This window comes from Theropithecus gelada, chromosome 3, assembly GCF_003255815.1.
Source record: "Theropithecus gelada isolate Dixy chromosome 3, Tgel_1.0, whole genome shotgun sequence".
NCBI classification, from domain to species: Eukaryota; Metazoa; Chordata; class Mammalia; order Primates; family Cercopithecidae; genus Theropithecus; species Theropithecus gelada.
In genome coordinates, this window is record NC_037670.1 from 168,365,045 (window position 1) to 168,437,133 (window position 72,089).

The 72,089-nt window shown below is 37.9% G+C and overlaps 2 protein-coding genes and 2 pseudogenes across 2 annotated transcripts; all 4 read left to right on the forward strand.

Moving 5' to 3' along the window:
- The first annotated feature begins 15,753 nt into the window (after positions 1-15,753).
- Positions 15,754-17,115, forward strand: LOC112621442 (olfactory receptor 2F1). The gene has a single exon (XM_025380881.1). It carries the CDS (start codon positions 16,080-16,082, stop codon positions 17,031-17,033), a length of 954 nt encoding a protein of 317 aa, XP_025236666.1. The 5' UTR covers positions 15,754-16,079; the 3' UTR covers positions 17,034-17,115.
- A 19,145-nt stretch (positions 17,116-36,260) lies between these two features.
- LOC112621522 lies at positions 36,261-37,213 on the forward strand (annotated as a pseudogene).
- A 16,039-nt stretch (positions 37,214-53,252) lies between these two features.
- LOC112621731 (olfactory receptor 2F1-like) lies at positions 53,253-54,188 on the forward strand. Its single transcript, XM_025381102.1, has one exon. It carries the CDS (start codon positions 53,253-53,255, stop codon positions 54,186-54,188), a length of 936 nt encoding a protein of 311 aa, XP_025236887.1.
- A 14,075-nt stretch (positions 54,189-68,263) lies between these two features.
- LOC112621503 lies at positions 68,264-69,184 on the forward strand (annotated as a pseudogene).
- Positions 69,185-72,089: the final 2,905 nt, after the last annotated feature.

The window sequence follows — 72,089 nt, forward strand, 5'->3', positions numbered from 1 at the left end:
CTATGGATCAAGCCAAGAAGAAATAATATCTTGACAATATTGAGTCTTCCTATTCATAAGCATGGAATTTCTCTCCGTTTATTTAATTCTTCTTTGGTTTCTTTCATCAGAGTTTTATTTTCTTCAAATATATCATGTACATATTTTGTTAGATTTGTACGTATTTTGTTAGATTTGTACATGTTTCGTTTTTAGGTGTTAATGTAAATAAAATTGTGTTTTTAATTGCCATTCCACTTGAACATTGCTGATATATAGAAAAGTAATTGACTTTGTATATTAGCGTTTAGTCACTTAGTTCTAGGAGGTTTTTTCTTATTCTTTCAGATTTTTTGCATAGATAATTATATCCTTTGTGAGTAAAGACAATTTTATTTCTTCCTTCTCAATCTGTATACATTTTATTTCTTTGTATTATCTTATTGCATGCGTTGGACAGGATTTTCGGTATGATGTTAAAAAGCAGTGGTGAGAGGGGACTTCCTTGTCTCATACCTAATCTTCATGAGAAAGATTCAAGTTTCTCACCATTGAATATGATGTTACTTGTAGGTTTTGATAGATATTCTTTTCAAATCTAGGAAATCTTTGTAGTAAATCCATATCAGGCAATGTCAGTCTTCCAACTCTCCTCTTCTTCTTCAATGTTGTATTGGCTCTTGCAGATCTTTTACCTCTGCATAAAATCCCTTCTATTCTTAGTTTACTGAGAGTTTTTTTTTTATATCATGAATAGGTGTTGAATTTTGAATTTTGTCAGTTTTTATTCTGCATCTATTTATTTGATCATGTAATTTTTTTTTAAGCCTACAGATGTGATAGATTGGATTAGCTGATATTTGAATATTGAGCCAACCTTGCATACTGGGATAAATCCTACTTGGTCATATTGTATAATTCTTTTTTATGTAGCTTGATTCAATTCGTTAATATTTTGTTGAAGATTTTTGCATCTATGCTCATAAGAGATATTGGTCTCTAGTTTTCTTATAATGCCTTTGTCTCTTTTTGTCCTTGTATTTGGGTAATGCTAGCCTTATAGAATGAGTTAGGAGTCCCTGTGCTTGTATCTTCTGAAAGCAAATTGTAGAGAATTGGTATATTTTCTTCCTTAAATATTTGGTAGTATTCACCAGCAAACCCAACGAGGCATGGTGCTTTCTGTTTTAAAAGATCATTGATTATTGATTCAACTTTTTAATAGATAAAGCCCTATTCACATTTTATTTCTTCTTTTGTGAGTTTTAGCAGATTCTGTCTTTTGAGAAATTCATTGATCTAGGTTATCAAATACGTGGGCATAGAGTTGCTTATGATAGTATTCCTTGACTATCCTTTTAATGTCCCTGGGCTCTGTAGTCATGTCTTCTTTTTCATCTCTGATATTAGCAGTTTGTGTCTTCTCTTCTTTTTTCTTGATTAGTCTGGCCAAACGCTTAGCAAAATTATTGATATTTTTAAAGAACTGGCTTTTGGTTTTATTCCAGTTTTATTTTGATTTCTTATTTTCAATTTCCTTGATTTCTTCTCAAATTTTAATTATTTGTTTTCCTCTGCTGAGTTTGAATTTAATTTGCTCTTTTTCTAATTTTCTAGGGTGGAAGCCTAGATCATTGATTTTGAACCTTTCTTCTTTTCTAATGTATGCATTGCATGCTGTAAATTCCTCTTGAGCACTACTTTCACCGCATTTCACAAATTTTAACAAGGTGTGTTTCCATTTTCATTTAGTTAAATGTATTTTTAATTTCTTTCAAAATTTCTTCTTTGATCCATATGTGATTTAGGATCATGTTGTTTCATTTTCCCCATTTCACTTTTTCTTCTTGTCTCACTTCATATCAAGTGTGTATTGTTTATTATTCCATTTTGTCATTGCTGTTAGCTTATCTTTATACCACTTACACTTTTTAGTGGTTACTCTATAGATTATAATATATGTTTTAATTCATTTGAATATAACTTAGATGATATGGTATCCTTTCATGGGTAGCATATAACCTTCAAATAGTATACTACTACTTGCACCCTTGTATTTGTACGCTATTATTGTCATATATTTTACATTTACATTAAGTAATGAACACAAAGTACATTGCTATTATTTTTGCATCAGACAATTATCTTGTAGTGTGATAAACATTTTTAAAATACATTTTACGCTAACTTTCAATTTTATCATTTCCAGGGTTCTCTATCTGTGTGTGCGTGTATGTATATGTGTGTGTGTGTGTGTTTACATATCCAATTTTTTGTCTGCTATAATATTTCTTTTGCATAGAGACCTGCCATTAAAACTTCTTCTCATTTAGGTCTGCTGGAAATGTATTTATTCAGTTTTTGTTTGTCTGTAGACGAATTTATTTCCCCTTTGTTCTCAAAAATGTTTTTTCTGCATACAGAACTATTAGGTGATAGATTTCTCCTTCCTGCCTCAGGGCTTGAAAAATGTAACTGTTGTGCTCTGTCCAGCCTAGTTTCTAACAAGAAGTTAGCTTTGATTTGAATGTTTGTTCTTCTAGATGTGATGTGTCTTTTTTTCTCAGCCTGCCTTCAGGGTATCTGCTTTATTTTTTGCTCTTTGGCAGTTTGACTGTTACATGTCTAGGTGTTGGTTTATTTGTTTTTAGTTTTAATTTTTGAGCTTCTTGAATTTTGCGCTTCAATTTCTGTACTTATTTTTCTTAGCCATTATCTCTTTAAATATTTCAAAAATTTTTTCTGGGACTTTTCAGTTGCACGCATGTTAGATTGTCTGATGTTGTCACGAAGTCCTCACCTGCTCTCTTCTCTTTCTATTTTTGTTGTTTTTTTTCTCTTTGTGCTTCTGTTTTGCCAATTTTTATTAATGCATCTTTAGACTCGTTGGTTGTTTCTAAGCTCTGTTGAGTCTCTTATAAGCATTCTTCATTTCTGTTACTGTGTTCTTCATGTATAGGATTTTCATTTGATTTTTTTGAATAGTGTTTAATTATTTGCTGAAATTCTTCCTGCCTTTATGCAGAGTGCTTGTCTTTTCCACTAGATCCTTCAATTTATTAATGAGAGTTATTTTAAACCTCTGTGTATAGTTACTTTATAAAAGTCATATCTCTGATTCTGTTTCTGTCCATTGCTCTTTCCAGTAAGTGGTTTTATCCCCCCCATTTCTCAGATCTTCATTTTCGTTGAAACTGCAGCATTGTGTGTGTAGGTAGGATAGTAGACTCTGAGATAAATAGTATAATGTTTTGCAGTGGGCATGTCTTTTCTGTTTATTCTGTACTGCTGTGTATGTGGGGTGTGGACATCAATGCAGTCATGGGTTAAGCAGGGTTTGAGTTTTGTTGCATGGTTATCCTCAGTGAGTGTACCAACAAATCTAAATTTTTGTAACAAATTTTACCTAGGGTGGGATATTCAATTATTGAGGATTTTTCCAATATTGCTGTTCCACCTCAGTTTTAAGCTCTGCCTGTGAGACTACATATCAGAGAGTATGTCCTTCCACACGCTGCCTCTCTTCCTATAATAAACTTCTGTTATTTGTTCTTTGATTCTTACTAGCCTGGTGACAGAAGGGGAGGGTTTATTCTCCATTTTTCTCATTTTATCTGAATCTTAGAAACGACTTTTGTCCTTGTGCGATAGAGTTAAGGCTTTCTCACTGATTTTGTCTCATCTTCAGCCTTAGGAGACCGCTCATGCTCTGAACCTGGAATGGTTTTCTGCCCCACAGAAACTCCAAGGCTAGCAATTTTTTTCAGTTTTCTTCCCTCAGCAGTGAGTCTTCATCTTTCTCTAGGAAAGAACAGAATTTTATGCTCTTTCTCAGTGGCTCTGTGTTTTGTTCACCAAGGGAGGCAGACTTGGTAAGAGGGAGGCTATTTTCTGCCTCCTATAGTAGATGTTACTGTCTTTCCCTAGACCTGCATGGTGAAGGAAGCTTTTTCTGATTTTCCACCCTCCTCCAAACATTCTTGTTAAGACTGTTTACCATTCATACAGCCAACAGATACATGAAAAAATGCTCATCATCACTGGCCATCAGAGAAATGCACATCAAAACCACAATGAGTTACCATCTCACACCAGTTAGAACAGCAATCATTAAAAAGTCAGGAAACAACAGGTGCTGGAGAGGATGTGGAGAAATAGGAACACTTTTACACTGTTGGTGGGACTCTAAACTAGTTCAACCATTGTGGAAAACAGTATGGCGATTCCTCAAGGATCTAGAACTAGAAGTACCATATGACCCAGCCATCCCATTACTGGGTATATACCCAAAGGATTATAAATCATGCTGCTATAAAGACACATGCACACGTATGTTTATTGCAGCACTATTCACAATAGCAAAGACTTGGAATCAACCCAAATGTCCATCAGTGACAGACTGGATTAAGAAAATGTGGGACATATACACCATGGAATACTATACAGCCATAAAAAATGATGAGTTTGTGTCCTTTGTCAGGACATGGATGCAGCTGGAAACCATCATTCTCAGCAAACTATCACAAGAACAGAAAACCAAACACCACATGTTCTCACTCATAGGTGGGAATTGAACAATGAGATCACTTGGACATGGGAAGCGGAACAGCACACACTGGGGCCTATTGTGGGGAGGGGGGAGAGAAGAGGGATGGCATTGGGAGTTATACCTGATGTAAATGACAAGTTGATGGGTGCTGACGAGTTGATGGGTGCAGCACACCAACATGGCACATGTATACATGTGTAACAAACCTGCACCTTGTGCACATGTACCCTAGAACTTAAAGTGTAATAAAAAAAAAGAAGAATTAATTTGACATTATTACTGAAAGACAATTTTGCTATTATCACAGCTCAAAAAGCACCCACAGGAATCTTTTAGGAAACAGGTTACTGTCCATTTCACAAAATGTGAAATTAGGTGACCGTAAATATACAAGAAAAACAAAACATTTTCTGTCCTTAGTTATATTGCTACCTCCCAGCCTGAAATTCAAAAAAAAAAAAAAAAAAAAGAGAGACTGTTTAAAGTCTGAGGAGAAAATCTTGAATGTAAGTATGAACTCCTTTTCTATTTGTGGTTCCTCCCACTCTAAACTCATAGTACTCTTCACTTAGCCTTTAGCATTTTAGCAAAGCAGTTCTTCCTGGTTTGTATGTTGGCCTCACTTTTCTCCCATGCTTTGGCCTAGATAAGGCAGAGCTCATTTCCTATGCCTTTTTGGAGGTATCTATCTTTCCTACGTTTTCATGCTTATAGGTTTCCCTGCAACTTAAGCTTTCTAATGAGTTCGGAAACAGTTATGATTTTGTAGATTATCTGGCCTTTTCCTATTTAGAATGGAAACGATGTTCTTTCTACTTTTCTATACTCTATATAGAATCTAGACTAGAAGAAACTCAATTATTTTTAAGGTCTGTTTTAACAGATAAAGTATAAGTGGGTGAATGTGTGCTAATTTTCAGCTAAATCCTTACAGCCATAGAATTTTTCCAATATGACTCAAAGAAAATATACAACCAACTATTTCAATTCTACGTGGGTGTTTAGAAACTGGGGAGAAGGATGAGAAGAGTATCTACTTTTTCTCCTTATTGCCTGGAATATCACAGAACCTCTGTCAAAGTCATCCAGTGCTACAATATCAGAAGCTATGATAACCTGATGGAATGAAGTAGTGATGTTACACTGGGTAAGTATGGAAAATTTAGCAACTAAGTAAGGGATATCAGGGAAATAGATGAGTTGACATGTGGATGATAGAATTTGTCAATGCATGGGGGAGTAGTTAAGCAAATGCATAAGTGAGTTTTGAGATGATGATAGTTGTACAATGAGTGGACAGGTAGATGGTGGTGCTGAGGAATTCCCAGGCATTTGACTGGGTAGCTGAATGATTAACGGATTAATGATTCACTTAAAAGGTGCTTGAAGACCAGGCACAGTGGTTCACGCCTGTAATCCCAGCACTTTGGGAGGCCTAGGCAGGTGGATTGCTGAGCTTAGGAGTTCAAAACAAGCCTGGGAAACACGGCAAAACACCGTCTCCATGAAAAATACAAACATTGGCTGGATTTGGTGGTGGGTGCCTGTGGTTCCAGCTACTTGGGAGCCTGAGGTGGGAGAATTGAGGCTACGGTGAGCTGTGATCACACCACTGTACTCCAGCCTGGGCGACAGAGTGAGACTGTCTCAAAATAAATAAATAAATAAATAGAACTCATAAACAAACCCAGTAAAAAGAAAAAAGGGCGGGGAGTGCTTGAGGCATAAATAATATGTCAGAATGGTAACATGACTCTGTTCTTTCAAAATTGCATCAAACCTCTTCCTAGGTATTAAAATTTTAAAAAGGTGTAGAAAGTTAACCATTCCGTGTTAAGGATTGTATTAGGCTGTTCTTGCATTGCTACAAAGAAATACCTGAGACAGAGTAATTTATAGAGAAAATAGGTTTAATTGACTCATGGTTCTGCAGACTGTACAAGCCTGGCACCAGCATTTATCCAGCTTCCGGGGAAGCCTCAGGGAGCTTTTACTCATGGCAGAAGGCAAAGTGGGAGAAGGCACATCCCATGGAAAAAGGAAGAGCAAGAGAGAGAGATTGGGGGTGGGGAGGTGCCCCACTTTTTTTTTTTTTTTTTGGAGGGATGGAGTCTCGCTCTGTAGCCCACACTGGAGTGCAGTGGCGGGATCTTGGATCACTGCAACCTCCGCCTCCCGGGTTCAAGCAACTCTCCTGACTCAGCCTCCCGAGCAGCTGTGATTATAGGCGCACGCTGCCACACCCAGCTAATTCCTTTCGTATTTTAGCAGAGACAGGGTTTCACCGTGTTGCCCAGTCTGATCTTGAACTCCTGAGCTCAGGCAATCTGCCCGCCTCAGCCTGGCCTCCCAAAGTGATAGGATTACAGGCGTGAGCCACCATGCCCGGCCCCCACATTTTTATTTTATTTTATTTTATTTATTTATTTATTTATTTATTTATTTATTTATTTTTGAGACAGAGTCTTGCTCTGTTGCCCAGGCTGGAGTGCAGTGGTGCAATCTCGGCTCACTGCAAGCTCCACCTCCTGGGTTCACACCATTCTCCTGCCTCAGCTTCCCAGTAGCTGGGACTACAGGCGCCCACCACCACGCCCGGCTAATTTTTTTTGTATTTTTTAAGTAGAGACCAGGTTTCACCGTGTTAGCCAGGATTGTCTCGATCTCCTGACCTCGTGATCGGCCCGCCTCGGCCTCCCAAAGTGCTGGGATTACAGGCGTGAGTCACCATGCCCAGCCCGCCCCCACACTTTTAAATGACCAGATCTTGTGTGAACTCAGAGAGAGACCTCACTTAACACCAAGGGGGATGGCTCAATCCATTGATGAGGGATCCACCCGCATGATCCAAACACCTCACACAAGGCCTCACCTCCAAAACTAGGGATGACAATTCAACATGAGAATTGGCAAGGACATACCTTCAAACTATATCAAGGATTTGGGATAAACTTTTTGCTTTCTTTTTTTTTCTCCCTGTGGATCATAAGACTTTCTTTGTGTAGGTCTTAGTTATAGTCTTAGCTCTTAATTAAAATCTTAAAATAATGCGATGTTATTTGTATTGGAACTTAACACCATGAAAATATACTTAGTTTTCTATCCACACTTGCAATGGTCAGAGAAACTCTTTGCACAAAACTCTGGGGGTTGAAGCACAATTCTCTTGTCTACAGACAGAGGTAAGGGCATCCTAGTGTCAGATATAAAAGTTGACTTGGTTCACCAGGTATAGATGGAGACTCATAACTGCTAACTGGAATAGGGGCTTTGAGGGCTAAAACTCAGGTTCAAGCTACAGGAGAACATCTTAAACCTCACAAAGCTGGCTTCTGTGACTTTTTAGAGTGATCTAGGGCTTCAGTGGCGTTTTTGAGGGGAGAGGGATGGTAGAGCACAGCTTTCCATAGGTACAGGAAGGGCCGCATGGAGGCTCTGCTCTGGAGAATTGGGAGTGGTGACAATTAGTCACTCTAATGCATGAAGCTCCTGAGGGGACTCTCTAAGCCCTTCTGTGCAAAGTCAGCCACTGCCGCACTTCTGTAGTTCTGTGGATCAGCCAATTTGAGGTCATCTATGAATTTCCTCCCAGTAGTTTTTCTCACAATCTAAACTAGTCTCAGGTGATTTCTGAGCCCCTGAGTCCGAGGAGTCTGGAACCCTTAAACTCCAACATCCATCATTTTGTTGGAGGGGAGCATTCTTTACCAAACAACTTAAACGTTTACTGAAATAGGTAAGTCCACTTTCTCAGGTTCTGATGAATATTTTAGAGCTCTTAATAGAAATTTCAGCAGAGAGTGTCAACAGAAGTTTATAGAGAGGTAGAAGTCGTTCTTACACGAATTTTTAGGAAGTTTGGATCAGAAATAAGAACCATGAATGATGAAATCGTCTCACTCTAAGTATTAAAACAAATGTAATAAAATAATTTTGTTTTCCAGAAGCTGGAGAACTAACTACATTTTCATTTCATGGGTTTCTCAATTTCAATCTTTATTACTAGTAGAGAAGAAGAGAGAGTGAAAACAGAGGTTGGGGAAGAAGATGATTATTACTTTTAAAATAGAGATACCATGGATGAATTCTACATTATTTCTGGGAAAGAAATTTAGAGGAGAAATTCATAGCTATAAAACTTTTACTTAGACATTGATTGATATTAACAAACATGTAGCAGGAATATATTACTTTTCCAAATATGTATATTACATTTCCAGATAAATTGTCAATTGTTTTAATGTCTTTTCTCTCAATTATTTCCCTTAGAGTATTTTGATTTTAATTTTCCTTTCTCTGAGGGAAATTTTAAATGTAAGATGATGAAATAAATTAATTGAAGTCTACAGCTCTCAGAACATGAACTGGGACTACCGTTGAGGTCTCCTGACTCAGGTTTCATTAATCTAGAGTGTGTTGTAGGGAATGCACTGTTGAGACTCTCCAGACTAAGGAAATTATGCTCCAAAAGAATACCCTAGACTTAGATATAGGAGAGAGGAGATATAAAGAAGATAAGCATTTACAGAATGAAACCATGATAAAACATATTGGCAAAGGCGAATTTTAGGATTGCACCATGTTTGAGACACTGGGCCTCAGTAATTGGACTCAGATTATGGGAAAAGTCAACCAAATCAAGACAGGAAATAGATAACAAGGTCTCAAAGAAGAACGACTAATTGTCTTCTCAGGATATCTAAAACCATCTTTGAGATCTCACCCACCCAGTGGCACTTGGGTTCTGGGTATCCAAATGTTAGTATGATGGAAATACTTCTGCCCATGATGGATGCATCCAGTGTATACAACCAAGTGTTCAACCAAAGGTCAGATGCACCTTCCTCTGAATGAAATGAACATTTCTAATCACAGCCCAAGTCTGTAAAGAAATGTGTCTGGTTTATTTAGAGCAGCATGGAAGAAAAACATATATAGATTATGGGACTTAACCTTCATGTGCACTATTGAATACGCTACAGAGTATTCAGAGCTCTATTTGCCTCAGCTAAGATTGTAGAGGACTCCAACAAGAAGGGCAAATGGGATTAAAATTCGGTGGAGTATTAGAATCATGGTGCACACATTTTCTGGAGAGAAAGTTTTTGGCTTTTTAGACCTTAGCTTTAGGGAATTATCACTATAATGAATAAGAGATAATATTGGTAATATGCCCCTAAGCCTCAGTATGTTTCAGATTAAATTCACAAAGCTCTTAGAAGGTTTTGTTTAACCATGCACTCTTTGAATTGATGTAAATAGTGGAAAGGATTATTATTCAAAAATATGTTTTTGGAATATGAGACACTGAGGAATACTTTTCTAGTGTGCATACCTCCTGAGTCTTTCCAAGTCAACACTTCCCTCTTCCTAATATGGGGGAAAAGGGAGAAGTTAATGTTTTAAGGCAGCCAGTCAATAGAAGTGGAAAATTATGTTAGATACTTTAAAATGTATAATACACTGACTGGAGTGGGATAGCAAAACATGGAACTCAATGTTGCAAAAGGAAATTATGCCTAAGTGTCAAGCCCTGGACATTTGATTCCTTGGAAGAATAAATTGAATATATTTCAGTCTTGGTCCACAGAGTAGCAATGGAATTTAAATGCAATTAAAAATAATACAACAAAAATGTGAACAGCAGCACGTGAAGACATTTCCAGAACCCCACAACTTATGATCCTGTCTGCGTGGCACGAACGCAGTGATAAGTTCTGTCAATGCCCGATTGATTTTAACTATGGGTCTGGCTTCTCATCTTTTACTTGATGAACAGTGGCTCATGGTTCCTCCAACATCTTCTCATTTCATTAGAGCAGCAATAGGGGGAGGATGTGGTAAAAGGCTGAAAGGGAACTTTAGGTGGGAAGTCATTGTTGCTTGGGGCTGTACCCTTTCGTCTCAGCATTCTGCAGAGTTGTACAGAGCTGGGCATGGATGGCACCCCCATCTCAGAGATCAACTCTTCAGGGTTAAAGAAAATTCTAGCAGACTAGTTGGTAGAATGATTCCATAATTTGAAAATACCAGATGTTTACAACAAATATTAACATACATCACTGCCTAAGAATTTACTATGAGTAACATGTTTAACTTCACTTAACATCTTGCCTTTCCCTGTGTTCCTTTGAAGAAGGGGAGAGGAAAAGGCAACTTTAGAACAGGGACCACATCTTCTGGAAGGCAGGCCTGCATGTAGAGAGCTACAGAGACTGGCATGGAGCTTTTTGTTTCATAGATGAGGAGTTAGAATATAAATTCAGAGAAAGGAAGGCAGGAATATCCCATGAATAGATTTGCTTTACTAAAGAAAGATCATGACTGATTGAAATTTAACTGTTAAATCAGGGCTTTTTTATTATGTAAAATGAACTGTGTGAGGAATCTAAACACTTATTTTTTTGGTCTTCCTTTGTCATACATAGAAGAACATTTTAGTCCTGATATTTGCTGTAACTAATAACTACTGGATAAACAGAGAAGGCACATGGAGGATCTTTTACCTGGGTCCAACAAAAGTAATTTTGTTTTCTTTTATATGTTTGTTTGACAAATAAAAATTGTGTATATTTATTGTATATATTTTAAGAATTCTTGTTACAAAAATAATGTGTGTGTGATGTGATGCACATATTAATTAGCTCAACTTAGCCATTCCAATAAAGGTAATATTTTAACTAGAAAATTTTTATCTTTGCTATTCATACCTCTTCCCTGATTTTTTTCTGTAATCTTCAGGTTATTTACATCTAAAACTCCAGTTTTTACTGTTATGTGATGTATTGTAAAGGATCAGTGTAAGCTGTTATACCAGTTGATAATGTTTAGGTACTTTATATTATAAAAGTTTCATTTAGCATTATTGCATTTTTGAACATTTCGCAAAAAAGGACAATGTTCAACATAAATGTAATACATTTCAGGCATTAGAGACAGGGCTTTAAGAAAGATAATCATTCACAGAATATTTCGATAGCACCTCTCTTACTATATCACACATTGTTTTCTATTTCTTATGGTCACAGTGATTATCCTACATTCACCCCATTTCATAAAACACAGGCAATAGGAATTCCTTTTTTCATTGTGATCCTGTTTATGGAGGTGAACCACAGGGAATGCCATTCTTCAGTACTGTGTTCTGAGCAGGCAGCATGAATTGGTTATTTTCAACAGTCAAAAGAAAGCTCAAAACATATGTAGAAAAAAATTGATTTGATGCTTATTGAGTATAAAGATGATATAACTCTACGAATGTAAAATATAATTTTATTGCTTACTAAAGAAACATTAGATGCCTGGCAAAAAGGTAATGTTGTTGGTGTTGGGCAAGTACTGTGAAGAGCACACAAGTCACACTTGTACACCACGAAGAGCTAAATAGGACTATTAGCTGTGTTCATTGTCCAACACTGGTTTTATAACTTGGCTGCATGCTTGTATTAAGAGGTTTTGGTAGTTATGTTCGCACAGACAAATTGAAGAAATATTCTCACGTTTTTTCCTTAGTTAATTGACTTCAATGAATGTCACTTGTGTAGGGGAAGTACAGATTCCACAAATTAGAGCAGTAAGGATCAAGCTTTGGCTTCCTATAGGAGTGGTTGGATATGAAGCATGTTACCTGGCACCTGGTCCGTTCATCATGATATAAGAATAGAAAGCCAGTTATATTTAGCCGAAAGGTGAGCCCAGAATAATATGCATATGGTTTTAACTGAAGGTGCGTTAAAATCATCTGGCTCGTACATGGTTCCTCTTTCAATTGGTTTTCCAAGTGCAGATGATACTTACATTTTCTTTATCTAACATCAATCCAAAAACATTAGAAACAAGATATATTTTTGAGTATTAATTATTTTGAAACCCACAATGGCCATGGAAAAACACAGCAAACTTGATGGGTTAATAAAAATTAGCTAACATATCAGCGAAAGATATTTAAGTATTAGCAGCTTATTTTAATAAAAGACTTTGTTGGAAAACACAGGGCATGATACTAAATGCTATAGTTAATAAAAGTTAGTCATAGAAGAAGAGTAGATTATGGATTAGGTAAAAAGTATTCTGCCCAGGATAAACTTAAATCTTTAAGCACTTAGACATTATAGATCTTTTTGTGCTTAAAATGACGTAAAAATTTGTATTTTATATAATTAACTTGGAGGTAGTGTGTAGGATTTTTGGAGTGAATGGAAGTTACATTAGGGAAATTTACAAGGAAGCTCCGGCATGCTAGAAGATGGGAATAAAGAGGGAAAGGGTAAGTGTGGCTGAGAGTAAGGAGAAGATGGGGGAGATATATAATAAAATAAAGGAAGAGAATGTATTCTGTGGCAAAGAGGGAAAAATAAAAGATGATTCACTGAGAGACTAGGAGAAATCTAATTCTGCTGATAGTAAAAAAGAACTCAGGATGGAATTTCATTTGTGGATAGAGGAGTACAGGCATCGGTGAGATATTTAAGAAACACTCATTCAGCTTTTCTGGAATGCATTTGGAGCTTTGAAGGGAAATCCAGAAGCTAAATGTAAAATTGAGGGTGAGCCATATAGAGTTGATAGTAATTATTATAACTAGAAATAAAAAGACTTCCAAGAAAAACTGTAGAAGTTGAGTACAAGTTCTGAGCACAGAACTTTAGCAAATGCTCACAGAGCAGGGCAGGGGAACAAGGAAGGTTAAGAAAGCAAATTCGATTGGAGGAAAATCAGGACAGAAGTCCATGACAGAGTTGAGAGTTTGAAGGAAGAAACAGGTAACATTATTAAAAGCTAAGTAAAAAATGAAAATACGATTAAAAAAAATCTCTGGAATTGATGATGGCAGGTTATCAGTAACCTTTAAGTTTTCAAATCCTATAGATTAGTGAGGGCAGAAATATTTATAGGCTCAGGAATAAATATTAGGAAATAAATTCAGACAATGGATTCCAATCATTAGAGATGTGAAACGAAGGGGGATTTAGAATGCTATATACACAGTAAAGCTTCCTAAGTTGAGATGCCTGTATATTTTCTTCTATAATGAGGGCAAAGGAGTTACTCAGGAACAAGAGAAACCTGAGGATGGTAGAGAGGGAGAGTAAATGGATAAAGAAGATTCTCAATGAGAGAGCATGAAATCAAGACTAAGGATCATCAGTAAATAATGGACACCTGCCTGTTCCAGCGCTCCTGTAGGAACCTTAGTCCTTTAACTCCTTTAATTTCACCCACGACCCTTCAGCTGGTCAATATTAGGCACTTTTCACACATGAAGGATATGAGGCTCTGAAATGCTAAGTATCTTGCTCCAAGTCGCTGGAAACAGAACACATGTGGATCCAACACAGGAGCTGTTAGACTCTGAAGTTCACACTTTCTCTGAGATGAGACACTGTCAGTCATTTGTAATGTGACAAGGACTTAGTGGAGAGACATGCTGGGTGGCTGAGAGGAGCACAGTGAGTCACGGGCTTGCAGGGTCTCCAGTGCGGCAGAGGAGCAAATACAGTGAAGACCACTGTGTCTTTTCCCTCACTGATATGTCAGCTGTACGTGAAAATTAAGGGTAATATTCACCCTAAAAATCCATCATCTAACAATGATGGCACTTTATAGGTGTTTGCCAAGTTAATGGAAAAATGCCTAATTCAGATGCAAATCTGGAATCTAGTCAATAATAGTTGACAGGTTTTCTTTTAGTGAAATGTTTTTGAGCTTTTAGAATTTAAATTCGAATGTCTCTTTGAGGCAATCAAATGTATTCTCAGGCTCACTATTATTTTAGAAAAGCACTGAGAGGTGCTGCTGAGGGGTGCTGCTGGGACCATCAGGACAGAGCAGTAAAGGAGGAAATGTTGGAGGAGAAGGAAGGTCTTGAGGAGGACATTAGGGAGAGTCTAAAAAAAATGGATGTGAATGTCAACTATGAAAGGGATGAGCATTTCTGGAACTACATGTTTTGCTTAATCCTTTATCACGTAAGAGAGTTGAAGCATTGACAGTCTTTCCCTTGTAGGTAAGAGACCCTAGTCTGTCCGGACCTGTTTCTGCCCTCAATGCCTCCTGCCTCCTTTCTTTCCTACTTTCCCTTACTGTGGACACTGCAATAAAAGGAAAGCTCATGAAGAGGCAGACATGGAATAAGAAGGAATTGGTTCTAATTTTTTTTTTTTTTTACAATGTAGCTTGTTTTTGTTTAATGTTCAAAATTGATGCTATAACATTAGTTTTACTGACAAAGCACTTGCTGAGCAAAAGTAAGGAGAAGGGAATCTCCATTCCAGTGTACATTCAAGTGAATTCGTATCTTCCTGTCTTGGACAATGAAGAAGGGTCCTTAGACATCTGCTTTCTCTTCCTCCCTCATATCTAAAAAGTCTAAGCATTCATATCCATATTTATTTTCTTTCACGGCCATAGCAACAGCAGCAAGTTGAAAAAAGCAAAAAAAAAAAAAAAGAGACCAAGGTGCAATTACAATCCTATCCCACAAAGCGGTCAAAGGCTACCCAAAAGACCAGTCGGCCGCAGGATCCTCAAAGCATCTAAGCCATTCGTATACTCTCAGGTATGTTACAGATGGTCTCCAATTTTATTTGTATATGAATTTGTGGAGAGGATGCAGGGAAAATCATGTTTGTTGGCTTACCTATCCCGACACAGACATCAGGTTACTACTAAAACACACGATTCTACAGTTGTACTACCAGTAACAGTTCAAAAAGTACTTTCCTCATATGTTATCTACATTTGATGCTAAATGTACTTGTGAGTTATGTAATAATGTCCTCTTGCATATATAATGTTTATCAATAAACCAACATCATGAATCTGCCCAATAAAATCAGGTTTAAACATGGGTTTCCAGTTCCAGATTTTTCCTCCAGGCCTTGCTTCTTCCAAATCTTTCCTTTTGTAGTAGATTTACACGTTTCATCAAAATGAGTCTAGTTGACATGTTTAAGGTAATTCTTTAACTTTCCAACCATATTCTTCTTTATTGCTTATCATTTGACCTGCTGGTTGTCATTTGAAATTCTGTCCTTTTTCCCTGGAATCTGAAGTAAGTTGGTAAAGACTCAGAATTCCTAATGTTGCAATGCATTATTTACTTTTGTAGTACATTTACACATTCCATCAAGATGAGTCTATTTGACATACTTAAGGCAATTTGTTAACTTTCCAACCATGTTCTTCTTCATTGCTTATCATTTTACCTGCTGGTTGTCATTTGCAATCCTCTCGTTGCCCTGGAATCTGAAGTAAGTTCGTAAAGATGTAGAACTCCTAATGTTGCAATACATCATTTCTAGGATTTAACTGGCTTCCCTGACATCAAATTGTGTCTTGTAAAGGCCACAGTTTGTCTCTCTGATGTAAAGTAAATGTAATGCATGTTGGGTCAAGACTGTCATTTTGGCCAATAAATGACCTGAAGTACCTGCCTAGGGCTGGCTGGCATGTACAGAATGCATTCAAACAAGTTATTCTTACGGTTATTCAACAGCTTCTGTTTTTTTTTCTGACTCCCTTCACAGATTAATAATCCTTGAATATTTTAATGGGAACAGATAACCAGACTTGGGTGAGTGACTTTATTCTCCTCGGCCTGTCCAGTGACTGGGACGCTCAGGTCTCCCTCTTTGTCCTGTTCTTGGTCATGTACATGGTGACCATGCTGGGGAACTGTCTCATTGTCCTTCTGATCAGACTGGACAACCGACTCCACACTCCCATGTATTTCTTTCTTACCAACCTCTCCCTTGTCGATGTCTCCTATGCCACAAGCATCGTCCCTCAGCTGTTGGCACATTTTCTTGCAGAACATAAATCCATCCCATTCCCAAGCTGTGCAGCCCAGTTATTTTTCTCCTTGGCCTTAGGTGGGATTGAGTTTGTTCTCCTGGCAGTGATGGCCTATGACCGCTATGTGGCTGTGTGTGACCCCCTGCGATACTCGGCCATCATGCATGGAGCACTGTGTGCTAGGTTGGCCATCACATCCTGGGTCAGTGGCTTCATCAACTCTCTTGTGCAGACTGCTATCACCTTTCAGCTGCCCATGTGCACTAACAAGTTTATTGATCATATATCCTGTGAACTCCTAGCTGTGATCAGGCTGGCTTGTGTGGACACTTCTTCCAATGAGGCCGCCATCATGGTGTCTAGCATTGTTTTTCTGATGACACCCTTCTGCCTGGTTCTTTTGTCCTACATCTGGATCATCTCCACCATTGTAAAGATCCAGTCTACAGAGGGAAGAAAGAAAGCCTTCCACACATGTGCCTCTCACCTCACGGTGGTTGCCCTGTGCTATGGCCTGGCCATTTTCACTTACATCCAGCCCCACTCCAGTCTCTCTGTCCTTCAGGAGAAGTTGTTCTCTCTCTTTTATGCCATTTTGACACCAATGCTGAACCCCATGATTTACAGCCTAAGGAATAAAGAGGTGAAGGGGGCCTGGCAGAAACTATTATGGAAATTCTCTGGGTTAGCATCAAAGCTGGCAACTTGACTCACGAGCATGACTTAGAGAAAACAACTTTACCTCAGTGTTCACCCAACTCAGATCTCACAGGTGTAAACTATGTTGTCCTGGCAACCAGGAAGGAGATGACATAACATGAACTATGGGTGTTATGTAGGAGTCTGAGTGGTTGAGTTGGATGGGGTGTGGGATGTGGGGTTATGTTTATGAACAGTGGAGTTAGATATTGCTGTTATAAAACTTCCCACACTTCTTCCACCTCCACTCTTACAGCCTGAAATCATTGAAAAAAAATTACTACTTACTGTTTTGATTTGTCACATCGTTTGTAATCATAAACCTATTCATGGATGTTACCTTAGACCACTGGTACTTACACATCCACATTTTATAAAAGGTTATGGTGCTTCCATTGAAAACAAAATGCATTTTTACATTTGAAGACTCACTTTAAATAATTTGTAGCGTAAGTCATCATACGCAGTAATTGTGTGAGTCAACATTCTGAGAAAAGTGTTATTGTCAAGACTGACTAAAATGTTTTTGTGCAGGACCTACAAAAGGTGAACATAATGTCTTTTCCTGAGTGCCGGAGGTAATTCAGTGAAAAAATACCAACTCAAGGTCTTGTTTTACCTTTATAGGGTTATAATCAATGGTTGTTTGTACTAAAGACTATTATTGACCAAGAAAAGTTAAGCTTCTGGCACTCCTTGACAGTATCCAAACAGTTTGAGAAGAATTTTACTGCATATATAGGTATGTCATTTAAAATATTAAAAATGATTAATCTCTGAAAAATTCATAAGCTCTTCCTCTGAAACTTTTTTTATTTTTTATTTTTATTTTTTGAGACGGAGTTTCACTCTTGTTGCCCAGGCTGGAGTGCAATGGCGCGATCTCGGCTTACTGCAACCTCTGCCTCCTGGGTTCAAGTGATTCTCCTGCCTCAGCCTCCCAAGTAGCTGGGATTACCGGCATGTGCCACCATGCCTGGCTAATTTTTTATATATTTTTTAGTAGAGATGGGATTTCTCCATGTTGGTCAGGCTGGTCTTGAACTCCTGACCTCGGGTGATCCACCTGCCTCGGCTTCCCAAAGTGCCGGGATTACAAGTGTGAGCCACCACACCTGGCCCCCTCTGAATCTTCAGAAATACACAAAAAAGCACACAAATTATGAGCTACTGTATAAAAGGTCAAAGACAGTTAATCTAAGGACAAACTCTTCAGCCAAAGTCAGTGAAGGGTAAGATAATTTAATATGAATTTTTGAACATCAAAGAAGGTCAGTAGCTGGGCAAATGTTACCCTCAAGTCTCCACACTGAGAACTTCTCTTGCCTCCTCTGTCTTTCCTGCCCTCACACACACAACAGAGCCACAGGTGAACTTTCGTAAATCTTGTAACCTGGGCTTGTCTGACAGTGGAATTCCCTTTGAAAAGAAGCATAACTGATATAAAAGAAGGAGAAGACATAACTGAGAAAGGGGAAAGAAAAGAAAGAATACAATCATAGCTGGTCTCTCTACTCCATTGAAGGTGTCAAAGTCCTTTCTTCCTTTTGCATTTTCTTTAAGTCAGTTGATTTGCATTTCTTACATTTGTCAACACATCATCATAGAATCTAAGCTTTCTTACAGTGTTGAAGACATAGAACTCAAAGCCCATTTGATATCTGAATTTTATATTAATAGTAATGCAATCTTAAATTTTGCAAGATAGGCAGGCATCCTAAAAGATGACAATGCTGGCAAATTAAAATTTTATTTCAAGTATTATCAGTGGAGTATCTATTCTGTGTCAGTGTCAATAAATGGTTGCTGGACACAATAGTCAATATGATACCATCCTGACAAGGACAATTTCGCATAGTAGGGAAGACAGATGATGAAACAATGATAACGCATTGTGGTAAGTGTTACAGTGAAGGGAAATCTGCTGGAAATGATTGCAGAAGGCTTCCTATAAAAGGACCTTTGGGTTGAGACCAGAAATGTAAGAACAAGTTATCTAGAAGATAAGAAACCCAAACAAGAAACAACCTGTATAAAGTTGTAGAGACGTGAGCAAGAATGAAAGTCCAAAAAATGCTGGAAGTTCAATTTCAGAGCAGAGAAGAGTGAGGGAGTAGTAAGGATAAAGCAGGCGGGTTAGACATGGTCAGATCCTGGAAGGTGTCAAATGTCTAAGTATCTTTTAATTTTATTCTGATAGAAAACAATAGCCCATGGAGAATTTTTAGAAGGAGTACAGATTGAAAAAAAAATCACATTTAAAAACTATCACTCTGGCAAATGAGATAGTGGAAAAAAAGATTAGAGGCAAGACGACCAGCCTGCCTGCTGGGTCTGCTTCAGTAATACTCTTGAGACGTTAGAGATGTCTGAATGAAGTTAGATGCAATGGGAAGGAGACAAGTAAAAGTAGTGTCATTTAAAAGCGATGTCAGCTAAAACACTTCATCTCCCAGATTGGAAATGCCATCTGAATCTCATTCCTCTTCTAAAATGTGAGGATACTGTCTGAACATTCTGTACATTGTGTAGTAAACTGGAAAATTCACCATCATGAACATGCCCTATATAAAATGGTATGGGAAAGAGATAAGAAGAAAGTAATCAAAAATACAAATACATACATAATACATCAGGGAGGAAAATACATGAAGATGCTATATCTTCATTTCTGTAAGCAGTCAGGTGGTCACAGTGTTTGTGACATCTCTCCATCAACCATCACACGATCCTTTGTCTTCAGACCCCTCCTAAGCATGTTGGGATCCTTCCTGGAAGGGTTATCCAAGTCTTGATATCTCAGGAAGCAGAAATGCTGAGAGTGGGCATTAGGTATGTGGAAATAGACTACTATAGTCTCATATTCTGTATTCGTCAGGGTTCTTTAGAGAGACAAGACTAATAGGATAGACGAATATATGAAAAGAAGTTTATTAAGGAGTATTGACTCACACGATCAAAAGGTAAAGTCCCACAATAGGCCTTCTGTAGGCTGAGGAGCAAGGAAGCCAGTTGGAGTTCCAAAACCTCAAAAGTAGGGAAGCCAACAGTGCAGCCTTCAGTCTGTGGCTGAAGGCCTGAGAGCCCCTTGCCAACCACTGTTGTAGGTCCAAGAGTCCAAAAGCTGAAGAAATTGGAGTGGAGTCTGATGTTTAAGGTCAGGATGCATCCAGCACAGGAGAAAGATGGAGGCCAGAAGACTCAGGCAATCTAGTGCATCTATGTTCCTCTTCCTGCTTTTATCCTAGCCATGCCGGCAGCTGATTAGATGGTGCCCACCCAGACTGAGGGTGGGTCTGCCTCTCCCAGTCCACTGACTCAAATGTTCATCTCCTTTGGCAACATCTCCACAGACACACCCAGGAACAATACTTTGTAACCTTCAATCCAATCAAGTTGATGGTCAATATGAACCATCATATATTCCATCTATTACATTTCAATTTTTATCTTTTTTATTTGGTAGACTTTTTAATTTCAAGGCTGCACTTTCTCAGTAACTTAAATCTTCATGAATTAAATTAGTTGGATCACCTTATGACTGCACACACTTGTAATTCACAGCTGTTTGTGAAAGACACTCCCCATAGAAGGCATGACCTTTATCTTGCTACAGGAATACAAAATAAGATGCTATTCTAAACTTCATTGTTTATTTAGCCATTAAATAGAAAAAATTTAAAAAGGCACTGGAAAGCATTTGAAAATAAAATGTTTTTCATTAGTTAATAACCATAAAAACACCACTGAAGGTTTTCCTTAAAAATCTAATACATATACAAATTACAGTTTGTTCAAATAAGAATCTGAATGAGACCCATATATTCCAATTGTCTACTATGCCTCTGAGAATTCTTCTACTCTATCAATTAATAAATTTATAGTAATTTAGTAACCTATAAATTCTGCTTTCTTACTGTTGGAATTATTTTGTAAATAAAACTGCATCATTTGTTTCTGTTGGATTTCTCATACGGTCTAGATTTTTTGCTGACATCCCTATAGTATAATTTTATATGTTATTTTATTTCTGTATCTCCCGTTTAATCCAGAGGTTTCATCAGATTTATTTATTTATTTTTCTGACAATAGTATTTCACAGATGGTCACATGTCCTTCTAGCAAGAAGCACACAATGTTTGCAGCAAGAAACACAATGTTTCTTTTTTTTTCTTCTGGGGATTGTTACAGTTATTATATCGCACAGGTCAGGATTTTTCAAAAGTGCCAAATATCTATTGACATTTTGGGCTGAATAATTATTTGTTATGGGGGCTATTTTGTGCATGGTAGGATACTTAGCAACATTCCTAACATCTACCTACTAGATGGCCCTAGTACTCCCTCCCCACTAGGCAATGCCAATATTGCCCCCGATAGAGAAGGACTGACCTAGCTCTATTAATTTATTAGGGGTTTCAACATGATGAGAGTCTATCATCCTTTTCTCTTTATAATCTAAAATACGTTTACAGAGAGAAACTTCCACCTCATCACTATTTCATCCTCCTGAGGTACAGTTGGTATGAGAAAGGCAAAATAAATTTTTTAAGTTTTCCTCTTTGCCACTTTTCAATACAACAAATGAGGTGAGGTTTTTTCATTATAGTTGTGTACTCACTGATGTACATTTATTCGATGTGTCTTAATCCATGGCAATTATTGTCTTTATTGATGTTCAAACTGCCCCATATTTGGTGAACGTGAGCCTATTTTAGTTTCTTATTCCTGCTGTAAAAGCAGGAATTCCACAAGTTCCACTTTATTTTACAAAGTCCCACAAACTTTGTGACTCAAAACATTACAAAATTATTACCTTAACATTACAAAGGTCAGAGTCTGATATGGGTTCTACTAGGGCAAAATCAAGCTGTTGCCAGAGCTACGTTTCTCCCTGGGGTCTCTGGGGAAGATTCCATTTCTTGCTTTCCTGCTTTTTGAGCTGACCTCCACTCCTTGGCTCGTGGCTCCTCCTTCCACAAGACCAACAGCACAGCAAACCTCTCTGTGACTCTGATCCTCCACTCCACTCTGTCCTCCTTATGATGACAGATAAATGATCCTCTGTCATCACACATCTTTCTTCTGGCCCTGATCCTCGTATCTTGTTCTTTACAAGAAACTTGTGATTACACTGGGGCCACCCAGATTGTCCAGGACAATATCCCAATTTAAAAATCCTTCATTTAGATGCATCTGCAAGGCCCTTTTATCATGTACAATAGCGTATTCACAGGATATTCCATATTCATACAGGAACCTTAGTGTGCTACTATTTGCTACCCCTCATTTTTATACTTTTATTTTCAAAGATTTTACATTAACATAAACTATGAATACAAATAATTGCTATGCTGTTTCAGCTTTGGCTGTGCAGAAGCTCTTTAGTTTAATTAGGTTAATTATCCTGTAGTCTGTTAAATATTTAAAAGTGAATTTTATGTTAACCTTAAATCTTACCATTTCCAGGATGACCTACCTTCCTTTTCTTTTCTATTCTTTTCTTTTTTCCTTTCTTTTTCTTTTCTTTTCTTTTCTATTCTATTATTTTCTTTTCTTTCTTTTTTCTTTTCTTGTATAGATCCAATTTTCTGTCTGGTATTCTATTCCTGAAGAATTTCTATTAACACTTCTTCTGGGGCCAGGCGCGGTGGCTCACACCTGTAATCCCAGCACTTTGGGAGGCTGAGGCGGGCAGATCACGAGGTCAGGAGATCGACACCATCCTGGCTAACAGGGTGAAACACCGTCTCTACTAAAAATACAAAAAAATAGCTGGGTGTGGTGGCGGGTTCCTGTAGTCCCAGCTACTTGGGAAGCTAAGGCAGGAGAATGGTGTGAACCCAGGAGGTGGAGCTGGCAGTGAGCCGAGAACGCACCACTGCACTCTAGCCTGGGCGACAGAGCAAGACTCTGTCTCAAACAAACAAACAAAAAACACTTCTTCTGGTCTAAGTCTGCTGGAAATATATTTATTTGCTTTTTTTCTGAAAAAGAATTTATTTTTCTTTAATTTTCAAAAACATATTTTCTCTGCATATAAAATTCTTAGCTGATAGTTTTCCCCATCTCACAGTTTTAAAGATGTAGCTCCATTTTCTTCTGGCTAGAATAGTTTCCAACAAGATATCTGCATTGATTTGTGTTTTTGTTTTTCTATGTATGATGTATCTTTTTTTCCCTTGGTCTGTTTTCAAGGTTTTCACTTTTATTTTAGCTTTTTGACAGTTTGAATACCATGAATGTAGACTTTCCTTTGCTTATTTTCAGTTATGCTATTTGGCTGAGCTTCTTGGATTTGAGCTCCAATTTCTTTTATTATTTTTCTCAGTCATTATCTCTTCAAATACTTCTCCTTTTACTTTGTTTTGATTTCTCTTCTGGAATTTTCAAATTTTATGTATGTTAGATTGTTTGATATTGTACCACAGTCCTTGGCTGCTCTCTTCTATTTTATCATTATTATATTTTTCTCTTTGTGCTTCAGTCCTGCTAATCTCTATTGATTTATCTTTATCTTCACTGATTGTTTCTTGGCTCTCTTGAACCCACTCATCAGCATTCTTCATCTGTTATTATGTTCTTCATGTCCAGCATTTCCATTTGGTTCTTCCGTACAGTTTTCAATTTACAGTCCAAATTCCTTACATTTTACATTTACAGAGGCTGACCATCTTTTCCACAGGATCTGTTCACTTATCAAAGAGAGTTATTTTAAGCCCCTGTGTGATAGTTCCTATATTCGGGCCATATTTGATTCTGGTTGTGTTAATTCTTTTGCTCAGTGACATTTTTTTCCAGCTTTTTCCTCTGATCTTTAATTTTGGTTAGATCCAAACATTGTGTGTGTAGGATAATAGACTCTGAGAAAAAATAAGAGTATGACTTGAAATGGGCATGCCTGTTTTTCTTGTCCTGCAGTGTTTTTTCTTTTTCAACTTTTATTTTAGGATCAGGAGGTACATGTGAAGGTTTGTTGCAAAGGTACATTGCACCATGCTGAGGTTTACGGTATGACTGAACCCATCACTCATGTAGTGAGCATAGTACCCAACAGCTAGTTTTTTTAGTTCTTTCCCTCCTCTCTTTCTCCCCTTTATACTAGTCCCCATTGTCTATTGTTCCCTTTTTTATGTCCATGTGTACACAATGTTTAGCTGCCACTTATAAATGAGAACATGGGTATTCTGTTTCTATGCTAGTTTGCTTAAGGTAATGGCCTTCAGCTCCATCCATGTTGCCACATAGGACGTGATTTTATTTTTCTTTATGGCTGCATAGTATTCCAAAGTATATATGCACCACATTTTCTTTATCCAATTCATCATTGATGGACACCTAGGTTGATTCCATGACTTTGCTATTGTGAATAGCACTGCAATGAACATATAGGTGCATGTGTCCTTTTAATAGAATGATTTATTTTCCTTTGGGTATATACTCAGTAATAGGATTGTTAGGTTGGATGGTAGTTCTACTCTCAGTTGTTTGAGAAATCTCCAAATTTCTCTCCACGGTGACTGGACTAGTTTACCCTTCCACAGACAGTGTATACATGTCCGTTTTTCTCCATTGCCTTGCCAACATCTGTTTTTTTCTATTTTTTTTTTATTTTTTAGCCATCCTGGCTGGTGTTAGATGTACCACTGTTGTTTTGATTTGCATTTCTCTGGTGATTAGTAATAGTGAGCATTTTTTCATATGTTTGTTGGCCGCTTGTATGTCTTCTTTTGAGAAGTATCTCTTCATGTCCTTTGTTCACTTTTTAAAGAGGTTATTTGCTTTTGACTTATTGATTTAAGTTTCTCATAGATTCTGGATATTAGACTTTTGTTGGATGCATGCTTTGCAAATATTTTCTCCCATTCTGTGTGTTTTCTGTTTACTCTGTTGATAGTTTCTTTTGCTGTGGAGAAGCTCTTTAATTTAATTAGGTCCCACATGTCCATTTTTGTTGTTGCTGCAATTGCTTTTGAAAACTTAGCCATACATTCTTTGCTAAGGCCAATTTCAAGAAGGGTATTTTCCAGGTTTTATTCTGGAATTCTTATAGTTTGAGATCTTACTTTTAAGTATCTAATCCACCTTCAGTTAATTTTTGTATATGGAGATAAGTGATCATCCAGTTTCATTGTTTTGCATATGGATAGCCAGTTATCTCAGCACAATTTATTGAATTGGGAGTCTTTTTCCAATTGCTTATTTTTGTCAAGTTTATTGATTACCAGATGATTGTAGATGTGCAGCTTTATTTTTGGTTCTCTATTCCGTTCCTTGCTTTGTGTGTCTGTTTTTATGCCAGTATTATACTTTTTTTGGTTACTGTAGCAGCATATTATGAAATAAGGTAATGTGATGCCTCCAGCTTTGGTTTTTTGTTATTATTGTTTGTTTGTTTTTTCTTAGGATTGCTTTGGCTATTTGGGCTCTTTTTGTTTTCCCTGTGAATTTTAGAATAGCTTTCTCTAATTTGAAAAATGATATTGGCAGTTTGAACAGGAATAGCATTGAATCTGTGCATTGCTTTGAGCAGTATGACCATTTAAATGATATTGATTTTTCCAATCCATGAGCATGGAACGTTTTTCCACTTATTTGTGTTGTCTCCAATTTCTTTGAGCAGTGAATGAAGTTGAGACACAAAAATCCATACAAGAGATCAATGATTCCAAAAGTTGATTTTTAAAAAAATAAATAAGATCAGTAGACCACTAGCTAGATTAACAAAAAAAATAGAAAAGATCTAAATAAGCACAGTTAGGAATGACGGCTATGACGTTACAACTGATCCCACGTAAATACAAAAGAACCACAGAGACTGTTATGAACACTTCTATGCACACAAATTAGAAAACCTGGAGAACCTGGATAAATTCCTGGAAACACACAACCTCCCAAGATTTAACCAGGAAGAAACTGAAAGCCTGAAAAGACCAATAATGAGTTCTGAAATTGAATCAGTAATTTAAAAAACCTGTCAATAAATAAATAAATAAATAAATACAAACAAACTATGGAACAGATGGATTAATAGCCAAATTCTACCCTATGTAAAAAAGAACTGATACTGAAGAAGGGACTTCTCTCTAACTTGTTCTACAAAACCAGCATCATCATCTTGATACCAAAATCTGTTAGAAACACAACAAAAAAAGATAATTTTGGTCCAATATCACTGGTGGATGATGCAGAAATCCTCAAAAAACATGAGCAAACCAAATCCAGCAGCCTATCAAAAAGTTAATTCATCATGATCAAGTAAGCTTTATTCCTGGGATACAAGGTTGGTTCAACATACACAAATCAATAAATATGATTCGCCACATAAACAGACTTAAAGACAAAAACCATATGGTCATCTCAATAGATGCAGAAAAATCTTTTTATAAAACCCGACATTTTTTTCATGAAAAAAAAAAAAAACACTCTCGACAAAGTAGGTAAAAGGGACATACCTCAAAATCATAAGAGCCTTTTATGACAGACCCACAGCTAACATCATACTGAATAGGCAAAAATTGGAACCAGTCCCACTGAGAACTGAAACTAGACAAGGATGCCCAATCTCACCACTCCTCTTCGGTACGGTACTGGAAGTCCTAGCCAGAGCAATCAGGCAAGAGAAAGAACCATAAGGCATCTGAATAGGAAAATAAGAAGTCAAATTATCTCTCTTCGGTGACAATATGATTCCAAACCTAGAAAACCCAAAAGACTTTGCCAAAAGACTCCTGGAACTTATACACAACTTCAGTAAAGTTTCAGAATACAAAAATCAGTATAGTTTCTATATACCCGTAGCATTCTCACTCAGAGCCAAATCAAATGCACAAGCCCATTTGCAGTAGCCACATGCTCAAAATAAGATACCAAGGAATACAGCTAACAAGGGGGTAAACAATCTCTACAAGAAAAACCACAAAACACTGTTGTCCTACAGTTTTGTGTGTGGTGTGTGTGTGTAGGTAGGTCCAGGGGATGTGGGAATCGGTGGCATCAGGGGTTGACCTGGATTTGAGTTTTGTTGTTGATTATCCTCCGTGCACCAATGAATCTAAATTTCTCTAGCATTGAGCATTGCTTGTGCTTGGGGTGAAGAGTTAATTGTTGGAGGGTTTTCTCAAACATTGCTGGTCCACCCTCAGTTTTAAGCTCTTACTGTGAGACTCCACACCATACTGTGTCTTTCCACATGCTGCCTTTTGTCCATGGTAAACTTAAGCCACAATACCTGCTCTTCAATTCTTGCTGTCCTGGTGACAGAGAATGGGGATTATGCTTTGCTATTCCAGATCTATCTCAGTCTTAGGCACATCGTTTGTCCTTGTCCCTGGGTCACAGTGATCCAGTCTCTTTCCCAGCCTTAGGACAGGGCTCATGGTCTGGACTCAGGGCTAGAAAGTGTTTATTTTTGTTTGTTTGCTTTTTCCTTCCCTCAGCAATAGTCTTCCTCTGTCTGTGGGGGAAAAAGGGTTCCTGCCCTTCCTCCAGTGAGTGGTTCTGGGTTTTGTCCCATGCAGGAGACAGACTTGGTAAGAGTGAGTGGACTTCCTGTCTTCCTGCAGCTACTATTGCTGCCCTTACCTCAACCTGCATCGTAAAGGAGGCTTTCTGTGGCGTTTCACCCTCCCTCAAGCATTCTCATCAGGACATTCCAAGTCTCCAAGTCTGAGAATAAAATATTGAGAAAAGATGTAAACTTCTCATTTATCTGCGGTTCCTGATTCTCCCAGTACCTCACACTTAACCTTCAGCAATTTGGCAAAGCAGTTCTTACTAGCACCTAGGGTGGCCTCATTTTCCTTTCACGCTCTGGCCCAGGTAACACAGAGCTCACGCCCCATGTCTTTCTGGGGTTACCTGTATTTCCTCAGATTTCATGCTAGTTAGTTTCCCTGCAACCTCAGCTCTCTTATCAATTCAAGAATAGTTATAGTTGTGTAGGTTATCAAACCTTTTCCTGTTTTAGGATGGAAGCAATGCTCTTTCCAGCTTTTTACAACCTAAGTGAAAGCTAGAACAAGCTCAATTACCATTTTTCCTTTTTAAATAGACTTTATATTTTGAGCAGTTTTACATTCATAGAAACGTTTAACAGAGAGTTCACATATCTCCACTCCCCACCTCGCCACACTACCATGCACTCTTCTGTGTTACCAACATCCATCTCCAGAATGACACATTTTCAAATACTTTTTTTTTTTTTTTTTGAGACAGAGTCTCGCTCTGTCATCCAGGCTGGAGTGCAGTGGCGCAATCTTGGCTCACTGCAACCTCCGCTTCCTGGGCTCAAGTGATTCTCCTGCCTCAGCCTCCCTAGTAACTGGGACTACAGTGGCGTGCCACCACGCCCAACTAATTTTTTGTATTTTTAGTAGAGATGGGGTTTCACCATGTTAGCCAGATTGGTCTCCATCTTCTGACCTCATAATCTGCCCGCTTTGGCCTCCCAAAGCGCTGGGATTACAGGTGTGAGCCACCGTGCCCGGCCTCAATTACTTTTTAATGTCAGTTTTAACAGTGTGAGAAAATGTGTGCTAAGGTTAAGCTAAGTAAACCGTAACGATGGCAAATAATGCTTTTTAGGCCAAGGAATTGCGAGCCCAACAAACTGCTTCTCTGGAAGTAGCCAACTCTAATTATATGCATAATTCCTAGCAGGAAGTAGTTTGTTATATTCATGTTTATTTTTCTGCAATACCAAGGGTATGAATTTATAGTAAATATCAGTGTGCCTTTATGAATGCTTGTTGAAGGAACTCATTCAATTTCGAGATAGACAACTATGAAGCAGTCTTAAAAATGGAAGTAGATAGGTAGATGGTGGTGCCGAGGAATTACCGGTATTTGACTTGGTAGACGAATAAATAAATAGAGAAATGATTCATTTAAGGGCACATACTAGATAAAGAATATATCAGACAATGATACTATGCTTGCATTATCTCAAAATTGTATGAAATCTCTTCATATATATTAAAAATTTGAAGAGGTACGCAAAGTTAATCTGTTGTATTATTTTGAATAACTTTCTTCCTTTCTCTTTTTTTTCCCAGTAGAATATAAGATTCACTTTTTCCACATCTTATTTGAAGTCTTAAATCTTTTTATTCAATGCTATTATTTTGCAACTTAAATAGTACCATGAGACATGCACTGCATATCCATGGACTCTTGTAAAGTTCACAGTGGCCCATTATATTCTTTGCATATATCTCAGCAGAACAAAACACTACTCTCTTGTCTCCAGAAGGAGAAATAAGAGAATTCTAGAGCCAAAGGAGAGGGTTTATTTTTTTCCTTTAACCCGTTGTGAATATAGGCCTATTCACTGCTCACTGGAATCGGTGCGTTGAAGGATAAAAGCTAGATTTGGGTTCTAGGGGAATAGCCTAAAACTCTACCAAGCAAGCTTTTATGAATATTTTTTAGAGTGACTTAAGGCTTCAGTGGGGTTCTGCAGGAAACAGGGATAGAGAAGAACAGACTTTCACAAGAAAAATAAGAGTGGCATGGAGGCCCTGCCCTTGAGAATTGGGAGTGGTGACAGCAATTAACACTCTAATGCATGAAGCTCCTGAGGGGAATCTATCAGCTCTGTGTTGCCAATGCAGCCACTCCCACACTCCATTACTTCTGTGTGTATGAGCCAATTTGGGAGTACCTGTAACCTTCCTCCGTAGTTTCCCTCAAACGTATGCTAGTTCCGGGTAATTTCCCAAGAGGTTGGGGCACTTAATCTTTATGGTCCACCACTTTGTTGGAGGGGAGTCTTGCTTAGAAAACAACTTAATCCTAGACTGAGGGAGACATGACCATTGCAGGCACTGATTAACATTTGAGAGCTCATCACAGAGCTGTCATCAGAGGGTGGGTACAAACAGAGGCTTAAAGAGGGGCAGAAATAGTACAATATGATTTGTTAGGAAGTTTCAATCAGAAATACAAACTATGAATGTGAAACCTCTTAGTTATTTATTTTATTATTATTTTTTTTTTGACAGAGTGTCACTGTTTCACCTAGGCTGGAGTGCAGTGGTGCGATCTTGGCTCACTGCAACCTCCACCTCCCGGGTTCAAGCAATTCTCACTGCCTCAGCCTCCCGAGTAGCTGGGATTACAGGCACCCACCATAACATCCGGCTAATTTTTCTATTTTTTAGTAGAGACGGGGTTTCACCATGTTGGCCAGGCTCAGATCACCTGACCTCAGGTGATCTGCCAGCCTCGGTCTCACAAAGTGCTGAGATTACAGGTGTGAGCCACCACGCTCAGCCTGAAACCTGCTCATCTTAAGTATTGTAACAAATGTAGGAAAGTAATTTTGCTTTCTGAAGGCCGGAGGCTTAAGTACATTTTTGTTGTATGTTTATTCAATTCCAGACTTTAGTATTAGCAGAGAAAAAAAGAAGCGGTAAAAACTGAGGCTGGAGAAGAGAATGATTATTAACTAAAAAACAGAGATACCATGGATGAATTCTGCATCATTTTTGGGGAAGATGCTGAGGTGAGAAGGCTAGATTAATAAAACACTTCATGAACATGTAGTAGGGGTATATTACCTTTCCAGAAAATAAAAATTGCCAATTATTTTAAAGTCTGTCATCTCAATTATTCTCCTAAGAGTGTATATACTAAATGTTTTGACTTTCTTTTCTTTCTTTCTTCTTCTTCTAATTTTTTTAAAGACAGAGTCTCTCTCTGTTGCCCAGGCTGGAGAGCAGTAGCACAATCATAGCTAACTTAACTCTGAGCTCCTGGACTCAAGCAATCTTCCAGCTTCAGCCTCCTGAGTGGCTAGGACTACAGGTATGTGCCACTAGGGCCAGTTAACTAAAAAACTTTTTCTTTTTTTTTTTTTTTTGTAGAGATGGGGTCTCACTATGTTGCCCAGGCTGATTTTGAACACTTGGCCTCAAGCAATCCTCCAGCCTCAGTCTCTCACAGTGCTGGGATTACAAGCATGAACCACCATGCCCAGCCTGATTTTCTTTTCAATAGAAACAAAAATGAAATGTAAGATAATTAAATGAATTGTTCAAAGTTAAAAGGCTCTTAGAATGCAAACTGGGCCCGCAGTTGAGGTCTCCTGACTGTCATTCAGCATCTCTCAAATGAGCTTAGGGATTGCACTATGGAAACTTGCTAGAGTGAGGAAACTACACTGGAAAAGAATATTCTGAGATATGAGGGACAAGAGCTCTAGAGAAGGTGTAGCATAAACAGAATGAGACCATGATAAATTATGTCTCTAGGGTGAACTTCAGAATTGCACGTTTCAGAAACTAGGTCTCAGTAATTGGATTCAGATTATGTGAAAAGTCAGACAACCAAATCAAGACAGGAAGTAGATAACAAGACCCCAAAGAAGAAAAGCAATTTTTCTTCTCAGGATATAAAACCATCTTGGAGACACTGTCTACCCAGTGGCACTGGGTTTCTCCATTCCCCAGCGCTAGGATGATGAAAATACTCCTGTCCAGGATGGATATATTTCGTGTATATCAAAACCAAGTGTTCAATAACAGGTCAGATGAATCTTTTGCTAAACAAAAATGCCATTTCCACTGAGAGTTCCACTGTGTAAAGGTAAGCTTCTTGTTTATTTAGACCAGCATGAAAGAGAAATAGCTGTTAAGTTGTGCGTCTTATCTTCATGTGCTCTGCTTCTGTGTTCAGAACTCTGCATCAGCTGAGGTTGCAGAGAGCTCCAAAAGGAGGCCACATATGATGAAGACTCAAAAAAGTTTTACAAAAGATGATGTACAAACAAATTTTCCCAGGAGAAAACCTTTTGGTCTTTTACTCCCTAGCAGTGGGGCATCATATATGTAGTGATGTACAGCATCATCTCTATGACATGGGGAAGCCTCAGTATGCCTGACTATGTTTGCGATTGGATTCAAGCCTTATCCAAGATTGTATCCGACTCATCCTCTGTTTGAATTGACAAAGAGAGTGGAAAGGATTATAAAATGGGAATGATGAGGACAAAGGGAAATGTAGATGAAGATTAAGAGGAAGATGAATGATAAGCAATAGAAGATATAAAGGAAGAGGATTTACTCATGGGGAGGAGGAGGGAAAAATAAAAGATGGTTCATTGGAAGAGTGGGACAAATCTAATTCTGTTGATAGAAATAAAGAGGACAGGGTGGAATTTCATTTGTGGATAGGGGAGTACAGGCATTTGTGAGACATTTAGGAAATGTTCATTCAGCTTTCGCAGAATGCATTTGGAGTTTTGGAGGGAAATCTAGAAGGTAAATGTGAAACTGAGAGTGAGCCATATAGAGCAGATATTATTATAGCTAGAAATAACAAGCCTTCCAAGAAAAACTTTAGAAGTAGAGTCCAACTTCTGAGCACAGAACCTTAGCAAATGCTCATAGAACGGAGCAGGAGCACTAAGAAGGTTAAGAATGCTCACAAGGCAAATCTATTGGAGGAAGACCAGGACAGAAGTGCACGACGGAGTTGCAACTTTGAAGGAACAAATAGGTAACATTGTTAAAAGCTGAGTGAAGAATGCAAATAGAATAAAATTCTCTGGAATTGCTGATGACAGGTTATCAGTAACCTTTAAGTTTTCAAATTCGGCCAGGCGCGGTGGCTCATGCCTGTAATCCCAGCACTTTGGGAGGCTGAGGCAGGCAGATCACCTGGGGTCAGGGGAGACCAGCCTGGCCAACATGGTAAAACCCCGTCTCTACGAAAAATACCAAAAATTAGCCAGGCGTAGTGGTGGGCTCCTGTAATCCCAGCTACTTGGGAGGCTGAGATAGGAGAATCGCTTGAACCTGGGAGATAGAGGTTGCGGTGAGCCGAGATTGCCCCACTGCACTCCAGCCTGGGAGACAGAGCAAAACTCCGTAAAAAAAAAAAAAAAAAAAAAAAAAAATCAAATTCTATAGATTAGTGAGGGTAGAAATTTCCACTGGCTAAGGGATGAATATCAGGAAATAAATCCAGTAAATGGATTCTAGATATTAGGGATGTGAAAATGAAGGGGGATTTAGAATGCTATCTATACACTAAAGCTTCCTAAATATTTTCTGTATATTTTCTTTTATAATGAAGGAGAAGGAGTTGCTTAGGAGCAAGAGGGACGTGAGGATGGTAGAGAGGAGAAGTAAATGGTTAAAGAAGATTCTGAAAGAGACAGCGTGAAATCAAGACTAAGGATCATCAGTAAATAACGGACATCTGCCTGTTCCAGCACTCCTGTAGGAACTTTAGTCCTCCAACTCCTTTAATTTCACCCAGGACATTTCAGCTGGCCAATATTAGACACATTTCACACATGAAGAATATGAGGCTCAGAGATGCTAAGTATCTTGCTCCAAGTCTCAGGAAGCAGAACAGATGTGGGTCCACAACAGAAGCTGTTAGACTCTGAAGTTCACATTTTCTCTGAGATGAGACACTGTCACTCATTTGTAATGTGACAAGGACTATAGTGGAGAGACGTGTAGGGTGGCTGAGAGGAGCACAGTGAGTCACAGGCTCACAGGGTCTCCCGTTCGGCAGAGGAGAAAATGATCTGGTGACAATCACTGTGTCTATGTCTTTTTCCCCACTGATGAGCAAACGCTTCGAGAACAGGGAAGGGTGATCTTCACCCTGAAATCAGCATCTAGCAAAGATGGCACTGCAAGATATTTGCCTAATTAGTGGAAAAAATGTCTACTTCTGGTGCACATCTTCTATTTATTCAACAAGGGTTGGCAGTTATTTTTAAGTAAAATATATACTTGAGGTTGTAGAATTTAATTAGAATGTCTTCTCTGAGGCAATCAGATGTATTCTCAGGCCGGTCAGGATTGAAGAAAAGCACCCTGAGGGGTGCTGGTGGGAGCATCAGGACAGAGCAGTAAAGGCGGAAGTGTTGGAGGCGGAAGAAACTTTTGAGGAGAACATTATGGGAGAGTTTAGAAAAAATAAATGTGACTCTGAACCATGAAGGACACGAGGATTTCTGGAACTACATATTTTGTTTAATACTTTATCGACTTGCAGCATTGACAGTCTTTCTCGTGTAGCTAAGACATTCTAGTTTGCCCTGCTTCTGCCCTTAATGCCCCCTGCCTCCTTTCTCTCCTAGTTTCCCTTACTGTGTACACTGCAATAAAAGAAAAGTTAGTGAATAGGTGGACATGAAATAAGAAGGAGTCAGTTCTAAAACTTTTTCAAATGTAACCTGTTTCTGTTTAAGGTTCACAATTGATGATGTAGCACATTAGTTTTACTGAAAAAGCATTTGCAAAAGAAAACATCAGGGAATCTCCATTCCAGAACACATCTTCCCTGAAGACAGGGAAGAAGGGCCTTTAAACACCTGCTTTGGCTACATCCCTTGTGTCTAAAATGTCTAAGCATTCATCTTTTTGTTCACTTTCTTTTAAACCCGCATTTAAAGGATAGATTCTTAACAGTAGCAAGTTGAAAAGAGAAAAATACAAAGAACAAGATGCCATCACAATGTCCTCCTTTATCCCACTAATGATTGAAGAAACCAAAGCCTATCAAAAAGGCCAGTGAATCCTCAAAGCATCCAAGCCTTCAGATCTATCAGAGGTTGCTATCAATTTATATTTGATTTTGTGGAGGGTATGTGACAGTAAACACATTTGCTACTTTACCCCAAGGCAGAAGTCATCTTACTGCGAACACCCATAGTACTATTAGTAGTACTACCAATTAGTGTACACCAAGTACTTTCCTATAACCTATCTAAGTTTGACCTTAAATGTAACCATGAGTCATTTAATAGTAATCTGTCTTAGGTATGAAACTTGTCACTAAACAAAAATCACCTACCTACTAGATAAAACCTAGGTTCTCTGATTCCAGGCTCTTTCCACAAGACCCTTGCTTCTTCCCAATGTTTTCTTTGGTAAATGATACGTATATTTCATCAAGCTGAGTCTAGTCCATGTATTTGAGATACTTTCCAATTGTCTGTCTTTGCTGTTTATCATTTTTCAGACAATTGTCCATTACCATGCTTTTCTTGTGCTGGAATCAAGGGAAGATGGTAAAAATGTAGAAATCCTAAAACTGTACTACATTATCTCCAGGCTTTAACTGACGTCCCTGAGACCAATCATGTCCTTATTTAGGGACTGGCCTGTCTCTCTGAAGCAGAGTAGATATAATGCAGTTGGAATCCAGGTTGTTAGCTTAGCTTCGTGAATAATCTAAAGACTGAGGCTAGCACTGGTGGGTCATCTACATATGTATTCTTAAAAAGTTATTCATGATGGGCTTGTTTTTTTTTTTCTCGTAAATGTGTTTAAGTTCTTTGTGGATTCTGGATATTAGCCCTTTGTCAGATGGATAGATTGCAAAAAGTTTCTCCCATTCTGTAGATTGCGTGTTCACTCTGATGCTAGTTTCTTTTGCTGTGCAGAAGTTCTTTAGTTTAATTAGATCCCATTTGTCAATTTTGGCTTTTGTTGCCATTGCTTTTGGTGTTTTAGTCATGAACTCTTTGCCCATGCCTATGTCCTGAATGGTATTGCCTAGGTTTTCTTCTAGAGTGTTTATGGTTTTAGGTCTTACATTTAAGTCTTTAATCCATCTTGAGTTAATTCCTCAAGGATCTAGAACCGGAAGTACCATTTGACCCAGCAATCCCATTACTGGGTATATACCCAAAGGATTAGAAATCATTCTACTATAAAGACACATGCACACATATGTTTATTGCAGCACTATTCACAATAGCAAAGACTTGGAACCAACCCAAATGCCCATCAATGATTTACTGGATAAAGAATATGTGGCACATATACACCATGGAATACTATTCAGCTATTAAAAAAAAATGAGTTCATGTTCTTTGCAGGGACATGGATAAAGCTGGAAACCATCATTCTCAGCAAACTAACACAGGAACAGAAAACCAAACACCACAAGTTCTCACTAATAAGTGGGAGTTGAACAATGAGAGCACATGGACACAGGGAAGGGAACATCACGCACCAGGGCCTGTCGAGGGGTGAGGGGCTAGGAGAGGGATAGCATTAGGAGAAATAGCTAATGTAGATGATGGGTTGATGGGTGCAGCAAACCACTATGGCACGTGTATACCTATGTAACAAACTTGAATTCTGCGCATGTATCCCAGAATTTAAAGTATAATAAAAAAAGAAAAAAGTTATTATTATGGTTACTCAACAGCTTCTGTTTTTTTCTGACTCTCTCCACAGATTAATAATCCTTGAATATTTTAATGGGAACAGATAACCAGACTTGGGCGAGTGACTTTATTCTCCTCAGCCTGTCCAGTGACTGGGACGCTCAGGTCTCCCTCTTTGTCCTATTCTTGGTCATGTACATGGTGACCATGCTGGGGAACTGTCTCATTGTCCTTCTGATCAGACTGGACAGCCGACTCCACACTCCCATGTATTTCTTTCTCACCAACCTCTCCCTTGTCGATGTCTCCTATGCCACAAGCATAGTCCCTCAGCTGCTGGCACATTTTCTTGCAGAACATAAAGCCATCTCGTTGCAGAGCTGTGCAGCCCAATTATTTTTCTCCCTGGCCTTGGGTGGGATTGAGTTTGTTCTCCTGGCAGTGATGGCCTATGACCGCTATGTGGCTGTGTGTGACCCCCTGCGATACTCAGCCATCATGCATGGAGCGCTATGTGCTAAGTTGGCCATCACATCCTGGGTCAGTGGATCCATTAACTCTCTCATGCATACCACCATCACCTTTCAGCTGCCCATGTGCACAAACAAGTTTATTGATATATATTCTGTGAAATTCTAGCTGTGATCAGGCTGGCTTGTGTGGACACCTCCTCCAACGAGGTCACCATCATGGTGTCTAGCATTGTTCTTCTGATGACACCCTTATGTCTGGTTCTTTTGTCTTACATCCGGATCATCTCCACCATCTTAAAGATCCAGTCCAGAGAAGGAAGGAGGAAAGCCTTCCACACGTGTGCCTCTCACCTCACAGTGGTTGCCCTGTGCTATGGCATGGCCATTTTCACTTACATCCAGCCCCACTCCAGTCCCTCTGTCCTTCAGGAGGAGTTGATCTCTCTCTTTTATGCCATTTTGACACCAATGCTGAACCCTATGATTTACAGTCTAAGAAATAAAGAGGTGAAGGGGGCCTGGCAGAAACTATTATGGAAATTCTCTGGGTTAACATCAAAGCTGGCAACTTGACTCGTCAAGATGACTTAGAGAAAACAGCTTTGCCTCAGTGTTCTCCACCCAACTTAGATCTGACAGGCATAAACTACGTTGCCTGGGCAACCAGGAAGGAGATGACGTAGCATGTACTGTGGATGTTATGTAGGAGGCTGAATTGTTGAGTTGGGGAGTGAGATGTGGGGTATTTTTATGTCATAGCAGCATGGTAAGTGGAGTATGGCACTGCCCCCTTAGACCTGCCACACTTGTTTAGTCTCCATTTCTTTGTCTTGATAGTAATTGGAAGAAACTGTACCATATTATTGTACTGTTGGGTTTGTTACATTGTTTGTAATCATGGACCTATTCCTAGATCTTACACTGAATAACTGGTTATTTTTTCATATTTCAGAAAGGTTATATTTTTGGTCAAATGCATTTTCACAATTGAAAGTTTGCTCACAATAATATGTGATGTAAGTAGCCACATGCATTATATTTGTGATTCATGGAGAAACATCAATTAAAGATCTTGTTTCACTCTGATCACAATATAACCAAAGGTTGTTTGTACACAATGACAGTATTGGCCAAGGAAAAGCTGAGCCTCAGTAGCTGCGTGAACCACGGTGCCTGACCACTTTTCTTAGTTGAAACTCAGGCTGTCTGGATCTAGAGTCTACACTCAGAACCATTCTCCCACGCTGCTTCTAAAAATGTTACTATTAGGAGCAGTAGGCAAATAGAGATCTTATAGGAGAATCTTTTACTTCCAGGGCTTCCTAAACCACCTACCCTTCAGAGATCTTTCACTTTCTTTGCAAAGTGGAACAGGACAAAGTGAGAAACACCTCCATGCAGCTATGGTGCTCTACAGTTAGTGACTCTTGTTTTCCAAAGAAGACAAATATAGCAGATGAGCTTACTGTAAAGAGTTTACCATTATTTATTTTTTTGAAAAATACATTCTTTTTATTTTGAATTCTATTCCTAAAAATAAAAACCTGTAACTGCAAAAATTAAAAAAAAAATTAAGAGCAAAATCAGCACATAGAGACATGGGTATCGACATTACTTTTATTATTGTTAATTTGGACAATATAACTTTGCATTTGAATAGCTTTAATTGCTAAAGTGCATTTTTGTCTGTCATCTCATTTCTTCTGTTTTATTAATTTACTGTAAGAAGTGCCATAGCAAAGTACCATAGCGTAGGTGGCTCAAATAACAGAAAGGTATTTTCTCACTGCTCTAAAGGTTAGAAGTCTGCCATACAGGTGTTGGCAAGGTTGATTTCTTGTGAGGGCTCACTCCTTGCCTTGTAGGTGTCATCCCTCTGTGTGTGTCTGTGTCGTAATCTCCTCCTCTTGTAAGGACACTTCTCGTGCTGGATCAGTGTCTATTCCAATAATCTCATTTTAGCTTAATTACCTCTTTAAAGACCTTATCTGCAAATACAGTCACATTCTGAGGTACTAGGGATTAGGACTTCAACACAAGTATGGGGAAGGGGACACATAATCCAGAGGGTATATTTATACTCAATAAACATTGTAGCCTTGTTTCTTTATCCTTTATGTAGTAACATAGGGAGAGCTGGCATTATTATTCCCATTCCAAATATAAGGAAACCATTATCAGAAGATAACATGAAAGGCTACAAAACATTTAACCCCCTTGGTATTTTATGTACTTTAAAATTACTGATGCTTATTATACAACCAGAAATAGTCTTTAAAATAAATTTTTATCACACTCCAATTTACAGAGAAACAATTTGCTAAGGGCCATCACAAATACTAAATGCCAACTATTATTTAAGTACTATGTAAGTGCATAACTCTCTATGCCCATTCACTAAGTGCTAAGGGCTATCCAAGTACTCTGGCTAGAGATTAAGTGAAAGTCAAATCTGTGATAAATTTAAGAGCCATAAGCAGACACACAAGGGGAAGGAGACAGTGTGGCTTTCAACAGTCTCTTACACTTTTTTGACATTTCTTAATTTTTAAAATGAGTGGACATGCCCTATACTTCATGCATATGGAAATCAAAAAAAGGAGACAGTTACATTTCTTGATTTTTTAAACGAGTGGACATAATCCTATAGTTCATGCATATGGAAATCAAAAAAAGGAGGCAGTCTGTGGAGTGATGACAATTTTGCTTTAAGATAAATTGTCATAAACTTATATAATGTAGATATGAAATAAGTGTAGACATCATCTGGCCTAACTTTCCATTGTCAGTAGAAGACTGAAAACGGGGCTCATATGATATCATAGGCTTCATTCCAACTAGAAAGAAATATCCCTTCCTTTAGAATAAAAGTTCCATGTCAGGGCATATCTATTGCCAAGTAAAACATAGGCTTACCTATATTGCCTGACTTACTACCTCAGAACACCACATTTTGTAACACACAATCACATACTTCCACTCCAAAGAATGTAAGACAGAAAAAATTCCTTGTAAAAATTCGATAGAACTTACCCATATAACTAGCTTTGTGGGAATACTTTTAATAAGTATTTCATTTCTCTAATGTTTCTGAGAATTGTTCAGGCTATTTTATATTCCATCAGCTTTTAATGAATTACATTTTACTAGGAATTTGTCTATTTTTAAGTTTTTAAATTTACTGACATAAATCTCTTCGTAACTTTGGTGATTATCTTTTGAATGTCTACTGAATTAGTACTTATATCCTTTTTATAACATTATTTGTCCTTTTTCTCTTTTCTTTCTTAAATCAAGTTTAATGGTGCATATTGTACACACAGTGAGATTCACCATTTTAAGTGTATGGTTCTCCGAGTTTTTGATGAAAGTTTATGACAACCACAAACAAAATATGTAATATTTCCAAAAGTCATTTTGTGACCCTTTGTGGTAATGCCATCTTTATTTATTTCCAAGTTACTTTTGTCACAGGAATGCAAAGTACTCTTCAAAAGTGTTAAGGTATGAAAGTCCAGGAAAGACTAGAATTGCTACAGAAGGAAGGAGACTGAAGAGAAATAACATGTAAATACGATGTGGGATCCTGGATGGCATCTTAAATTTTTAAAAAAGACAAAGACCAAAGAAATGAATGGGAAACTGATGAAATTAAATTAAGCATTGTAATTTAGCTAATAACAAAATCATATCAGTTGCAACAATGTTAGTTTCCTGTTCTTTGATTTGTATTATAGTTACATAAGATGAGAATATTAATGGACATTTTCTGTGCTATTTTTGAAAATTTTCTGTAATGCTAAAATTACTTCAAAGTAAAATCTTTTAAAAAATAAGCTAATGTAATTCACTATATTAAGAGCATACAGATTTTTTAAAATGCTCATCTCCATAAGTGATAAAAACATTTGACAAAATTCAATGTCTATTAATGATAAAAATTAAATAATCTAGAAATAGAAGGGAATTTCCTAAATACAAAAAAGACATCAACAAAATTCTATTAATTAACATCATTCTTAATGGTGAAAGATTAGATGATTCTCTCCTAGATTGGGAATAATCAAGGACGCTCACTCTCAGCACGCCATTTCAATATTCTAGGTTCTAGTCACTGAAAAAAGGAAAGCAAAAGAAATGAAAGAATAAAGATCAGAAAAGAAAAAAAGTCAACCTATCTTTACTCACAGATGACATAATCATCTACATAGAAAGTCTCAAAGAAGCCACAAAAAAGCCCTATCAAATCTAATAAGGAGCTGGGCACAGTGGCTCACACCTGTAATCCCAGCATTTTGGGAGGCTGAAGCAAGCAGATCACCTGAGGTCAGGAGTTCGAGACCAGCCTGGTTAAAATGACAAAACCTTGTCTCTACTAAAAAAATACAAAAAATTAGCTTGGTGTGGTGGTGGGCGCCTGGAATCCCGGCTACTTGGGAGGCTGAGGCAGGAGAATCGCTTGAACCCAGCAGGTACTCCAGCTTGGGCAACAAGAGCAAAACTCCGTTTCAAAAAAATAAAAAATTAAATTTAAAAAAAACCTAATAAGGGAATTTAACAATGGCAAAGGATACATGTCAGTAATAAATAATACATTTTATTTTTAGCAATGAGCAAGTAGGAAATAAAATTAGATCAAAGTGTCATGTAAAAGAGCATAAAATCATGAAATAATACTTAAGGGAAAGCTAAATATGTGCAAGATTATACAGTGGAAACCATTTTTAAAATGAGGGACATTAAAGAAGAACTAAACAGATATTTATGTCATGTTCAAGGATTGGGAGATTCAATATTTTATTAAGATGGCAATCTCTCCAATTTGATCTGTAAATTCATTACAATCCTGGTCAAAATCTTATCAGGAGTTTTTCAAAAATTTGACAATGTGATCTTAACATTTATATGAAAACAAAAAGCTGAGGATGGACAAAATAGTTTTGGAATGTAGAACAAACTTGACACACTCACTGATTTTAAAACTTAGTCAATACAGTCAATATACTGCAGTAGTCAATACAGTGAAATATTTCTTCAGAGGTAAACATACGGATTAATGGAATAGACAAGAGTCCAAAACTAGATGAAATTCACCAATTCAGTCCATTGATTTTTGATAAAGATGCCAAGCTAATTCAAAGGAGAAAAGATAATCTTTTCTACCATGGTGCTTGAAAAATTAGACACCCATATAAAGAAAGAAAAAGGGAAGGAAGGAAGGAAGGAAGGAAAGAGAAAGGAAGGGGGAAAGGGGAGAAAAGGAAAGAAAGGAAAGGAGGAAGGAAGGAAGCAAACAATCAAGAAAGGAAGGAAGGAAGGATTTTTTTTTTATATACACTACATAGGAAAACTAACTCTTAGTGGATTAGAAGATTAATGTAAAAGTAAAATCATAAAACTTCTAGAAGAAAGCATGGGAAAAAACTTAGCAATCTGGGGTTAGGCAACGATAAATTGGACTTCTTTAACTTGTAAACTATACATTTGATAACATTTAAAAACTCAAACCATTTAATAGCAAAAAAACCACAATTTTAAAAATGGGCAAAGAACTTTGATTTTCTTTGTTTTACTGTTTTGTTTTATTAATTCGGCTTTAATCTTTACTATTTTTTTCATTGATTTATGACCTTAATTTTGCTTACGATGCTTTTGTCTGCTGGCTCTGCATTTTTGTAGCACTTGTATAACTAAATAGGTCTTTATTTCTCTTTCATTTTTGAAATATATATTCTCTGGGCATAGAATTCTAGGTTGGCACTTTTTTCATCTTTCAGTTGTTCTGTAAGTCTTATCTGTGTTCCTCTGTATGCAATGTGCCTTTTTTCCTTGTGGCTCCTTTCGTAATTTTTGCTTCATTACTTATTTTCAACATTTTAGGAATATAGCACTTTGTTATGTTTTTATTTTTTTATTTTTTTATGCCACAGTTTTGTTGAGCTACTTAAATGTGCAGGTTCACTGTTATTATCATATTTGAAATTGTGGGGCTTTTAATTGTTGATTATGTTTCCCTCACACCTCATCCCTCCCTTTTCTCTCTAGGACTCACAACTTATTGAAGCACATTCAACTTTTTCACTCTTTTATAACTGTCTGTTTCATTTTGGATAGTTTCTATTGCTATATCAGCAAATTCTCCTATCTTTTCTTTTGCAGTGTCGAATCTGCTGTTACTTCTATCCACTGCCTTTTTTTTTTTTTAATCTTAGATATTGTGTTTTTCATCACCTAGTAGTTTGAAATGGGTGTGTTAATGATGGCAGCAGCAGCCTGTCTGGAGCGGCCACGGCCATGACGCCGGCTGCAGTGACGGACATGCGGCTGGGGCTGCAGCTTCGTGGAGCTGGCGGGAGCCAGGAACAGGCAGAAGCCCCACCCGCTTCCAAGCTGGAGGGGCAGCAACCCCACCCTCAGGAGTGCAGCTGCAGCCACCCAGCGGCGGCAGCGGACCTGGGCATCTCCGCACTCTCGGGGGCCCAGGAAGCCCCCAGTCCCCCACAGGATAGAGAGTGCCTGCTCCCACTGCCTGGACTCTCCGCGTTCTCAGTGACTGGTACCCTCTCCAATTTCGGAGCAAAGCTGTAGCTGAGCCCCGGCTCTGTCACGACCCGCCCAGGTGTGCGTGTCCTCAGGGCAGCGCTGACACACCAGTCCTCTGCCACCTCGGCCTAACATGCATGGGAGGAAGGCCAAGAGGGGGCTAAGGGTGGCTCAGTGTGGGCCTGCAGGCACCCCTCAGCACGAACAGCCTGGGTGCCATGGGCACCGTGGACAGCAGTTTCATGGCAGCAGGAGGTGGACTGGCTCCTGGGCGGAAAAGGATGGGTCCCCAGTGAAACCTCATCTTCAGGCCAGGGACAGCCTGAAACCTGGGGTCCAAGCTGCCAGTTCTGCAGACCGGAATGAGAACTTATGGTGCTTTTTTCATGCCACCGCATGGCTGCCCATGGACCAATCAGCATGCACTTCCTTCCCTCTGACGCTTATAAACCCCCGGGACTCAGCCAAACTTGGGTAAATGTAAGGATAACCTGCCTGTGGAGAAAAGTTACCCACTGTGGATCTTCTCTCAGCTGAGAACTGAGCAGATGTCGGGGACTACCTGCCTGCAGAGAAGAGCTACCCACTGTGGGACAACTTGCCTGTGGAGAGGAGCTACCCACTACGAGTCTCCTCTGAGCTGTTCTGTTGCTCAGTCAAGCATCTCTTTGCCTGGCTCACCCTCCGCTTGTCCGCATACTTCATTCTTCCTCGACACAGGACAAGAACTTGGGACCTGCAGAATGGCAGGACGGCAATTCTGGACAAACAGGGCTAAAAACACATCCTTTTCTCACCATGTTGCGAGCAATGAGAAAGAGGGAAGAGAGGCGAAAAGAGCTGTGGCCCTTCGCGGATCCCAGACCTAGGAGCTCCCCAAGCCAGGGCTGTAACACCCTCTTTGGGGCTCCATGGTTCCTGGCGTCTCCCAGTTTCCAGGTGCCACCATGTTGCCCAGTGCCAGCTGTGGAAGCTGCTTGCAGTACACCTGCTCCAGCTGCAGCCTGACAGAGAACTGGCACCAATGTCAGCATCTGGAGCTGCCCACCCTGCCGTAGCTGACATGCCTGGGTGTGCATAGAGGCCAGACCCAAGCTTGCTCGCTCACACACCCCTCACTACTCTATGCCTGGCCCACCCTTGGCAGGCATGGGATCCAGGCCGGTAGTGCAAGCTGAACTCAGCTTGCCAGTCTGAGCAGGTGGACCAAGACCAGCGAGCCTGAGCAAAACTTGGGCAAATGTGCCACCGGCCGCAGCTGGCAAAGTGACACCCCAAGGATCCTGTGACATTAATATCTTGGGTTTTTTTCTCCTCATTATGTGTAGGCTTTCCTGTACCAACTTAAATGTGAAATTTATTTATACTGGATATTTTAACGTACTTGTCTTCTAATTATATCATCTGTTATTTCTGTATATGTTTTTATTGATTGATTTTTCTCTTTATTGTGGCTTGTTTTGGTTCCCTCTCCTTATGTTGTGCCCTGGGAACTTTTTTCCTGCTACTTTGCATGCCTAGACTTTTTAAAATTGGATTGTAAGTATTGTGAGTTTCATGTTTTTTGGTGCCGAGTACTTTTGTTTTCCTTTAAATATTTTTCTCTTTTCTCTGGGAAGCAATTAAATGCTTGGAATTAGTTTACATATCAAGTCTTGCTTTTAAGGGGTGTTAGGTTGGGTCCAGCCAAGTGTTAAGTGTAGGGTCAATTTGCACTGCTCCTGAGGCTATGCCTTTCTAAGGATTCTACTCAATGTCTTGTGTGTTTGAGGTCTTTCCATCCTCACTGGAGAGCACGTGAACTATTACGAGCCTTGTGTTAGCTTTAAAGATTAGTCTTTTTACTTTGGTCTGATGGTTATTTCCTTGGCCTAGGAAGGTTCCTCATATTTATGCAAAGATCAGGTCAGCAAAAGATTGAAGGATAACTATCTTCAGATATTGAAAGTTTTCCCTCATTTTAGCTCTCCTCTTTGTCACTCTTCTCCAAACTATAAATTTTGTCTTCTCAACTCAGGATGACCATGGGCTCCATTTGAGTTCCCTCTCTTTGTGCTGTGGCCTGGTAACTCTCTCCGGGAAATAAGCAAGGGTACTTATGACTCACCTCAGTTATTTTCCTTCTCTGGGATAGTACTGTTTTGCCCTGCCTTTTGTCCAATGTCTGGAAACCTTTGCTTCATATATTCTGGTCAGTTTTCCAGTTTTGTAGGTCAGATGAATACCATCCCAGCTATTCTATCATGGCCAGAAGGTGAATTCACAATCGCTTCTGATATTGTTTTATTTAATGCAAAGATCGTGCTTAATTGTTTTAATAATTATAATAATTTATCTGTAGATTTTTTAGGTTATTTATATAGAAAATTATATAATCTGAAAATAAAATAACAATATTATTTTTTTCTCCCCAATCCTGATATTATTATATTTTTTCCCTGTGTTCTTCTACTGGTTAGGACTATCAGTATAATGTTAAAAAAGATGGGTTGATATAGGTTGGCTCTGTGTCTCCACCCAAATCTCATGTTAAATCATAATCACCAGTGTTGTGGGGGGAATCTCGTGGCAGGTGACTGGATCATGGGGGCAAATTTTCTCCGTGCTGTTCTCATGATAGTGAGTGAGTTCTCATAAGATCTGACTGTCTAAAAGTATGTAGCACTTCCCCCTTCACTCTCTGTATCCTACTACCATAGGAATGTGTGCTTGCTTCCCCTTCATCCTTCCACCGTGATTGTAAGATTCCTAAGGCCTCGCTAGCAATGCCTCTTGTACAGCCTGTGGAACCGTTAGCCAATTAAACCTCTTTTATTTATAAATTACCCAGTGTCAGATAGTTCTTTATGGCAGTGTAAGAACAAACTAATATATAGGGGTATGACATTTTTATTTTGTTTCTAAGCTTATCTACTTTATGTGCATTTCATCAGTAGTAAGGTCTATATTTTTTTAAATCATGAATATATATTAATTTTAAAATATCTTTCTGTGTCTATTAATATGATCATATGGCTTTTATTCTTTTACTAATAATGTGGCAAATAATCGAGTATTTTCTAATAGTAAACTTTTTTGTCTTGAGTTAAACCAAGTTTGTATGATGCATTAAATATTTTTATACATGAATGTATGGGGGTTGCTATATATTTTTTAAAGTTTTCTATCCATTTTCCCCATTCAGACTGAATTTTTCTTTCTTTCATATTCCCTATCTAGTTTTGGGATCATGGTTATGATAATCTTACACAATTAGGTATGCCATAATCCCTCATTTTTTTCTTTTGAAAATCTTGTGCAAATTTGAAAGTATGTGTTCTTTTAATATTTGATAGAAGTCCAAAATAGATCTGTGAAATACATTGCTACATTGTTGCAATCAAATCTTTTTAACAGATCAGCATTCCTTCTCAAAGAGAAGATCGGGTAAATTTTATTTATTTTCCTAGCACATGTAATTTTTTTTCGAAGTGGTTCTGATGTAATAGCAATGGATTTTTCAAGGTCCTAGCTGTTTATCAACTTGTTTCACACTGGACTAGAGAAGCTCGGAAGAGCTACATATTTTAAAAGTTCTCTCCATATATATTTGAAGATAATTTTAAAATGATGTTTGTTTTCTTTTATAGTATTAAGAATTTTCTTCTTAAAGGAGGAAATAATTGTCTTCTTTCTGTTACTTGCTAAATTATATGGTGTTTTCTAAGGATGAGACTACCCCTTATTTGTATTTTTTTCCCCATATTTAATTGATAAATAAAAATTGTATATATTCAAGAAGTATGACATGATTTGGTATATTTATACATTACATAATGATTACCACATGAAATTAATTAACACACCCATCACCACCATGCTGCACCTTAGATACCCAGAACTTGTTCATCTGATAACCGAACGTTTTACCAGCATCTCCCTATTTCCCCATATCCTATCCCCTAGAAACTATGGTTCTATTCTCTACTTCTATGAGTTTAACTTTTTAAGATTCCACATATAAGTGAGATCTCACATTTTGCCTAGATTTTTGCACTTACCATAATGTCCTCCAGGTTTATCTACATTGTAACAAATGACAGGATTTCCTTTTTTATGGCTGAATAATATTCCTATATATAATATATATTCCAATATAAAATATCATCATCCAACATATACTGGAGTGATATAACCAGTTCACATTCCCACAAATATACAAAGATTTCCTTTTCTCCACACAAATTCCCACACACATTCCTACAAATATACAAAGACTTCCTTCTCTCCACACCTTCACCAACACTTATTATCTGTTATCTTTTTAATAATAGTCATCCAAACAGGTGTAAGGTAATATCTTATTGTGTTTTTTGATTTGCATTTCTCTGATGATTGGTGTCACTGAACACCTTTTCATATACTTGTTTGTCATTTTTATGTCTTCGCTGGAAAAAGAGCTATTCAAGTTATTTGCCAGTTTTTGAATTGGGTTATTTGTGGGGTTTTTTTGCTATTAAGATGTCTACATTTTTTATATGTTTTGGATACAAACTTCTTATCAGATACATGGTTTGCAACTCTTTTCTCCCATTCCATAGGTGGCTTTTTCATCCTGTTGATTGTTCCATCTGCCCTGTGAAAACATTTAGTTTGAAGAAATCCCACTTCCGTATGTTTCCTTTTGTTGCCTGTGTTTTGGTATCATAATCTATTTGGATTATTTGTTGTCCTCCTTGCATCAAATGATTTTAAACTATTTTCTAGTGAAACTTATAATCTATTGCCCAGACTAATCAAAATAGAGGGGATAGAGAGAACTGGAAGAAAAAAACAATGTCAGCAAAAGAAAAAGACACATTATTACAGTTTCTATATAAATTAGAAAATATAAGAAAATATTAACAAATTTAGGCCCATAAATTTGAATGTTTGATGGGACAGAGAAATTTCCAAAAAAAAAGAAAAAAAAAAGAAAAAAAAAAAAAGCCTTACCAAAATGGACACATGAAGAAATCGTGTGTCTTATATTTAAGAAATTCGAATCTGTGTTTAAGAATTTTCCTTCAAATAATTATTTTAAATCAAGTGTTTCTTCAAGGAATTCTACCAAATATATAAGATAGAAATGACACCAGTCATCCACAAAAGCCATTTCATGTATTCAATATAGAAAGGCTAATTATATTTTCACGTAATTTAAAAGACACTGTTTAAAACAACATTTCAAAACTTCAAATCTGGGAACAAATCTAATGAGAGATCTACAACACGTATATATAGATTAAAAATACAGATACAAAATACATGGAAGAATATAACTTTTACATGGATTGGAAGACACAATACCATAAAAATGTCACTTCCCCCCAAATGGATTTTCAGATTCAATGAAAATCAAATTAAAATCTTAGCAAGTTATTGTCCTGGAAATTTTTGAGAACATTTTAGAATCATATTAAAAATTTATATGGCCTGAAGTGTCAAGACGATTTAAAAATTTAGAATCTAGTTGGAGGATTTACACTATGATAAAACAAGATTTATTATAAAACTATAGTAATGAAGAAAATGTAGTATTGGTATAGCGATAAAAAAACAGACCAATGGGACAGAAAAAAAGAGCCTAGAGCCTAGAAATAAAAACCTACACAATAAATTGAAATTTGGTTTATGGCAACACATGGGAGTAGTGAAGAAGCAATTGTGAATAGACAAAGATGAATTGTGGTAGACAAAGATTTCTCATTCAGGACACAGAACGTTAGAACTATATGAAAAACAATTGATATATAAAACTACATTACAATTGAGAGAATCAATTCATCAGAAGCACAATGAAGAGAGTAAAAAGGCGAGCCACACCATGGAAGAAAATATTTTATGACAGATGACTTACATTCAAAATACATAGCGAGCCAAAATCTATAAGAAAAAGAGAGATAGCCCAGTAGAAAACTGGGCAAAATATTGCATATACATTTCACAAAATGGAATATCCAAATGGCCAATAAATATTTGAAAATACGTACAACGCTGTTAGTCATTAGGGAAATGTAAAATATAATCACAGTGAGATACTACTATGTACCTATGAGAATGGTTAAAAAGGAAAAAAACTGACAATAACAAGGGTAGAGAAAGGATGAAGCAAAAATAAAAATCCTAATGTGTAGTTGATGGAAATTTAATTTATACAACTGTTTTGGCAAACTGACAATGTTAGCTAATGTTGGGCGTGCATTTAACTTGTGATGTAGCAATTACACTACCAGGCAACTGAAATGGGTACATATGTGGGATGAAAGATGAGTGTGTTGTATGTGTCTATGAATGTTCATAGCAGTATTGTTTTTACTAGCTACAAACTAGAAACAACGCACATATCTAACACAATGGATATATAATTTGAGATGCTTAAAGTATGTAGTAAATTTCTGTGGTATTTGCAGAATATAAGGGTTAAGCACTATATACATAGTTAAATAATTTGACAGATTGAAGTACTCTTTCAGGAGTCAGAATGAGAAAGGTTTCACAAAACAGTTGCATCAGTTGTGAAAAGATATTTGATCACAAATAATGCACAACTTAAGTGTCATGTTAAAGAAGATAATGTTCAAAGGTCGTATAGATGATCCATGAATAACTAGACACTTGGGTCAAATATTCCAAATCATGAGTGCGTGGACAGAACATCATGGGCAAGTTACAGCTTCCTCAAAGTGAAACTTCAACAAAGGCTTAGAAGAATGTCCCCTGGGGAACTGGGACTTTGAATTCTCTTCTCATGTTTTGGGCTCAGGAAACACTAAATTCTTATTTGTAAATTCTCTTAAATGTATATGTAAGAGTTTAAGGTGAAGAAGTCACCATATTGAAATTCCTGAATGAAGGAAAAAGAAATGAAGGGGAAAAATGAAAGAAAAAAAAAAGAAGAAAAAGTAAGAGAAACCTAATAAACACAGCATAATTGGCCTGCAGAGATTTTCTCTCTGAGGGGAAAGAAAATAACTTCTAAATCCTGCCTCTTGCCCAGCCCCCTCTTCCTGGGGTAGTGCTGACCTCTTGTCATCTCCAGTGCTGTATTAGAACCTTGAGCCGTGAACCCAGGGTTTCCTCCTTAACACACACAGCTGCTTCCTAGACTTTTAAGCCTTATGTGACAATAGGAATGAATTTGGTTGGTGGAATGATAAAAGTCTCATTTTGGCAATTGGTTCCAAGAAACCATAGCTTGAATAGCCAAATTGAGGAGGAAGTTATTTTCAGATACCTCTGAGAAAAGAAGCACCCAGCATAAGGCTTTGACAGCTTTCACAGGAATCGCCAGGCTTAGCTGGTAATGTTTCCTGCATCCCACTGCAGCACAAAGCAGCACTAACTCCTGGAAATGTGGACTAGAGGACAGGTTTGTGTTGACTGGCTCATATATGATGATGGTCACAAGGTAATTTCATCAGAATAACCAAAGCATATGTTGCTGTCAGCACTGTGGCTATACCTAAGGAAGTTGGGATTGGGAGAGCAACTCAGCCAATCAACATTTTGGGAAAAACTCAAGTTTTCCATGTGGCTTTGTTTTTTGAAAAGAACACTTGTAATTCATCACCATAGGAAGCTTGAATCATAAACTCAGGAAGAAAAGGTGATACAGGAATGCCGTTCGCCTTCACTATTATTGTCAATTATAACATTGCCACCTTACTTTAGAAAATCCGCTTAACTTTTATTTACATACCACATTTTCAAAAATGTTTTAAGCTTTATTATTTTATTCTTTGTTTTTTTCTTAAGAAATCATTATTTTTACCCTTAGCATTGTATTCTTATTTCATTAAGGATACGTATATTGCCGCCCTCCAATGAATTAGGAAAGATTTGCACTTATGCTCCCTTTAGACAGATCAAGAAACGAGTTAATGAGAGATGAACTGGTAAATGCAAATTCATTGGCAAAGCAGTTCATACACTCCCAGGAAGAGGCCGTAAAAAAAAATAAAAAAATAACGAAGATGATGCAGAAGTATGACATGCTAACTGCAGGTATTTTTATTTTATCTTTAATCAATACCTTCTTGGGCCTTACTGGCCAAAAATCAGGGATTACTAAATTTTGTTGAACCTTTAACTATTTTTATTTTTGTTAAGAAGTAAGAGGTTTAAAACTCCAAGAGATTAATGTCAGATGGTTTTTTCAACCAGGTTTCCTTATTTGGTACCTGAGATCCATTAAGGCATCATCAAATGTACCCTCCTCTGTTAGTTTCAACCTTTTGCTGATGAAATTCCTTTATATAAATTGTTTAATAGGTCATAGTAGAACTGACTCCTACTCCATTGAATTTTCAAAACTAGTTTATAACATATTGTCTGTTTATGGCCAAGTCATATGGACAGGTCCCAGGCATTGATTTTCCCCTTTGAGATGAGGCGTGTCTCTCTTTTTACCTGCAGTACCTGCCAGTTATGCTTTCATAATTTGACTATTTTATTCATTAGGGATTAAAAAAGGGTAGGTTTCTTCTTTCTTTGATAGAAATATTATGAAGTGATTTATTAATCTTTTGAAGCTTTAGAGTACATTTTAAAGAATTAAAAAACATTTAGTACTTTTATTGCCTCCTCTCATTGTAACTTACCTAAATTATCTCTTGGGATAGGAATGGTTTATGAAGCTTAATCTATTCAAAGGTGAATAAAGGATTATCATATCCAAATGTCCATTGACTTTTTGTCCGCTAGCTTATCCAAGTGCTCTGGACACCCTATTTATCTGCAGTTAATGGCACTACCTGACCACAGATGGAAAGTAGGTAGTATTTGGTTGGAACATCTGGGTCTAAGTTTCATTTTCTTTTGCCACAAGACAGAGTAATTAAAAAATAGAATATGTGGGAAATTTAGAGTAGGTTTTGGTAAGACCATAAAATGTTTCCAAATCATTTGTGATTTGAATAAGGTGCAAACACAGATTACTAAGAGTTTCAAAGAGCATTTTTGAATACTAGAGCCCTTGAACTTTCCAAAATACTGTTTATCATCAGTATTAGAAAGTTTGGAGATGGTATTGAGCAGGCTAGAGTGTTACCTTTTGGTTCTGTGAGCCACAATAGAAGGAGAACAGTACAGAGATAAGAGAAGACAAAGTTTTCCAAGGGAGTGGAACAGCAAAGTGTTTGAGATGAGAGCAAGAATAAAGGGAATTGGGAGAAAGAGAGCGAGGGATAATCAATAGTCATTTCAATGAGTTAATTTCAGTTAATTATTTTCCATCACACTATGGTCTCCAAACTGTCACTATTCAAGACATAATGCAAATAGAACCAGTGGGAATATGCAACTAGATGACCATTATCTCTCAGTTAATAGGCTAATACTTCTAGCAAATATGTAAGTTCTTATCATTTATTAGGGAAGAGAGTAGGTGCATCACTGACATATAGTTTCTGGACAGTCATAGCCTGCTGTGAACACATACTCTGCTACTTTTCTGCAGGAGGATGAAAATGACATTGGGCATTCTTTCCTCTTACCTTATCATCCAGATAAGAGACTTTTGACAGTTTTTTATCATTTAAAAATCTATTTTATGTTTGCTTTCTAAGATGAAGCCCCAAGTTTCTAATTATAAATGGATAAAAATGGGGCAACATAGTTTTGTAGTCAGGGAATTCAGAGATCAAAAAATTTAAAATATGTTCGTAACTGTTAGGTTACTTTACTATGGATTCTGAGACAGTAAGGAGGGAAAAACGGGTATCCAACAAAGAAGTAAGCAAACTTTATAATTAGAAATTGGATGTAAAAGAAGAGATTCCAGTTTCACAGTCGATCTTTTTAAGTCAAGTGTTCACTCATTTTAATAAAATCTTCCCCACTTAAGGAAGAAGAGGTTTTTTTCCTCAACGAATGTGAACATCTACAGGTTCTATTGTGGCCAGAACCTTCAAGGAGATGTATATAATCTGGAAAACCACATCACTTAATATTAGATGGGCTACCTGGTGTAAATGACCTCATAAAGCCTCTGCCACCCTGAAGTTCTGGGACTTACTATTTATGACTTGGGTTTGGTCCTCAGAGGCTCATGGGTAGAGAAAACCAGACATGGATGTGTGAATTCATTCTGCTCGGATTGTCCAGTGCCTGGGAGACTCAGGTCTTCCTCTTTGTCCTGTTCCTGGCCATGTATCTGGTGACTGTGCTGGGGAACTTCCTCATCCTCCTCCTTATCAGGCTGGACAGCAGACTCAATACATCCATGTACTTCTTCCTTGATGTCCTGTCATTTGTGGACATCTGTTATACCAATAGCACTGTCCCACAGATGCTTGTTCACTTTCTTTCATTCCGGAAGTCTATACCATTCCACAGCTGTGTGCTCCAGCTGTGTGTCTCCTTGGCAATGGGCAGCATGGAGTTCTTCCTGCTGGGGGCCATGGCCTATGACCGCTACGTGGCCGTGTGCCACCCACTGCACTACACGCTCATCATGCATGGAGGGCTGTGCCTGGGGCTGGCGGCCGGCTGCCTGGTGGCTGGCTTCTCAAATTCACTGATGGAAACAATTATCACCTTCCAGCTTCCCCTGTGTCACAATGTTATTAATCACTTTGCCTGTGAGACCTTAGCAGTGCTACGGCTAGCCTGTGTGGACGTCTCCTTCAACAAGGCCATGGTGGCCATCTCAGGGTTTCTGGTGATCCTGCTTCCCTGTTCACTGGTCCTATTCTCCTATGCTCACATAGTTGCTACCATTCTTCGCATTCCTTCTGCTCAGGGGCGCCGCAAAGCCTTTGGGACCTGCGCCTCTCACCTCACTGTGGTTTGCATCTGCTTTGGGGCTACAATCTTCACCTACATGAGACCTGTGGGTGACTCCTCCATGGAACAGGAGAAGATGATTGCCCTCTTTTATGCTGTCATGACTCCAATGCTTAATCCCTTAATCTACAGCCTGAGGAACAATGACGTTCGGAGTGTCTTACAAAGAGTGTTGCAAAAATTTAGTGAAAAAGGATGAAGATTCAATGAATTTCTCCTCCCTTCCAACAGTCCAAAGGAAGACATTACAAAGAAGAAATGATTGCTATGTCCTTTCTCCTAAGATTTTCTGACAAGGTAGACCAAGGGGAGCATGTTTTTGTACACTGGCTCTGGCACTATAGCTCTAAGAATCACAGCCCTGTTAAATATGTGAAAAGAAAACAAAAACAAAAAATTCCAATTGTGAAACTGGGGTCCACTTGGAAATCTAGCCTCCTAGACTTCACACGCCTCCTTTGTTTCAGGAAATATAATGTGGACAGGGCGAAGAGCTTCTGAGTGAGACCAGTCACACTTTGTGTCTTGACTCTACCTCTCACCAACAATGTGGCTTTCAACCATCTCTGACCTCTAGTTCCCTCAGCTATTAAAAGAAGCCATAATACCTAACGTGTGATGATTTTGAAGATTATAGGTAATCTTTTTAAAATACCTGGCAGAGTGGCTGGCATACAGTAGATATTCAACTACTTAAAAAAGATTTTTAGGGTTAATTATAGGCCTAAGTATTATGCAATCCTCTCTCTCCCATATGGTTATTCAAAATGGGCTTTATAAAATTACTGTGGATATAGTGGCTTGCTGTTCTCTGTCTGCTCCAAGTGATCTTACCCAGACTCATGGCATCTATCACCTTTCTATCCACACATCTATAATGAAGTTCTTAATTTTCTTAGTTCCAGAATAGACAAGATCTTTCTCATGGGCTCCAAACACATGTGTCCAATTGCTTGCTTAATAACAGTTATGAAAAATGAATCACATTCTTAACATGGCTAAACTGGTACTACTGTGCTTGCTTCATCTACGGCAAACTGCTCGTCTCTTGCCCCAGTATACCGTCACTATATCAGTAAAAGGAACACACTCAGAATAATTCTGGATTCCTTCCCTTTACATCTAATTGTCAATGAATTCTGTTAGCTTTATCAACAATTATACATGATTGATCTGCTTTCTCTGTTTCCATCTCTACTTTCTACATTTTATTCTTTACACAATAGCTTAATTTTTAAATTACTGTTTGTTTTTATGTAAAATAAAATACAGAAGCAGGAAACCACACTAAACGCTTGTGTAACTTAGTGAATTACTATTAGCCAACCTGCTTGTAAGCACTGCTCAGATCAAAAATAGAACTACCAGCTACTGCAGAAGCCCCTCCATGTGCCTCATCCTAATCACCCAACCCCTTTTCCCAATAGTAACTACTATGCTGATCTTTGTAGTAATCACTTTCTTACACGTCTTTATGGCTTTAGTGCCCAAATGAACATCCCTAGTCCATCTAGTTTAGTTCTGCACATTTCCACTTCGTGTGTCTTCAAAGTCTATTCAACCTGTAGGTCCCCTCCAACTCTTTATTTTTGCTGCAATTTATTTGTTGGGTAACCCGGGCCCTTTGACCTGGCGAGGACACCTTTATCTGAGAAAATAAATTAGGCTACATCTCCTGCTTAGAACAAAATGCAAACTCTTCCTGTGCAGGGCCTGTTATGGTCCAGCTGCCATTCCCTCCCCGTTTGCACCTGCATCCTGTCTCCCCTCTTTCACTGCATGTGTTCATCCATCAAGGGTTGGGAGAAAACAGATAAATCTCTATAAAAAGAAAATGTGTTTTTCTACAAGTCATATGCATTGATGGAGAAAATGATTCTAGACCTACAAGATATTTGTGTGTGAAATCTTAGACTTAATCTAATTTATTTATACACATTGCCTTTCACTGGAAATTTTGAATTCTATAGATTACTGTCATCAATAACTCTGCTAAAAATTGTGCAAATTTTCAAAAATAAAGCTGTTTTGATCCCCTACTTTTCAAAAGAAGAAAACCTGCTTTTGCAGTGGAAAGGGCAGTGTTGTCTTGGCAAGTTAGACTGTAAGCTTCTTGAGAGCAAGGTGGATGCTCCTTGTAGTCACAGTGCCTAACAATGCTGTTAAATTCATGCTCATTGAATAATTTATCAATGGACATGTTCTTTGCTATTTTAGGAGTTGCCTTTTATGAAGTGTATAGAGATCATATATGTTAGAATTAAGATATTAGAAAATAAGGCTTTTAAAAATCTCTTGTGCAGAGATAGTTGGTTAATAATACTTGTCAGTATATGGAATAACACGAGGGACCTCTTACTAATTTTTGAAAATTTATTACAGTCATGTATTGTTTAACGACAGAGACATGCTATGAGAAATGTGTCATTAGGCGATTTTGTCATTATGCAAACACCATAGAGTTGTGTACCATTGGTACACAAACCTAGATGGCATAGCCTACTACACAACTAGGCTACATGGTATAGCCTGTTCTCCTAGTTTACAAACCTGTACAGCATGATACTGTACTGAATACTGTAGGCAATTTTAACACAGTGGTAAATATTTGTGTTTCCAAATATATCTAAACATAGAAAAGGTAATGTGTTGCTACAACGTTTCGGTAGCTGTGAAGTCACTAGGCAATAAGAATTTTTCAGCTCCATTATAATTTTATGGGACCACCATAGTATATGAGGTCAGTCATTGAGCAAAACATTGTTATGCTGCATATTGCATTAATTCTCTTATGTCTTACTTGTAATGTCTGTTTCTTCCTGGTCTTTTGGCCAGCTATTCTAATTTATTAATGCAATAAATATGTTTTGACAGTGAATTTATCCATTTTTTAAAAAAATGCGTTATGTTGTTATCTGATTCTATGTATTCATTTTCTCCACTCAACACTGTGTTTTTTATTGGTTTTTTTTGTTTGTTGGTTGGTTTGTTTTGAGATGGAGTCTCACTCTGTCACCCAGGCTGGAGTGCAGTGGCACTATCTCAGCTCACTGCAACCTCTGTCTTCTGGGTTCAAGCAATTCTCCTCCCTCAGCCTCCCACGTAGCTGGGACTACAGGCACATGCTGCCATGGCCAACTAATTTTTTGTATTTTGCTAGAGATGGGGTTTCACCATGTTGCCCAGGTTGGTCAGGAACTCTTGAGCTCAGACAGTCCTCCCGCCTTGGCCTCCCAAAGTGCTGGGATTACAGAGGTGAGCCACCATGCCCAGCCTCAACAATATAAATATTGCTAGTCTACTGCTTCTAATTGTTCACAGTGATCAATTATGAATCCACGGTGTTCACAATATTCTAGCTATCATTCCTGGTAGCTAAATATCCAACTCCCCAGCACCCTGGCATTCATATCACGCTACAGGCTCACTTAAAGACCTGTGTGAAAATTTCTTGGGTGTATTTCCACAGGAACCAAGTTGCTAGATCATAGTGATCTCTAGAATGGCTTTATAACTCTATACTCCTACTTCAGTGCACAATCATTCCTTATGTACAACTTCAACAACACTCGGCATGTTTTTATTTTTATTTTTTTAGCTAAAAAGATAAAATTGTTTTATTTTCCATTACTCTGAAAAGTAATCAGACACAAAGTTTCATTCTCATGTTTTTCTCATGCTGAGTTCCTGACTCCCAGCCACTCTCACTCTTTATCGTTCTGTTCATGCCTTCCTTGTCTCAGTTCATGGTAACTTCCTCACTGCAGTGATGAGTCCATTCACCACTCCTTTTTTTCATACCTGATTCAAATCTGCAAAAATATCCTGTTGCCCCTACCTTCAAAATATATGCAGAATATGATCACTTCTCATCTCTGCAGTCACTCTATGGTATGAAACACCACCGTCTCCCACTTGGGTTATGGCAGTAGCCTTCAACAAGTTTCTCTGCTTCACTCTTATGTCCCAGCACTCAGAGGGAACCTTTTAAAATACAACTCAGGCCATATCATTACCTTGCTCACACCCTGCATTTACTAAAAATAAAATCCAAAGTATTTTTTGTGGAGATGGGCCTGTTTTCTAACTATACTCTTTTCCTGGGATGCTCTTTCCTTAGATAGCCACTTCCTCACCTCTGTTGATTTTTCATTCAACCATCATCTCTTCAACGAGATTTACATGACTGACGTATTTGTTACAACAAACTTCCTTCCTGACCCACACTCCCACTCCTTCTTCCCTTGATTTATTTTTTCCAGAAAACTTACCTTTTCTAGCAGTTTTGCAATTTATGCATTTTAAAATATAGGTTACCCTTCACTGCCCCATATATAAGCCCCTTGAAGGCAGGGCTCTTTGTTTTGTAAAGTAGTATATGCCAAGTCTCTAAAATAGTGCCTGTCTCATAGTAGGCACAAAATATATATTTTCTGAGTGAGTGAAGCGAACTGTTAGCTGTTTGGGTTTTTATTGTTGTACACTGCATGTTCATTTTCTTTGCCCATTTTTCCTTTGGGTTGTTTGCCATTCCTTTATTGATAGATATATTATAGATGTTAGCCCTGTTCTGTTATACCCACTGCAAATACATGCTTCTAATCTGTCGTCCCTCTGTTCACTTTATCCATAGAGTCCTTTGTTGAACAGAAGGCCTTCATTTTGAGGCAATCAAATGCATCACTTTTTTATTCTGTGATTTGTGCTTTGGAAGTTTGTTTTTCTAAAAAGAAAAAAATCCTGCATGTAGGTCATAAAATACTGTATTTTTTTATTTAATTAGGTTTTTAGTTTTACCTATTACAATATTTCTTTAGTATATCTGACATTCACTTTTAAATATTTGTGAAATATAGATCCAATGTTATCTTTTCCATCGGGGGAAACAGCCCCCAATATTTCAACATAGGTTCTTTTCTATTTTCCCTGAGTGTTGGCTGGTCTGAGAAATAAAGAGAAAGAGTACAAAGAGAAGAATTTTACAGCTGGGCCACCAGGGGTGACATCACATATCAGCAGGTTCCGTGATGCCCACTTGAGCCGCAAAACCAGCAAATTTTTATTAGGGATTCTAAAAGGGGAGGGAGTGTACGAACAGGGAGTAATTCACAAAGATCACATGCTTCAAAGGGCAATAAAAGATCACAAGGCAAAGGCAAAATTAGAATTCCTGATGAGGGTCTGTGTCCCACTGTGTACGCACTGTCTTGATAAACATCTTAACAGGAAACAGGGTTCGAGAGCAGACAACTGGTCTGACTAGAATTTACCAGGCTGGAATTTCCCAATCCTAGTAAGCCTGAGGGCACTGCAGGAGACCAGGGCATATTTCAGTCCTTATCTCAACTGCATAAGACAGACACTCCCAGAGCAGCCATCTATAGACCTACCCCCAGGAATGCATTCCTTCCCCAGGGCTATTCCTTGCTGGGAAAATAATTCAGCAATATTTCTCCCACTCACACATCCATCTATAGGTTTTCTGTGAGAAAAAAAATATGGCTCTATTCTACCCAACCCCACAGGCAGTCAGACCTTACGATTATCTTTCCTTGTTCCCTGAAAATTGCTGTTATTCTGTTCTTTTTCAGGGCTCTCTGATTTCATATTGTTCAAACACACATATTTTACAATCAATTTGTACAATAGTGGTCCTGAGGTGACATACATTCTTAGCTTACAAAGATAACAGGATTAAGAGATTAAAGTAAAGACAGGCATAAGAAATTATAAGAGTATTGATTGGGGAAGTGATAAATGCCCATGAAGTCTTCACAATTTATGTTCAGAGACTGCAGTAAAGACAGGTGTAAGAAATTATAAAAGTATTAATTTTGGGAACTGATAAATGTCCATGAAATCTTCACAATTTATGTTCTGCCTCGAATCCAGCCAGTCCCTCCGTTTGGGGTCCCTGACTTCCCACAACACTTTTCCAGTGTTCCATTTATTAGACAATCAATTCTTTACTCATTCATTTGTAGTAATTTTAGTGTGTGCTAAGTTTACCTACGTCTGGGTCTGTCTTTAAACTCTCTATTCATTCCTGTTTGTTATTTCATCTGCTCTTAACACCATGCAATTCTAGTATTCTATTTTTTAAATTATTTTGGCTTTCAATAAGTCTTCCTACAGGGTGTGTAAGACATCAAATAACATGAGCATGCCTATTTTATTTGGTCCTTTTTTCAAAGTTAATCCAGCTATTTATAGAGAGATATATTTCATATAAAATTTTGACTAATCTTAGTCAAAAGTTTCCCAAAAATTTCACCTGAAATTTTGTTTCTAGACTACTTCTGTCTGGAGAACTGATCTTCATAATATTAAATTGTCCAAAACAAAGCATGAAATGTCATTACAGTTATTCAGAAACTCTTTAATGCCCTATTTATAGCAACAACTAAAAAAATAACAGAAACTCTCCCGTGTACAATAACAACATAAACCATGAAAGAATAAATATGAAATAAATCTAATGATACACATATAGGACCTTTAGTGAGAAAGCTCTAATGATTTTTTAAAATACATTTTAAAAAGTCCTAAAATAAATGAAGCGATAGCTACTTCTGGCAGCAAAGCAATTAATATCATAAAAGTCAAATTTTCTCAGAGTATGTAATTCAAGGAAATAGCAATCCAAACCTAGAAAACACTGTTAAAAATGGTACTTGATAGATTGATTTAAAACCTCACATGAAAGAAAAGCTATCAAGCAAGAGTAATAAAAGGTTTGTGAGACAGAAGTGAAATAAAGTGAGAAAGTACCTGTTCCATGCCATATCAAAGCATATCATGAAGTAACTACAATTAAAACTATGGTACTGGTGTAGAGAAAGACAAATGCATCAGTGAATCAAGATGCAGTCCAAAAAAAAACTTTCATATGTGGGAATCTAATATATCATATATTCATAATTTCAAATAAATTTAGGAAGATATATACTACAAAAAATGATGTCGGCACAAGTGTCTATACTAAAAGGCCAAAGAAATGTCATTTTTGTTTTGCTTATACACCATAGAAAAAAATTATTTCTTAAAATCTGAAGGTGAGGACGTGTATTTTACAAATGAGTTTCTATTTGTTTCCTCCTAGAACTGTAAAAATAATGGTAAAAAGAATAATAAATTAGATAAGAAATCCACAAAGTAAAGAAGACAGCAAATAGGAAAAAAAAGTACTGAATGAGAGATATCAGCAACATTTTGGGAGCTAGAAAGCAAATTTCTTCTTTTGCCCGGCCCTGCACTCCTTATCTCTTTTGTTTTTAAGATCCAGAGCTACCTCAGTCTCTAATGAATTTCTCTCTCCAATTCCAGCACTCGCAGGGGTGGGGAACTCTCTTTAGGTATATTGTTCATTGTACTTAGAAAGTGGTTCTCAGACCATTAGCCAGAAAAAGATACCATTGCGTCAGCTTCAGAACAAGCCAGGGAGTAGAAATCACAAGGTGGTTTTCCCAGGGCAATGCCAGGTAGCTGAGCAGACAGTAAGAACAGCCTGAGGCTTTCATATTAACAATGCACACATGGAAATCTCCACTCTCACCCTTGGGTAAGGGGAGAGAGAGAAATGCTTTGCAATTCTACAGGTTTTGCTGCACAATGCTTAGCATCCCCACTAAAGATCTATTATTAACGCTTGTAGGAAGTAAAATATCTAAGTTAAAAACCAGGATAAGGTCTGTCTTCCTTTAAGTAAAGACAAGAGAAAAGTTCTAAGAAGGTTCCCGAAGGTGGTGCTAGAATTCCAAACCTGGAGAGCAAGCAGCCCACTCTAAAGCAACATCTCACTGGGGACTGGTATAAAAAAGTCTCCCTGCCCATGCTCAGACCAGATGATGCACACAGAGAATTCCAATGGTCTCCTAAGTTGCCTGGACCAGGAGCTATTGCTCAAACAGAAGTTGAAATGGGCCAATTGGAATGAGGAAGTTGAGATTTAATTACATCTACAAGCCCATAAAGTGGGATCAAAGTTCTCTCCATCCAAAGGTGGCATAACTGAAGACATAAACGTAACACCCTTGAGAAATTAGTTTGGTGAGCTCCTTCTCATACTCCAGGGACAGGGGGATAAAACTTTTATTTGCAAAGTTGAACGTAGGTTAGGATATTAGGTGCATACGTGACCATACAGAGGAAGAGGGAAAATAAAAGAAATCCAATAAACAAAATATAATTGGCCTCCTGAGATTTCATCCCTAAAGTTAAAGAAAGTTATCTGTTACAACTGCACTTTGTTCAAATTCCATGACTTTCCCAGCCCTGCCATCCTTCCAAGGTACAGGATGGCGTTCTTAACTCTCCACAGGTGAGTCGGGAATTCTCCTTGATTCTCCAACATTTAATTATCAACATGAATGATGATACCTGGTTCCTGTAATCCCTGGCCTTCTCCCATAGTCTTCAGGCCTGAGGGTATGGTGGCATGATGAAGTTGTCCACCAGTGGAAATCTGTCCTAGGAAAATGTGTTCTGGGTATTCAAATGAGACAGCCAGAACTTTTCAAGTGATTTAAGGGTTCCCAACCTTTAGGATGGGCCTATGCTTCCTAAGGAGTGAGCACTAGGTCCTTTTCCCTTTATGACCATTAGTTCTTTCTTAAGAGAAAAGGTAGAGTTTTCACTTTCTCCCATAGATAGCTTACAATAAGTTTCTTCATTTGTTGATTCTTATTTACATTTACATGATTCTTATTTACAATATCCACTTACCTTTCCCCATTATCTCATTTTGTATAATTTTCTCTTTCAGGTATTTATCCATCTATCTATGTATCTATTTATTTATTTAAATCTGGCATAATTTTTTTTGAGAAAGGCATTTAATGTGTATATATATATAATCACAGTAAGTGAAGATTTTTTTAAATTGACGTGAAATTTACACAACATAAAATTAACAACACTAAAGTGTACAATTCAGAGACGTTTAGTCCATTAACAATATTAAGTTTCCATGTCTGTCTGTGTACAGGCAAGCAGGCATGAAAAGAAGTGTGTGGAAAGCTTGAGCTCGTGAGTGTGTCTGTATGTGGAATCCAAAGGGGGCAACATGGAGAGCATTCTTGTGACTATGCAAAGAACCCCTGGTTCTTTCCTACCTGTATGGGGATTTTGAGGTAACCACGTGGCCACTCAGCATTATACCTCTGCCTTTGGCATGATTAGCAAGTAACCTGGAAATACAGTCTCCTTTTTATTCTACTGTGGCAGTAACTACACAAATAGTGGGAAATATGTTGGCATGATCTAAAAGCTCTCATCCTAGAATCTCATAGATTCTAAGTTCCCAATGGGAAACAGCTAAGAAGGAACAAATCTTTCCAACTGGATAAGACTCATCTCTTCAGTCACTTCAGGATCTCTTATCATTCTTCACCTTTTTCTTGTTTCACCTACACAAAACTATGCTTAAGTTCAAATTTTCTTCTGAAAGCTAATTTTTAAATATGAGTACTCACCTGTATCTACTTCTGATGTTAGCTCATTTGTTATTAACAAGTTAAAATTGTATCTATTTATGGTGTACAACATGATGTATTTACGGTGTACATGTTTTGATACCTGTATACATTGTGGAATGGATAAGTCAAGCTAATTAACATATGAATTGCCTCACATACTTATCATTCTTTTGTGGTGAGAATACTTAAAATCCACTCTGTTAGCAATTTTCAATTATATCATGTATTGTTATTAACTATAGTCACCATCACGTACAATAGAGCTCTTGAATGTATTCCTCCTGCCTAATTGAAATTTTGTATTATTTGACAAACATCTCCATTGTGTTCTCATTATTTTCCATAATCAGATCTCTTTAATTTTTACTAGAGGGGAAAAACAGTCTCTCCAACATGTACCCACTGTAAGCTGTTGTGCTCATTACCGTATCAGACATAAAGCATGATTACCTTTTCAAGTGCATAAAAGAGGCTAGTTAATCATAAAAGCAAAAAGAATCCCTATATGAGGAAGATGCTGGTATTTCTCCTTTTTGACTTGTTGCTCATGAGGCTTGAAAGCCAAATGTCACCTTCATGGGCAAGTGGGGATAAGTGTACTCTGGTGCACTGTGACTCTTGGAATAGTCAGTCTCTGAACTGAATGAGATCAAAAGTAGAAACTCAATTAGTCCTCTTGATACATATCCTGATTTTTACATTCATTTACTCCTTGGCCTTTAAACCAGGCTTATCCAACCCACAGTCCATGGGCTGCATGGAGCCCAGGACGGCTGTGAACGTGGCCCAACGCAAATTCATAAACTTTCTTAAAACATTATGAGATCATTTTTGCAATTTTTTTTAGTTCATTAGCTATCATCAGTGTTAGTGTATTTTATGTGTGGCCCAAGACAATTCTTCTTCCATTGTGGCCCAGGGAAGTCAAAAGATTGGACACCCTGCTCTAAACAGTGGCTATTATTGTGCATGACACAAGGTCATGCTATAGATAGGAGTGGCACAATGGATGCACACCAGATTCACAGATAATCCTTCGTTTTCTACCGACTCCCATTACCTAGGCATATCGCCTCCTTTTTTCACCTGTAAAATATAGACAACAAGCAAAAGTTTGAAATGATGTTGTGATTACACTATATTTACTATATTATGTGAATAGATGTATATTTAGCATAATGACTGGCACAGAGTACGTTCTCAGAAAACAGTAAGAATAAGCTTATCCCAATGTCATATAGCGATCAATGCTTATCCCAATGTCATACAGAGATCAGTGCTTATCCCAATGTCATATAAAGATCAATGCAGTCACAACTTAATTCTTCTCCTAACATTCTTTCCACCCCATGAACTTTTGACTTCTTCTAGCCAAGAGTGCTTCAGGAGCTTGCTTGTTTTCTTCCCACCACTTTCCACAAAAATAGTAGACAAGACTGAAGAAAATTTTCTGAAACCAAATCCAACCATTCAATGATTTACTGGGCAATTGAGTCGGGTAAGTTATTTGAAACAATTTTACAAAGAAACAGGTTTTGCTTTGAGTTTAATGCCTGTCACCTTTAAAAATGTCAAATATATTTTGTATGGAGAAAAAACCCAAATTGACTACACTGTTTCTGAGCAAAAATGACATGGCTTGAAGTATAAATACTCTCCTTTTGCATAGGTTTTTGGAGAGAAGTAGAAAAATACCACATTTTGATTGTTCAATGTTTGTCCACTTTTTTTCTTTAAGCCTTTGTTATAGAAGTGTCAAGTGTAAATGAATCCAACCTTAACCATAATTTCCACATGAATGCCACCTGTGTGCACATCACCACTGATAATATCTGGAAAACTTGCTACATCACAGTTGCATTTGAGCTCTTGGTAGGCAGCACTAAAGAAAGGGTATTTGAAGTAAGTCTTGCATACAATGTAGGACAAATCACTGGTATTCCTTTAAAGAACAGGTCACCATAGAAACATTTCTGAGAAATTCTTCATCCCATTTTGGTATATTTTAAGTTTATTTGTGATATACATAGTTGTTTAGTTCATTTGTTTAAATCCTATAACAAAGTAGTAAACATAAAACAACTAGTAATTCCTTCGATATTCATACTGTCAGCAATAAAGAATTCTTGGAGAGAGAGAGAGAGAGAGAGAGAGAGTGTGTGTGTGTGTGTGGATAGGTAGATCAATAGATTAGATAGATAGATAGATAGATAGATAGATAGATAGATAGATCAATAGATAGATAGATGATAGAGAGTTATAATTCCCTTCTAAACCTGAAGATTTGCAGATGTCGGCAGCCATCATGATGTTAGGTAGGAAGGAGAAAATGAAGGAAAAAAGCAAATGCCCCCATATGGAGTAAATATAGTTCAAATCTTCAGATTTAAAATAACACTCCCAGAGAAGGTACTTACAATGAATTTTTTAGAGAACTCCCTTGCCTGTCAAAATGAACCTAGCAACCCTCCTCAATCTGAACTGTATTCTGAGAACTACAGTGTAGGAAGCCCTAGGTTGGGAATAAAGCAGTAGGAAGAGGAAGAATGGATGGGTCCTACACTTAGTGGTATATTATGTAGTGTAGTCTCTTCAGCTGTTGGTAAATCTCTAAAAAGCATGCGGGTACCACAAATACATTTACCCCAGAATAGATGAACATTGTAAACATCACCAGTGCGTATTTGTATCAGGCCTTTCATGACTAGGAAGTTTCCTAATCCGTATGTCTCTAGAACAAATACTTTTTATGCTAGTATAAAATGGGGCAGAACAAAAAGAAATTGATGAACAAATAGATCTAGCCCAACAGAAAATTACAAGAAAGGAAACAAAATAATTAATAACGTCATTATTTTTAGTTATGGGGATTAAAATCTGTTAACTTTGAACGTTTGAGCAAAATATTGCTCTTAATTATAAATGACCTATTTGTGATGAAGATTTTGAATCCTTTTATCTTTTCACACTGTGAACAACCTTACACCTTTAAGCATTGTGCATTTTTTCCCCAGTCTTATAGTTGAGCATTAATTGTCTGATGACTTTGGGATGGATGACTGAAAATTCTCAGTGCAAGGCATTGAATGTGGTGCCTCATGTGATGTGATCATTTTCACAAATTTTTATTTGACACCCAATTTCCGAAAGCTCTATGTTTTTAGCAAATTCCTTGGTGTCTTGGACCCTATTTATAAAACAATACTAAATCGTGAATATTTTATGAGCAACCATCTGAATATTGCAGTCTGCATAATAATGAACTTCAAAGTACCCCTACCACCTGTGTTATAAGTCATGTGATCTCTAACAGTCATTTCAATAGTTTTTAGGCTGAGACTAGAATCTTTCAATAAATTCAACTGTAGTGTGCTGTCCCTTATAGTTACATCATGACTAGGGTAAAGCCATTGGAATACCAACCAATTTTTGGTGTAAATCCTTTATGTACTTTTGCAAGATTCTCTCCAAGACCTCACGCTCTGTCTAAATTCCCTGGTTATGAATCACTTCCTTCAGTAACTAAGCAAATATTTAAAAAGTTTTATTTTGGTGTTCAAAAAACTACTGCTAATGTGAGGTGATCTCTTCTTGTGACTTTTCTTTGCATTTCTCTGATAATTAGTGATGCTGAACACTTTTTCATATACCTGTTGACCATTTGTATGTCTTCCTTGGGAAAATATCTATTCAGTTCCTTTGCCCACTTTTAACCCTTTTTGGGCTATTGACCTGTAGGAATTTCCTGTATATTTTGGATATTAATCCCTTACCAGACACATGGTCTGAAATACTTTATCCCATTCTGTAGGTTGCCTTTTCATTTTGTTGATTGTTTCCTTTGCTGTGCAGAAGCTCAATAAAGTAGTTTAAAAAAGAAAACACTACTACCTATGTCACTGTGTTCTAGAATTAAAGCCTTATCTTCTATCTTTCTATCTTCACTGGTGAGAATTGATCCATTTTCTACAAGAAATGAATAAACTCTACTATCCCTGAGAAAACATCAATATTAAGTAACAATCTGATGTCACTAACTACTTCATTAACTTCACCTTTTGGGGGATAAGAGATTAATTTTAGCAGTTATGTGTATCTTTTCTTCATGCAACACCTGATCCCTAGAAGTTGGTTACCTTGGGTTGGTCTCGGCTTACTGGGCCTCTTGCATGAGATAGGTGGGGAGGAAGTGTTTCCACTTGACACTCTAAAAGTAAAAGGGCAAATTACAGAAAACAAACTCAAAACTGTTTACTTATAAAATGTCTACAAAGACTATTTAAAATGTTCGAGGTCTCATGGATGCATTCCACTGAGGAGGGGTGAGTAGAGTTGTGTCTGAGAGGTCCAGAGGAAAAACCCAGTAAACAAAAAGAAGTTAGATGGTAGTGAAGAGCAGTCAGAACTCAGACATATATTTCGTGTGGATAAAAAACTTTCTCATTTCTTCTGTAACAACTACTAAAATGAATAAGACTTTAAGCCTAAATATGGCATTAATTTCCTTCCCCTATTTAAGAGAGCAGATGTTTGGGAGACAAAATTATATTCCAATAAACTGAATTTTAAGAAGGTAACTTCTTTTTTCCTTGATTTTCCCGCACAGCTGGGTCCCACTGTGGTCCTCATGCCTGGATGCATTGTTCAAGCAGAGTTTGGATGGTGATTTGGTTGAGACATTCTAGGGGGAGTTTATGTTCAGATGGGTGGGCTCTCCATATGCCCTATGAATCACCTTCCAATTCTTCATTTCCATGACTGGTTATTTCTACATCTTTAGTGTGGCACTTGGAAGCTCATGGGTCAGGAAAATAAAAACCAGACATGGGTGAGTGAGTTCATTCTTCTGGAGATTTCCAGTGATTGGGGCATTCAGGTCTCCCTCTTCGCCCTGATCTAGGCCATGTATTTGGTGACTATTGTAGGAAACACCCTCATTCTTCTTCTGATCAGACTGGACGGCAGGCTTCATACCCCCATATATTTATTCCTTAGTGTTCTGTCATTTGTGGACCTTTGTTATACAAACAGTATTGTTCCACAAATGCTGGTCCACTTGCTCTCAGCCCGAAAGTCCATCCCCTTCCACAGTTGTGTGCTGCAGCTCTATGTTTCCCTGGCACTGTGTGGGTCTGAGTTCTTCCTGCTGGGGGCCATGGCCTATGACCGCTACATGGCCATGTGCCACCCACTGCACTACATGCTCATCAGGCATAGAGGGCTGTGCCTGGGGCTGGCGGCCGGCTGCCTGGTGGCTGGCTTCTCAAATTCACTGATGGAAACAATTATCACCTTCCAGCTTCCCCTGTGTCACAATGTTATTAATCACTTTGCCTGTGAGACCTTAGCAGTGCTACGGCTAGCCTGTGTGGACGTCTCCTTCAACAAAGTCATGGTGGCCATTACTGGATTTCTGGTGATCCTGCTTCCCTGTTCCCTGGTTCTATTCTCCTATGCTCGCATAGTTGCTGCCATTTTGCGCATTCGTTCTACCCAGGGATGCCGCAAAGCCTTTGGGACCTGTGCCTCTCACCTCATTGTGGTTTGCATGTGTTTTGGGGCTACCATCTTCACCTACCTGGAGCCACAGTCAGCCTCCTCGGCAGAGGAAGAGAAGATGATTGCTCTCTTCTGTGGGCTGGTGTCACCCATGTTGAACCCCTTTATCTACAGCTTGAGGAATAAGGAAGTTATGGCTGCTCTCCAGAAAGTTTTATAAAGATGCAGATAAAGGGTCAAGACTCTAAGAACCTCTTGTTATCTATCATCAAAACCAAAAAGGAGATAAGATCATTGTAGACAGGACTCCCACACTTACACTAAAAGAAGACTATGATGGCCAAATCCTTGCATTTGAACAAAGTGTTCCTCCAAATGCTTAATGATTTTTTTAATGTAGACCAACATCTGAAAATATACATGTCAGGGCTCAATAATATGGCTTCTTTGTAGACATCTTCTCTCAGATATCCAGAGACTTGGGGGCTTCATCTGCCCACTTTTGGTTTTATCAGTTTGTCAGTGCATAAAAGAATGGTCCCTACCTTCATCAAGCAGAACTGACTCCTGATCTTTGTTCTGTCTCTCACTACCTCTCCTCTCTGGCAAGTTATTTAAATAATATATGCCTTAGTTTTCTTTTTTGTTAGATAAGAAAATTGTACTTAGCTTCCAGAGTGGAAGCCACTTTTAATGTGATATTGATGGGAATAATTTCCTCATGAAACAAACAATAAGGATATGCAACACTTATTAATGCATTTATTTCAGTGGAGTCAAACTGTGAGAGGCAGAAAATATTGAGAAATCATGGTTTAAATAAAACAGACATTAACTGAGATTTAGGCAACGTAAGCCTGCCTAACTTGAAGTTATAGGAATTGAAGCTTCTTCTGTTTCTAATGCACTATTCCAGGCATGTAATTTCTACCTCATAGTTCAATAAATGGCTTGAATTTCAGCCAACACACTCACATGCTGTCCATCAAAAACAAAGAAGAGGCCAGGTGGGGTGACTCATGCCTGTAATCCCAACACTTTGGAAGGCCGAGGTGGGGGAAATCGCTTGAGGCCAGGAGTTTGAGACCAACCTGGGCAACATGGTGAAACCCTGTCTCTACCAAAAATACAAAAATTAGCCGGGCTTGGTGGTGCACGCGCCTGTAGTCCCAGCTACTCAGGAGGCTGAGGCAGGAGAATTGCTTGAACCTGGGAGGCGGAGGTTGCAGTGAGCTGAGATCATGCCACTGTACTCCAGCCTGGATGACAGAGTGAGACCCTGTCTCAAAATATAAATAAATACATAAAAATAAAGAAGAGAAGAAGGAGCATACCTGCTTCCCTTAGAGACCTTTTTAAAAACTCACACAAAAAAAATTGTTGTATAAATTTTGCTGGTTAAGTTAAACTTAGTTACTTGGCCAGGTACATACTCAAAGGTGGTAAGTGTAATCGTTAGTAATCATGTGTCTAAAACACAATCAGAGCTTCTGATATTAAGAAAGAAGGGGAGAATAAATATTGACGGATCTAATAATTTCTGACCATAGTACTTGCAAGAAAATTAAACACATTGGCTCAATGAAAGATGAGGTGATGGGACAGCAGAATGAGATACAAAAGGAGCTAAGGATTACAAGTAAAGTCCACACACACACACACAAAAAAACTATTTCAGATTTTAAAAGGACATTAAAGCAGTAAACAGCAAAAATTAATACTATAGAAAACCTAATCTGTTGTTTGGAATCCACAAGAAGATAACTGATACAAACAAGAAAGAAACAACATATGGATAATTGGTATTTCTGAAGAACAGACTGAATAAAAATATTTTTTACTTTTAACTATAATTAATAAAAATATCATTTAAATAAAGGAAGAATTTGTTTAGATGAAAGAGCCTTGCCATGTACCTGAAAATTAAAGAAAAGTAAAAATATTTATAGATATATTGGTAAAAATGACTGAATTTCAAGTATAAAAGGATCATAAAGATTCAGAAAACAAAACAGAAAAGTCACTTTCAAAAATGTTAAGCAAGTGCATTAATTTTCTAGTGCTGTGTAACAAATTGTAATAAATTTATAAGCCTAAAAGAACACAGATTTATTATCTTGACATTCCTGTTGGTGAGAAGCATAGCTGGGTTCTGAGCGCAGGGTCTCACAAGGCTCAAATCAAGGTATCAGCTGGGGTTGTGATCTCATTTGGGACTCAGGGTCCTCTCTCAAACCCACCAGTCATTGGAAGAATTCATTTTCTTGCATGTGTGTGACTGAGGTACTCACTATCTTGCTTGTTGCTGGCTGGTGACTCCTCTAAGCTCCTGAAGGCCACCCTCGAGTCCTTAATACATGGCCCACTCCTCTCACTACATGGCAGCTTGCTTCGTCAAGAAAGACAGGAGAATCTCTATTGTGTCAAATCTCTCTGATGGCTAAGAAAGTCTGGACACTTTTGAAGTTCTCACCTGATTAGCAGGCTCCCTCAGGATAATCTCCCTTTTGTGTAAATCCAATTCAGCTGATTAATTACATCTTCAAATTCTGTTTTTCCATATAGTGTAACATTATCACAGGGGTGAAATCCCATCATATGTCACAAGTCATGCTCATATTGAAGGAGAGAGTCTTGTACAGGACATGTACACCAAGAAGTGAGACTCTTGGGGGCCAGGTTGGAATTCAGCCTATGACAGCTAGAATTGGTCTTTGAAATATTAGCCGACAGGGACAATAACATCTTTCTATAGAATCCTGAACATACATATTGTTAAATAAAAATTGCATACCTAGTTAAGCCATCATCCGTTTTTAAAGGCGATAGATATATACATTTACATATGCAAAAATTCAATAAAATTATTGCACATATACCCTTCATGATGACTGTAAAAACTCTAACAAAAATGTAGGCTGGGCATGGTGGCTCACGCCTATAATCCCAGCACTTTGGGAGGGTGAGGTGGGTGGATCAACTGAGGTCAGGAGTTTGAGAGGAGCCTGGCCAACATGGTGAAACCCCGTCTCCTCTAAAAAATACAAAAATTAGCTGGGCGTGGTGGCAGATGCCTGTAATTCCAGCTACTTGGGAGGCTGAGGCAGGAGAATCACTTGAACCCT

Excerpts from the sequence above, each read along its gene's own strand:
- LOC112621731 (XM_025381102.1), top strand. The coding sequence starts at position 53,253 with ATGGGTAGAGAAAACCAGACATGGATGTGTGAATTCATTCTGCTCGGA.
- LOC112621442 (XM_025380881.1), top strand. The coding sequence starts at position 16,080 with ATGGGAACAGATAACCAGACTTGGGTGAGTGACTTTATTCTCCTCGGC.